Source organism: Hypanus sabinus, chromosome 8, assembly GCF_030144855.1.
Source record: "Hypanus sabinus isolate sHypSab1 chromosome 8, sHypSab1.hap1, whole genome shotgun sequence".
Lineage (NCBI taxonomy): Eukaryota > Metazoa > Chordata > Chondrichthyes > Myliobatiformes > Dasyatidae > Hypanus > Hypanus sabinus.
The window spans coordinates 50,248,065-50,320,153 of record NC_082713.1 but is presented as its reverse complement, the minus strand read 5'-3'; the positions used below and the strand labels follow the sequence as shown (position 1 = coordinate 50,320,153).

Below are 72,089 nucleotides of genomic sequence, written 5' to 3'. Positions count from 1 at the left end.
AGTATGACTGTAAACTGTGTTAAGCATCTCTTGAATGTTCAGCCAAGCATTGACAGCCCCGGAGTATCACTTATAAGAAAATAAGACCATAAGAGATAGGAGCAGAATTAGGCCATTTGGCCCATTGAGTCTGCTCAGCCATTTCATCATGGCTGATCCAATGTTCCTCTCAGCCCCAGTCTCCTGCCTTCTCCTCCATATCCTTTCATGCCCTGACCAATCAAGAATCTATCAACCTCTGCCTTAAATATACATATGGACTTGACCTCCACAGCTGCCTGTAGCAAAGAATTCCACAGATTCACCACTCTCTGGCTAAAGAAATTCCTCCTCATCTCCATAGTAAAAGATGGCCCTTTATTCTGACCATAGGAAACATCCTCTCTGCACTCTATCAAAGCCTTTCACCGTGTGATAAGTTCCAAAGTGGTCACCCCTCATTCTTCTGGATTCCAGTGAATACAGACCCTGAGCTATCATACGCTCTGCATAAGACAAGCCATTCAATCCTAGAATCATTTTCATGAATCTCCTCTGTACCTTCTCCAGTTTTAGCACATCCTTTCTAAGATAAGAGGCCCAAAACTGTTCTCAAAACTCAAAGTGAGACCTCACCAGTGCTTTATAACATCTCAAAACTGCATCCTTATTTTTAGATTCTAGTCCTTTTGAAATGAATTGCCTTCCTCACCACAGATTCAATCTGCAAATTAACCTTTAGGGGATCTTGCACAAGGTCCCTTTGCACCTCGGATTTTTGTATTTTCTCTCCATTTAGAAAATAGTCAGCCCTTTCACTTCTTCTATCAAAGTGCATGACCGTACACTTCATATGCTATACCTCACTCAGAGGCCAGTTTATTTTTCCTCCTACACCTAATAAAGTGATCACTGAGTGTATGTTCATGGACTTCTCCTGCTGCAGCCCATTCTGATGTTTGGTCTGAGCAATAACTGAACCTCTTAACCATGTCTGTATGCTTTTATGCATTGAGTGCTGCTACAAGATTGGCTGATTAGATACTTGCATTAACTAAAAGTGCTATTATTGTACCTAATTTAGTGGCCACAGAGTGTATATATCTGTTTTCACATTCTATTCTGACATCAGCTTCAACATAAATGACTTTATAATTGTGAATACCCTTGTATTACATACTCCTAAACTCCTACTTACTGTCTCCTATAACAATACTTAACATAGAACTAATAACTCTTATCAACTATTACATTACATACTATTAAAGACTAGAAGGTATTTTACTGTATGTCATGAACTGAGTCACAACACTCCATGGCTCTCCATCTCTGTACCTCTATTTCTACACTTTGTATTCAAACTCTGATTTCCCCTAGATACCAGTTTTCATTTTCATGCTGTTGCTTTTGAGGTTGTGGAGTTACTTCTTCTAACTTTCCTTTTCTGAATTGTCTCCCAGTTCCTTGGTTTTGTGTTCTGAGGCCAGGAGGTGCCCGTTACATCTAGGGCAAGTTCTCTCACCTTTTGCATCCACATGACCTGCACCTTTCTTGACATTGACACCAACATACCTGCTGGTTTCCTCCGAACCCACTTGGTATCCATGTGATGGTGCAGAAGATCTCCACGTTGGGTGCATAATTTTTATAAATCAACCTTTTAATGCCTGTTTAATGCTACCATAATAGTGATTAACATCTATGGCAAGGTCTGTCACACTTTGCATCCACATGACCTACAGCTTTCTATGGGAAATCAGAGTTAGATATCTCTATCAGTTTTATCCACTTCCGTGAAAGACACTGCTTCTTTGTCACGACCATTGGAAGACCTCAAGTACTTCTTTCAGTGCTGTCCTTACCATTGACCTAATGGAAAACAACACTGTGTAAATAAATTAACATTGATGGATATTTATAAAGCCTTTCCAAATTGCACACCATCCATAGATCAGTATTCCTTCGTTGTCACTGGATCTAAATATTGCAGCTGTCCCCCATTAGCATCATGGGAGACAGCAGCAGTTCTATAAGGTGGGTTATTATCACCAGTTGAAAGAACAGTAGATGCTGCTTTTGAACATCGAAGAGTTCAGCACAGGCTCTCCAGCCCATAATGTTGTGCCAAACCAGCAAAAGCAAATTTAAAAAAACACCCAAACACTAATCCCTCTTACCTACACAATGTCCATATCCCTCCCTCTTCCTCACATTCATGTACCTATCTAAGCATCTCCTAAAAGAGTACAATGTATTTGCCTCTAGCACCATACCAGAGTCAGACTCCAGGCGTCTGCCACATTCTGAGTAAAAAAACTTGCCCCTCACATCCCCTTTGAACCTACCCCCTTCACCTTCAATGCATGCCCTCTGGTATTAGACATTTCAACCCTAGTAAGTAGATACTCCCTGTCTACTATATTTATGCCTCCTATAATCTTATAAACCTCTATCAGATCTCCTCTCAGCTGTGCCACTCCACAGAAAACAACCCAAGTTTATCCTGCCACTCATGATAACCCCTGCCCTCTAAACTAGGCAGCATCCTGGTAAACCTCTTCTGACCCTATTTCTCAGCAATGCCAAAAGGTGGCAGAGTTATGAACAAAACATACTTTTTTGAAGGCAGTAATTCTGAAGTAATGGCAGTGTTGACTATAACAATGTGTAAAAGGTTTACCATGGAGAAAACAAATTGTTAAATGTACAACTATAATTCATACAGGGCAGTATCTGACTTTTTTTCCGATTACATCATTGTCAACCAACAGACAGTATAGAAGAGCTAATGCTGAGCCTTTATAAGACACGACTCAGGCTGCACTTGGAGTATTGTCAACAGATTTGGGCTCCTTATCTCAGAAAGGATGTGTTATCATTGGAGAGAGTCCAGAGAAGGTTCACAAAGATGATTCTTGGAATGAAGGGGTTAATTTATGAGGAGAGTTTGGCAGCTTTGGGCCTGTACTCACTGGAATTTAGAAGAATGTGAGGGGATCTCATTGAAACTTACTGAATGTTAAAAGGGCTTGATAGGGTGGATGTGGAGAGGATGTTTCCTGTGGTGGAGGTATCCAGAACTAGAGGGCACAGACTCGAAACTGAGGGGAGACCTTTCAGAATAGAGGTAAGGAGGAGTTTTTTTAGCCAGTGTGTAGTGAATCTGTGGAATGCTGTACCAGAGACTGCGGTGGAGGACAAGTCCATGGGTATATTTAAGGTGGAAGTTGATTGTTTCCTGATCGGTCAGAGCATCAAAGGGTATGACAAGAAAGCAGGTGTATGGGGTTGAGTGAGTCGGCCATCAGCCATGATGGAATAGTGGAGCAGACTTGATGAGGTGAATGGCCTAATTCTGCTCCTATGTCTTATGGTCTTATGGTTTAAGAGGATTTTCTTTGTAATTCACAGGAGATTCTGTAGATGCTGGAAATCCAGAGTAACATACACAAAATGCTGGAGGAACTCAGCAGGTCTGGCACCATCAATGAAGAGGAATGAGGAACCAACGTTTTCAGGCTAAAACCCTTCATCAGGTTTCCTGTTTCTGTTGTTTATCAAGCAACTCACAGTAAAATGGTAAACTTTCTAAATATCCATCGACGTAAATTGGATTGCACAATATTGTTATCCAGTAAGCCGGTGGAGAACAGTGAAGGAAGTGCCTGAAGTCTTCCAGTGTTCATGACTAGAATCAGTCTTTCTCAGAAGAGGATAAAACTGGTAGAGATATCTAACTCTGTAGCTTTTTAATCGCTATTTATGGTAACACTAAACATGCATTGAAAGGTTGATTTATGGAATTCATACACCTAATGTGGAGATTTAATGTATTTTTGTTAATTGGGTGTCATAATTTGTGGCATATGTGAGTATATGGACCAGACATTAACATTGAATGGCAGAATAAACTGAAGGAGCTAAATGACCTGCCGCTGCTTTTTTTATTGGGAATTTGACCACGACAGTCAATGGGCTTCTTATAATTTTAAAAGTGTCTTCCTGCTTACATTCTTATCTGAGAGGATACATTCAAAACATCATGTCATTTTTGTGGGGGTAAGCATTGTACCTTGTGAATGTGTGAAGTTATGTGTGCCTTTGCATTATTATACCGACACACAGATCTGTGACCTTAGATTACGTATATTACACATGATTTGGAATACATACAAGGTTCAGAGTAGAATAGTTCTTTGAACACTTGAGATTACAGTACCTATCATTATGTTGTATAAGAACAATGAATCTTCAGTGGGAAGGCTGCAAAAACTGCAGTAAAATAATTTCCAAGAGGATATTTGAACATTTGGAAGAATATTATTATTATTATTATTGTTATTATTGTATTTTTTAAATTTTTCCTCAGTATTACATCCTTGCTTTGATACTCTAGTCCTCTTGAAATGAATCCTAACATTGCATTTGCCTTCCTCACCACTGATTCATCCTGCAAGTAAATCTTCAGGGAATTCTGCATGAGGACTCCTAAGTCCCTTTGCACCTTGGATTTCTGAATTCTCTCCCCATTCAGAGAAGAGTCTTCACTTTTATTCCTTCTACCAACGTGCATGTTGATACACTTTCCAACACTGTGTTCCATCTGCCTCTACTTTGCTCATTCTCCTCATCTGGTCTAAGTCCTTCTGCAGCCTCCTGATTCCTCAACTCTACCTGTTCCTCTACCTATCATCTCCAAACTTGGTCAATTCAGGCATCTAAATCATTGACATGCAATGTAAACAGAAGTGGTTCTAACTCAGACCCCTGGGGAACACTGGCACCCAATCAGAAAAGGCTTCCTTTATTCCCTCTCATTGCCTCCTGCCAACCTATCAGTGTTCTATGCTTGTTCTTTTTTTGGTTGTTAATAGTATATCAATTATAGTACATCAATGTTGTAGGAATTTTACGTATTGGGTGCTGGGATATATATTAAGAACTTCTATTAATCAAGACTGTGGGACAGAATCAAATGCGCTTTGGATTTCTGCTTCTCTGCCGGGCGTGATTTAGAATTTGCAGAATCTATTATCAGTTGTTTTGTATATCCTTTCATACCCTTAGAGCATTCTTCCTGCTCTTCTGTGAGTTTATTGTGGGTACCTAACTGAGAGGTGATTATGCATGACGCATGAGGCAAGATGCATGATGCTATAATTTTATATACAGCTAGTAAACAAGTAATAGGACAATATTTTGATGGGTCAATTGTGTTTTCTCCTTGGGTAAGAGATATGTTTTACCTTCAGTGAAAAATTCAGACATTTTTTTCAGGATTTTAAGAAAATTGTTGATATGTACTAATAGGAATGGATGAAGGCAAGTATTTTTTATACTAATAGTTATTAATATAATTGCTGCTGGTGCTTTTCCAGTTGTGGGTATTTTTGCTTTAAGTATATCCTTTGTAACTTCAGGTGTTTGCATATCCGTATTTGTGTGAGTGCCTTCTTTTCCCTTCCTAATCCAGTTTACTTCTTCTTGTATGTTGGACCGTTTCACCAGATATTAGACCAAATGTTGGCAATTCTGTGCTAGGGTTGGTGACACTTTGGTGCATCGAATTTAGTTACAATGTCCTGTACAAAGCTTTTTCACTGTTCCTAAACTGATAATAGTTTTCTTCATCTTGCACATTTAATGCATCTATTTAGTTTGGCTTTGTGTGCACCAGGCTTTTATTTAAGTGTATCTATAAATTCTACAATGCTTTTGTTAGTTTAATTGTATCTTGTATGGACCTTATATTTCCTTAGTGCTTCCTTAGATTTCCTGTTAACTTTCTTGCTCGGGTTATCTGTTTTACATTACATTAGGCAGGCTTCTTCAATTCTTAAGGTTTCAATTCTGTTTCTTAATCTCTTCTGCCATTTTGGTGTTCTCATTTCATTACTCTGTTTAATGTTTCTATTAATGAGTACCTCTCTTTTGGAGCTGTTGTTATTTCATTGATGGGTCGTTTGTGATTTCTCCTATAGGTAAGAGATATGTTTTACCTTGTCAAAATTACGGGCACTTTTATCAGGATTTTTATGAAAATTGTTGTTATTATTATTGTAACGTTCTCCTTCGGGTGTAACGAATGCCGAATTTAACGTCCGGATAAACCACAGCCAATGAAAACCAGATCGCAGTAAGATTAACCATTTACTGTTCACTCTTCACATTAACATATGGTGAAAACTGTTGATAAAACAATACAAGATTGATACAGTATTTGTTCCTTCCTTAATATCACATTTCAAGTGTAAATACTTGCAAAGGTGACTATAACTACATTACACTAAGGTGCAGTATACAGGGAGAGTTTACCTGCTCCATTGACTACTTTAAATACACTTCCATGCAAACTATCCGCGACTCTTTAACTAACGAAAGCATAAACATTATCTACCGTCGTTACTTCTAACAGGATCGGCATTAACATCTTAGTTCAATATATCGATTATCTATTAACTTACAGCGTTGCTCTCACTGTGATTTCTCATGCCTGCAAACTAACTTCTGCTCAGGTGAGCCTCGTGGAAAGCCCCCACCCTCGCGCTAATTTCAAACCGGTGTTTTCCCACAAGACGCGGCGAAACTGGATGTGACGTCATCGCATGCCGATATATTTTACATGCAATGAATATACTTTAAACACTTCTAATTCTAACTAGAAAATACTATTGAATGAATTACTAAGCGAAAATATTATAAACTAAATAACTGTCGTAAAGACAGCACACTCCCCGCTTGACCTTCGTAAGGTCACAATGAGCAGAGTACAAAACTTAGTCTCTTAATCAGTCATTGGGTAGAAGTAGAATAACTTCTGTAACTGGCCTTTGGTAAATTTTCACATCGCCTTGGTCGGTAGTCTTCAATTCGATCTTCCTGACATGTCCATCCCCGCTAGGGAATGTAGCAGTGATTCTGGCCGTTGGCCAGCTGTTGCGAGCGATTTGCTTGTCCCTGAGCAGGACTAAGTCTTCAACTTGAAGATTCCTTCGGGGTTCTGTCCACTTTCGTCTCTGTTGCAACAAAGGTAGATATTCCTGTCTCCAGCGGGACCAGAACTGATTTGCCAGAGCCTGGACTTGTCTCCATTGCTTTGTGTACAAATCCTTGTCTGAGAAGTCTCCTGGTGGAGGAGGTGCTCCTGCCTTCTGCGTAAGGAGCGTTGATGGCGAAAGTATAAAGGGGTTTTCTGGGTCAGAAGACACAGGTAGGAATGATTGTGCGTTTATAATGGCTGTGACCTCTGCCATTAGGGTGCACAGTACCTCGTGGGCCAATCGGGTGCGTTGCTGCATCTCAGGTTTCCTTTTCCGGGTTTTCCGTAAGGACGTGAACCGTTTGACTGCCTGCTCTTTGTTATCTGGTGAGCGCTGGCGTGGTTCTCTGAAAGGCAATGGGGCAACCCCATTATTTGCTTCATCTCTGAAGACCTTGGTGTCTTTGGGTTTTAAAGAAATGGTATCTTGAGCTGATTGTGCAAGTTTGTTTCCGTGCTCGGTTTGAATGAAAACTGACTGACCTAGCGTCTCGTCGGTTACTTTACGCTTGGTAATGTCTTGTTGTGCTTCTTCAGGGTACACCTCAGTGAGGCAGATCTCGGAACAAGAACAGCTTGACTGAGTTTGACTGCAAACTTCTGTACAGTTCGAGCTGACAATTGTTGTCCTGGAGTGAACCTCTCCCTCCCCGCCGTCCTGTTGTGGGGGTGAAGGAGCGTTGTCGGTTCTTTCATTCTTAACTTCATCACGGAGCCGTGAGGGTAAATTTCCTTCCTCGTATGAATGTGATGCAATCGTGACTCTCTGAGGTTCCTCGTAGCTGGGGAAGTTATCGAATACGTATGGAGAGGGGAGATGAGCCTGCTTGTCTATTTGAGATTGTACATAGTCGCTTGTGCGTTCCAGTCTGGTCCTTTCTAAAGTAGATCTTACTGCGGTCAGATCACTCGACCCTTCAGCTTCTTCTATGTACTTTGCTTCCGCCATGGCAGCTTTTTCTTCTCTTTCTAGCTGCAGCACTTGCAACTCTGTCGATATTTTTGCCATTTCCAACTGGGTTTCGGCTTCTCGGGTGTCCCATTCCTTCTGGATTTCGGCTTCTCTGGCAGCCTTTTCTTTCCGGATTTCGGCTTTTCTGGCAGCCTTTTCTTTCTGGATTTCGGCTTCTCTGGTGGCCAGTTTCATTTTCAAAACTGCTTCTTGTCTGGCGTAACGCAGTCGCACCTTGGCGGCTTCTGCCTTGGCTCTTGCCTGGGTGGACTTACTTGATGTCGTTCTACTGCCCTTGTCGCTGGGCGCCTTCGACTTGATCCCGGATCGAGCTGACATTGCAGCACTTGGAACACCTGATAACGCCCGGGTGGGCTTACTTGATGTTGGTTTACTGCCCTTGTCGCTGGGCGGCGTCGACTTGATGCTGGATTGAGCTGACATTGCAGCACTTGAAACACCTGATAATGCCGCTTTTTCACTGTAACGTTCTCCTTCGGGTGTAACGAACGCCGAATTTAACGTCCGGATAAACCACAGCCAATGAAAACCAGATCGCAGTAAGATTAACCATTTACTGTTCACTCTTCACATTAACATATGGTGAAAACTGTTGATAAAACAATACAAGATTGATACAGTATTTGTTCCTTCCTTAATATCACATTTCAAGTGTAAATACTTGCAAAGGTGACTATAACTACATTACACTAAGGTGCAGTATACAGGGAGAGTTTACCTGCTCCATTGACTACTTTAAATACACTTCCATGCAAACTAACCGCGACTCTTTAACTAACGAAAGCATAAACATTATCTACCGTCGTTACTTCTAACAGGATCGGCATTAACATCTTAGTTCAATATATTGATTATCTATTAACTTACAGCGTTGCTCTCACTGTGATTTCTCATGCCTGCAAACTACTTCTGCTCCGGTGAGCCTCGTGGAAAGCCCCCACCCTCGCGCTAATTTCAAACCGGTGTTTTCCCACAAGACGCTGCGAAACCGGATGTGACGTCATCGCATGCCGATATATTTTACATGCAATGAATATACTTTAAACACTTCTAATTCTAACTAGAAAATACTATTGAATGAATTACTAAGCGAAAATATTATAAACTAAATAACTGTCGTAAAGACAGCACAATTATTTTTATTTTTATTTGGTAAAGCCTATGGCCTAAAGCCATAGCCAAGTACACTCATTTTTCAATTGCTAGGAACTTTCAGACTATTCTAGTGGTATTTAGTATCATGGCTTTCTGAAGATTTACTTAAATATTCCTGTGTAGGTCTAATTGTTGAATGCTATCGTGTAGTGTCTTTGGGATCATTGGCAATTTTCTACGGGCTACAGAAAATTGCTCCAGGTTTCTTCTTAAATATACTTATTTTGAATTACTTTCACTACAATCTGCAGCATGTAAATTTCCTCTTAACAATAGACTTCAAAATTACATGAATGGTCTTCCGATCTCACGTTTGAAGAGTTAAGCTCAGCGCCTTTAAGGGTCATTGCCATAGCCAGAGGCACAGAAGAAAAACAGGGATTCAGGTCAGGCTGAAACTCAGAGGAACGAGGCCTCCTCTACACAACATCTTGGTAGCGAATGTGCATTCGCTGGAAAATAAAACTGATAATCAAAGGGCAAGGCAGCTGTGTCAGGGGAAGATCTCAATTGTTTGCTGTACCAAGACTTGGCTATCAGTCAACACACCGGCTGCAGCAGTCAGTCCAGAAGGATTTACAATTTTCAGGATGGATTGAACCGTAAGCTCTGGTTAGGGAAAGAATTGTGGCATGTGTGAAGATAACATGTGGCCTGCCTTCAGGAGGGTGAATCTAAGGCAAGCACCTAGTCTGGATGGAACACTTGGGTGAGTTCTAAAGACCTGTGCTAACCAACTAGCTGGCATATTCACAGATATCTTCAACCTGTGTGGTACCCACCTGCTTCAGGCAGGTTTTAGTTATACTGGTGCCCAAGAAGAGCATGGTAACCTTCCTCTATCACACAGCAACTTTTACATCCACAGCGATGAAGTGTTTTGAGAGGCTGGTGATAAAACAAATCAACTCCTGTCTAAGTGTCGATTTGGATCTGCTCCAATTTGCCTGCCGGAGCAACAGGTCCACAGCAGGTGCCATCTTACTGGCTCTTCACACAACCCTGGAACATCTGGACAGCAAAGGTGCATACATCAGGATGCTTTTTATTGAGTAAAGCTTAGTATTTAATACCATCATCCCCTCAAAACTAATCAGTAAATTCCAAGACCTGGGCCTCAGTACCCCTTGTGCAATTCACTCGTAGACCCCAGTCAGTTCAGATTGGCAAAAACAGCTCCTTCACAATCTCCATCAGTATAGATGCACCATAGTACGTTTAGACCCCTGCTCTACTCTCTTTATGCCTATGACTGTGTGGCTAAGTACAGTTCCAACAGCATATTCAAGTTTGCTGATGACACCACTGTTGTGGGCCATATCAAAGGTGGTGATGAATCAGCATACAGGAGGGAGATTGAAAATTTCTGGTGTCATAATGACAACCTCTTACTAAATGTCATCAAGACCAAGGGATTGATTGTAGACTTCAGGAGAGGGAAACCAGAAGTCTATAAGCCAGTCCTCATCAGAAGATCAGAGGTGGAGAAGGTCAGTAACTTTAAATTTCTGAGTGTTACTATTTCAGAAGACATGTCCTGGACCTATCATATAAATATAACTGCAAAGTGAACCTGACAGTGCCTCTACTTCCTTAGGAATCTGTGGAGATTCAGCATGAGATCAAAAACTTTGACAAACTTCTATAAATGTGTAGTCGAAAGCATATTGACTGGCCTAGTATAGGAACATCAATGTCTCTGAATGGAAAATCCTACAAAAGGCAATGAATTTGGCCCAGTACTTCAAGGGTAAAACCCTCCAAACCATTAAACACATCTATATGAAACACTGCCATAGGAAAGCAGCATCCAGCATCAAAGATCCCTGATGCACCATCAATAACTCTCTAAGACGTGAGGCAAGATATAGGCTTTTATTGACTGGAAGAAAGAACAAGCAGCAATTGACCACCATACTACACCCTGGAGACTGAGGCCAGGGCTCAGGCCCCAATCGCCTTTATACCAGGGTCTGTGGGAGGAGCCACAGGAGCAGACAGTGGGGGGAGGGGGCGTGTCCAGACAGGTATATGTAGTTCAACACAATCCCCACCATGCTGTTTTCTCACTGCTGCCACCAGATAGAAGGTACTGGTACATCAGGACTCGTACTATCAGGTTCAAGAACAGTAACTAACCCTCACCATCAGGCTCTTGAACAAAACAGGATAGCTACACACATCCATTGAGATGTTACTATAACCAATGATCTCACTTTAAGGACTCTTTATCTTGTTATTTCATGCTCTTGTTATTTACTGCTATTTATTTATATTTGCATTTGCTCAGTTTGTTGTCTTCTATGCTCTACTTGTTCTTTCTTTGGTTCTGCTTATAGTTGCTATTCCCTAGGGATGCTGAGCATGCCCGCAGGAAAAAGGATCTCACGGTTGTATGTGGTGACATGTGTATTCATAATAAATTTTACTTCGAAATTTTGAACTTTGATTATTCCAGTTGCAGATATTACCATTGGGCCAATGTCTATGTTCCATAGTCCTTCAGTTTTCTCCTTTAATTCAGCAAATTTTTCGCTGAGAGATTTATGTATGTTATGTGTGTTTAGAATAGTTATATCTATTAAGTAAGTTGTTTTTGCTTGTTTATCATGTAATAATAAGACCATTAGATATAGGAGCAGAATTAGGTCATTTGGCCCATTGAGTTAGCTACACCATTTCATCATGGCTGATCCATTTTTCCTCTCAGCCCTAGTCTTCTGCCTTCCCCTTTATATCCCTTCATGCCTTGACCAATCAAGAATCTATCAACCTCTGCCTTAGATACACACAAAGACTTGGCCTCTACAGCTGCCTATGGCAATGAATTCCACAGATTCACCACTCTCTGGCTAAAGAAATTCCTCTTCATTTCTATTCTAGAAGGATGCTCCACTACTCTGAGGCTGTGTCCTCTGGTCTTAGACTCTCCAACCATAGGACACATCCACTCTATCAAGACCTTTTAATATGAGATAGGTCACCCAGGACATGCCCTCTTCTCACTGGATTACCCCTTGTTCTTCTATAATATTGTGTCCGGATGGTTATTATGGATTGCCCTGTGGGTAATGATGGTTTGGTTGTAATATAATTTGTGAGACTCTGACTCTAAGAGTGAATCAGGCTTGTATTTATAGTTAGTGGCTTTTATGAGTTTGTTTTTAAAGCAACATTTTGATGTTTGTCACTTGATTGTGTAAACAATCAGATTGAATTAAACTGATGCAGGATCCTATAATGAGTTGGATTGTTTCCGATTTCTCTCAGCATTTTCTGATTTATCATCTTGAATTTGTTGGTCTTTTATTATCAGAATCAGAATTAGGTTTCACATGTCCTGAATTGTGTTGTTAAGTGGCAGCAATAAGGTTTCAAAGGTACATTTAATGGCAGAGAAATGTACAGATTGCAATGCATAGTGATAAAACTATAAATTACAATAAGAAGTATATATCTATATTTAAAAACTTAAATTAATTAAGTGGTGCAAAAAGAAATAAGGACTTGTGAGATATTGTTCATGGGTTCAATGTCCTTTCCTGAATCAATGAGTGTATGCCTTCAGGATCCTGCACCCTCCTCCCTGATGGTAGCAATGAGAAGAGGGCACGTCCTGGGTGATGGGCATCCTTCATGATGATACCACCTTTTTGAAGATGTCCTGGATGCTGGGGAGGCTAGTGCCAATGAGAGAGCCGACTGAGATACAACTTCCTGCAGCTTATTTTGGGACTGTGGATTGACACTCAGTGCAAAGTTGTTATTGCAACATCACTCAACCAGCCAATCAATCTCACTTCTGTATACCTTTTCACCAGCATCTGAAATTCTGCCAACAGTAGTTGTGTTGTCATTAAATTTACAGATGGCATTTGAGCTGTGCTTAGCCACACAGTCATGAGTGCAGAGAGAGTAGAGCAGTGGGCTAAGAGCAGTAGAGAAGTGTGACAGTGTTGATTATCAATGAGGTGGAGATGTTATTTCTGATCTGTACAGACTGTAGTCTTCCAATGAGGAAGTGGAGGATCCAGTTGTAGAGGGTGGAACAGAGGCCCAGGTTTTGAGGCTTTCTGATCAGAACTGTGGGAGTGATTGTGTTAAACACTGAGCTGTAGTTATTAAACAGCAGCCTGAAGTAAGCATTAATATTGTACAGGTGATCCAAGGCTGCATGAAGAGCCAATGAGATCACATCCACTGTAGACCTATTGTGGCGATGGGCAAATTGCAGTGGGTCCAGGTCCTTGCTTTGCAGGCGTTGATTCCAGCCATGACTAACCTGTCAAAGCACAGTTGTGAGTGGTACTATATGACGGTCATGAAGGCAGATCACCCTGCTTTGTTTTGGTTCTGATATGATTGTTGACTTTTTGAAGCAGGTGGGAATTTCTGACTGTAACAATGAGCAGTTGAAAATGTCTTTGAACACCAGTTGGTTGGGTTGGCACAGGTCTTCAGAGCTCTACCAGGTTTAGTGGACCTGATTGTTTAATGACTTTGGGATGATACCAGTTGTGGATATTACTATTGGGACAATATATACCTTGTTAATGTTTTATAGTCTTTCAACTTCCTCTTTTAATTCAGCATATTTCTGGTGTTTTTCATGTCTTGATTTTTGCATGTTGTGTGTGTTTGGGATGGCTGTATCTATTAAGCAAGGTGGTTTTACTTGTTTATCCTGCAATATTATATCCAGATGGTTATTATTGATTGTCCTATCTGTAATAGTGGATCATCTACAATATAATTTATAGGAAATCAATATTTAAAAAAAAATTCTCATCTCACATGCTGACTGTGCCTGTGTAAGTAATCAGATTGTGTTAAATATCTACAGGCTTCTGTAATGTGTTGTTTCTGTGCTTTTTCTTGGCATTTTCTACATTTATCATCTTGAATTTGATGGTCTTTTATTATGTATTTTTGATCATTTTTGTGTTAAACATCTGGACCTGTATTGCCACCAGGAACCCTTCTGTTTCTGGGAAGAGGCCTCCAAATCTGAGCCAGGTGTCGGACGCTTCCTTATCGACATCTAGTCTGCTCAGACCATGTCTTCCATGGAGGGTCATGCTCTTCCTTTGGTTAACTTTTCAATAGTGATAATTTCATTTTTCTGGGTTGTGCTCTCATTTAACTTTAGTGATGTGTACTTCTTATCAGAATTGCATCTATTTGGTGGAGTGCTGAATGCTGTTTTCGTTGATGAAAGTATATCCTTAGAAGTTTTATCTGACTGTTGTGTAGCTTTTTAATGTCTCTTATTCCTCTTTCCCGTTCTGTTCTAGGTAGTGTTATTCAAATGTATATATTGTTTTCTGAAATTTGACATTTCAGTTCTTATTTTTCTTTGTAAATTTTCCAGATTGGTTTCGGAGCAAGATATTATGCCTAAAGAATTCATTATTATAGGTATAGTAAAATGTTCATTTTTGTTATACTTTTACTATTAAGCTCTGTTTGGCAGATTCTCTGAAGCCTTGAAGTAAATTTTGTCAAAAGTTTTTCCTTTTTCCCATTATGATCTATTTTCTTTGCTTGTTAATATATCAGATATGTTTATGTTTCATATTCATCCATCAGCAGTATTGTGTCCTGCTACTCTGTTTTGTATTCTATAAACTCTATTGCACCTTTCTTTATGTTTAATGTTCTAAATTTATCCAGTCCAAAGTTCATGTTTATAACTTTCAAAAATAGTTCTACTATTTGAATTAATGGCTTTAGCTTAACTGATAAGGGAGCATGTAATTTCAAATCATCCATATATAGGTGTGTTAAGGTATAGTTTATTTTGTTTTTTCTGATCTGATAGCCAATTTTTGTCCAATTCAGCAAATTAGAGTGTTACTATTTTTATAATTAGTATTATTAATACTGCTATTATTATTTTAACTTATCATACGTTGAATTCAGGGGATACCATGTTTGTGTACAGTTATAAGTTTTTTGATGGCATTATCTGAAGCATAAATAATTCCAGTTTTTGAATTTCATATAGTCTTTCAGTCAGGTAAGTGCAGTAAGCAGCACCTGATTGTAAGTACCGCAAAATTATCATGAAACTCTGATTTTTATGAACTCTGGTTTAATTTTTTGGGGAGTATTCATCTGTGAGATTAAACAGTTTGCTGCTTTTGTCAGCATTCTGTAATTCTATTCAGGAGCAATATAGCTAATAGAGAGAAATGCTCTCAATATGACAGCCAATCAATATCCATTAATCCTACATTATTTCTTATTGAACTTGACAATTAGTCATTGATTTGTTACTGGCACATGTACCTAGAAACAGTGAAAAGCTTGCCATCCAGACAGAAATTTCTAAATATAAGTGCCTTGAGGTAGTACAAAGGGAAAAGCAATACAGAATGTGGAATATAGTGTTAACAGCACTTAGGTGCACATTCAGTGCATGATGACTCCAAATTAAGTAGTACTTGACCTCTCGGACAGGATAGTCATTTTTCAAACCAGTGATTATTGCACATGTATTTTTGAGGTAATTAGAGACCATACAATCAAAAAGCTAGATTCTACATTCCATTTTAGTCCAGCAAAGCTTTCATGTTCTCATTTCCATTTGCTCTACAAAATCATATTGTTAAAATATTCAGCTTTTCAACGTGTCCCAGGCACAGAGAGCTATAAAGACTGCTCGCTGATTGATCAAAATTGATCATACGTGCTTTAGCCTTTTCCAAGGCTTCAGACGAGTAAACTGAAAAAGCAGAAGTCTAAGTCTGCTGGAGTCAGTTTAATACATGGAATTAATAGGGGGCTTTCAGGCTGGACCAAAGAGGCTTGTGGACCACTCTGGTCCAGGGGCTTTGTTTTGAACATTTTTGGCATTTGTGACTGTATCTAATATTGACAGACAACAAAAAGGGCTTTTCTGACAAACACATAATAATGGAAAATGTGCGTGTGATACTGATTACCAGCTTTGGCAGCGGGAAGACTAAACTTTTCTTTTCAAATAGGTTGTATTGAGAACTCAGTTGATTAACATAATATGGACTTGCAATAGTGATCTTGTATAATTTGGGTTTGAGATGTTGCCAAGTGAAGGGATGGTGTTGGATATGAATGAGAGTTGGTCAAAAGTATAATATAGCTCTCATTCCTCTCTTAACTGTCAGTCTAAGTAAAATTTTCTAGTTTGTCTCCTGCAAAGCCTCCTGTAAAACATAAGAGATGTTGAGAAGAAAAGATCATTCAATCCACTGCAGCTTTTGCTCTCCCACATTTACTGTATCATTACAGCAACTAATTGCAATTTGAAATAAGTCCAAATGTTTATTAAATCTATATTCTTTGCTTTTGAACATTGTACTTGTGTGTTTATTGCTCTTTGTGTTAAAATAAGTTTTTATTTCTGGCACTTACTTCAGAATTTTGTTCCTTTATTTCAGTTTAGTTATCTGTCCTACTTTTTTGGTGTATTTGATGCGATAACTGATTTATCTTAGTTATAATCAAATTGTAAGATAAATCTGACAATATATTCTTGATTTAAATTCCTGTCCTGCAGCTAATCAAAGTGATACAACATAAACACATAAATACAGACTGACATACTTTATTGATCCCGAGGGAAATTGGGTTTCATTACAGTCACACCAACCAAGAACAGAGCAGAAATATAGCAAAATAAAACTAGAAATAATTAAATAATAATAAGCAAGTTATGCCAAGTGGAAATAAGTCCAGGACCAGCCTATTGGCTCAGGGTGTCTGACACTCCGAGGGAGGAGTCGTAAAGTTTGATGGCCACAGGCAGGAATGACTTCCTATGACGCTCAGTGTTACATCTCGGTGGAATGAGTCTCTGGCTGAACGTACTCCTGTGCCTAACCAATACATTATGGAGTGGATTGGAGACATTGTCCAAGATGGCATGCAACTTGGACAGCATTCTCTTTTCAGACACCACCGTCAGAGAGTCCAGTTCCACCCCCACAATATCACTGGCCTTACGAATGAGTTTGTTGATTCTGTTGGTGTCTGCTACCCTCAGCCTGCTGCCCCAGCACGCAACAGCAAACATGATAGCACTGGTCACCACAGCCTCGTAGAACATCCTCAGGATCGTCCGGCAGATGTTAAAGGACCTCAGTCTCCTCAGGAAGTAGAGACAGCTCTGACCCTTCTTGTAGACAGTCTCAGTATTCTTTGACCAGTCCAGTTTATTGTCAATTCGTATCCCCAGGTATTTGTAATCCTCCACCATGTCCACACTGACCCTTTGGATGGAAACCGGGGTCACCGGTGCCTTAGACCACCTCAGGTCCACCACCAGCTCCTTAGTCTTTTTCACATTAAGCTGCAGATGATTCTGCTCACACCATGAGACAAAGTTTCCCACCGTAGCCCTGTACTCAGCCTCATCACCCTTGCTGATGCATCCAACTAAGGCAGAGTCATCAGAAAACTTCTGGTTTTCCAAGATATAGAATTGATTAATATAGGTTATTTTTAATTGGCAAATAGTACATAAACAGCAAGTTAGACCCTGTTAACCATCACTCATGGGTGAAATTAAACTAAGCACTGACTTGCAATATTTTCATCAATTCATCTGATATCTTTCCAATACCAAATGCAGATCACCCTTTCCAGAATCAGAATCAGGTTTGTTATTACTGATATACAGCAAGTCACAAAATTTACTGTTTTGTGGAAACAGTACATTGCAATACATTGAAAAAAATCTGATAAGTTACATTAGAAATATAACAAATAAATAAATAGTGCAAAGAGAGATCAAAATATTGAGGTAATGTTTATTATTTCATTCCCAATTATTACCAACTAAAGATTTATCAACCTCTCTTTTGAATATATTGAGTGATTGAACTTTCCCAACCAACTTTATAGAGAATTCCAAAGATTCATCATTCTCAAGGTAAAGAAATTTCTCCTCACATATGTCCAGCATGTCTAAGGTCTTATTTTGAGACTGTTCCCTTTGAATCTCGATATCAGTGTTTAGGAAATATTGTGATTGTACTTTAAGTTCTTGTAGTAAAGTCACTCCCTACCCTTTGCTTCTTCCTTGAGCACTGCGTTATTCACAGAAACCCCCATGTGTCCATTGAGGTTTCACTAAATTCAAACCAGATGATAGACTTTTACTTCCATGGATCCATAGAATCATTGAAATTTACTCTCTATCATCCCATAGCTAAAAATGAATATACATACATCACTCCTATTTCCCAGCTCTCATTTTGTGAACTTTTAACCTATGTCTTTTCAAGTACTCATCCAGATTCTTTTAAAATATTATCAATGTTTAAGTTTTCCCACAATCTTCGTGACAGCGAATTCCAGACCCTCACTACATTTTGGATTTTATTTTCTCTCAGTTCCCTTATAAATCTTCTCCTCATTTATATAAATCAATGTGCCTTCTTAGTTTTCCAGTGGAAACAGATCCCTTGTGTTCACCCTGTTCTCTATCTTTGTTTAATCTAGTTGGAACTCTCCTCAGTCCCCTTTAATACAAAGAAAACAACCATAAATAAGTATGTCATCTTTCCACCTAACCGTAATTTTCTGGACTAGGCAACATCCTTAGAAACTTCCTCTGTACACCCTTTAGGGAGCATATTTTAGGGTGCATATAAAACTGCATATTTTTTATATAAAATTCCAGCATGATCTCTTCATTTTTATATACCATATAATACAACTAGTACACTACCAAAGCCCACAAACTTTGAGGGCCTGTGTATATACTCCATTAGATTCCTATGCTCCTTTATGTTTCTTTAATTGTCTACAGTATTCTGTGAGGTTTGTTAGTACATAGGCAGTATCTTATACCCAATAGATTGAATTTTGTTTGTCACTATTTGCCAAGTTCATTGATTTCCAAACTGTATTTTTTTCTTGATTATTTTGTTATTATTAATATTAGCATTCATTTTGAGAGGAGTAGACTATAAAAGTATGGAGGTAAGCATTTAGAAAGCATTGTTCAGGGTTCAGAGGAGGCTTATGAGAATGATTCTCGGAATGAAATGATTAATGTATGAGGAGTGTTTCATAGCTCCAGGTCTGTATTCACTAGGGTTTAGAAAGATGTGGGGTGGGGGGATCTCATTGAAACAGATTGAATATTGAAAGACCAAGATAGAGTAGATATGGAGAGGATGCTTCCTACAGTGGGGGAGTCAAGGAGCAGAGGGCACAGCCTCAGAATAGAGGGACATCCATTTAAAAGAGAGATGAGGAGGAATTTCTTTAGGTAGAGGGTGGAGAATCTGTGGAAATCATTGCCACACAAGGCTGTGGAGGCAAAGTCTTTGGAGATAGTTAAAGTGGAGTTTGATAGGTCCTTGATTAGTCAGGGCATCACAAGTTATAGGGAGAAGACAGGAGAATGGGGTTGAGAGGATAATAAATCAACCATGATGTAATATTGGAGCAGACTCAATGGGATGAATGGCCTAATTCTGCTCCTATGACATTATTTTAGGGTCTTATTGGCAAACTTCTTATATCTAAGTCCAGTCATTAATATATATCATAAAAAAAACAAAAAAAAATACAAGTGTCTTTGGTTACAACTCTCCAGTTATTAAAATTCCCATTTTCTGTTAGAGCTTTTTGGACTTCTACTTTCCTGATCAATCTGTCTTGTGGGGCTTCATCAAATGCCTTGCTGAAATCCATGGCAGTAATGTAAACTGGACTACTATACTATTAGATATAAGGCTCCTCTGATTCTGGAACTCTGGAATGGGACGTTTACCACCACTATGATGAGGCCAAATGCAAGCTAGAAGAAAAACACCTCTTGGTAGCCTTGGTTGGTAGCCTACAACCCAATGGCAGGAGCATTTTTTTCTATTTTCAGGTAATCCACACCAGCTGTGTTCCTTTTCCTTTCCTACTGGTCTAACCTGGTTCACTCTCCTTTTTTTGACTGTTTCCATTCTCCCCTGCTCCCCATTACCTGCATCTCTTATCCTCTTAGACCTGATTTGATCTGCCCAGCACACATATACACAACTTACTATTTGTTTCTTTTCTCCCTTGTCGTACCCTTACCATCCCATCTCCATTTGGTTCTACTTATCACCTCCCCCATCCAGTTCCATTTAGTATCCTCCAGTCTCTGTCTCCACCTGGCTCTTTCTGTCTATTTTTTTTCCTTATTTGTTTCCACTTATCACTCACCCGTCTCTGCTCAAAGTTCTCCCACCTAGCTCCATCTCCCACCTCACGGGATTCTACCTATCACCTATCAGGCCCTGACTCACTCTTCCTCTCGCCTCTTTATACCTTGCTTCAATATTCTCAGTCAGATGCAGGGTGTTGAACCGTAATATCAATCATTCCTTTGCCTCCTGAGACGCTAGTTCCCGCTACTGTCTGTAAGGAGTTTGTGTTCTCCCTATGACCACGTGGGTTCTGTCCAGGTGCTCCAGTTTCCTTCCCCAGTCCAAAGGTGTGACGATCAGTAGGTTAATTGGTCATTAGAAATTATTCCATGATTAGGCTAGAGCTAAATCAGGGGTTAACACAAAGTACACTGCAGATGCTGTGGTCAAATCAAGATGTACAACAAGCTGGAGGAACTCAGCAGGTCGGGCAGCATGACTGGGTAAATCAGGGGTTGCTGGGTAGTGTAATTTGAAGGGCTGGGATGGCCTTATCCATGCTGTGTCTCAACAAATAAACACAATACTGAATTCCTCCACAATTTCTTGTTTTTTTTTTGGTGCAGATTACAGGATCTGCAGGTTCCTGTGTCTTCAAATGATTTTTTTTTATCCTTTTGGCCTTTGTTAGTTCTTTAATCATCATTCAGATTATAATTCTCCTTTAATAAACTGTGTTAGATACTCTTGATTAAAGCATGCCTTTCTCATCGCTACAATACCTCAGAATTTTTACCAACAATTTGCCTTCTATCAATGTTAGATGATGGGACCTGCGGTTATTGGTCCATGCCTTTCATTTTTTGTTAAACAACTGTGGGAGATTAGCAGTCTTCCAGCGCTTTAAAATATCCGTACCGTCAAAGAGAATTCGAAAATCGTTGGCAGATCTTTCACCACCTTCTGTTTTGAGACCTGGGCCACATTTTCTCAACACCATGTGATTGGCCACATTTAAAAATGCTGGTCTGATGCATTCTCTCTGCTTATCACTTCCTATGCTTTATATTCTTCCTGTTTAATTTTGCCTACTGTACGATTCCACCACTTCTATGAAGACAGACTCTAGAAATGTACAAATTAATTCTGCATCAATGCATGGACGATTCCATTAGACTTTTACCTTCCCCTTATTATCTTCTTTTCAATCAAATCTAAAAAAAATATTTTTTAAATTGGCCATCATTTGTTGGATTCATCCTATTAATCTTCTGATGTTCGCTTTGAATTTCATGACTGCACCAAAAATACTCCTCAGACTATCAGTTTCTAGTTCTGATGTTCAACACACACATTTCTGTTGTCTTTTCTAACTTTGCATATTCAATAACATCTATAGAAGTGCACTGTTGTCAGTCAATGCAATATTGTGATGGGTTATAATTTTTTATTAAGTTCAAGAATCCAATTAAAGCTTTTGTTTTTAAAAATCTATTAAGTTTTGGCAGGCTTTACAAGCAGGTGGTTAGGCACGTTCTGGGTCTGTGCTGTTTTACTATTACAAAGAAAAAATATTTATTGATTTAAGAGAGTTTAGCAATCACACAACAGGTTTGAAAGGAAGAACAATCGACCCAAGTGAACAACAAATTTTAGCAAAACTCTGATTATAATATTATGTGGGCAGGTGACTGTGTTCTATAGCAAATGGTAGCCATTACGAATGTAGTAAGTTCAAAAGGAATGTTTGAGACAAAACAAAAGGGATGTTAAGCAACAGAGCTAAATGTCAAGGAAGTGAAGGTAGTATTCAACAAGAAACAATCGATTTTAAGGAATGGTTCTGAAGCTGCTGCTGGCAACCAACATGGCCTCACCCTGAGCCATTTTAAAGATTAACCTGTTGCCATTCCTCTGTTCCCAAAGCTTCCAGTCACTTTATTAAATTTTTCACTGCTCACATCTATTTCTAAACCAAAGTCCATAATATATTCTGAGCACAATCCTGTTTTATCGATTCCCCTTCTCAATCTATCTTCTAAGTTTAATACCCTCCCCATTCAAATGTTGATTCTGTTGCTCAAAAATAATATTTTTAAAATATTCTTGTTTCAGTCATGGGATGTCCAGAATAAATTTTAATAATATTGACTAATTCTAATGAATTAAGACATTTTATACAAAATGTTAGTTGAAACCCTTTTGCTTCGCTGTCAGAAGGTTGTCTCTTCAGGCTCCACTTCCAGACTCTTGTGCACATTTAATCACTGAATGATTTCCACATTGTTAGAGGTGGCTCTCTTCTCATGAGATATAAAATCAAGGCCTCACTTGCCGCCTTCTTATAAAAAAATTCACATCGTTGTTCGAAGGAGATCAATGTAGTTCTCCCAATATCATGACCAAAATTTCTATAAAAATTTGGCAGATTCTTCCATTTCAGTTTGTGGGGCTTTGTTCTTGGCAAAAAAAAAGCTGCTGTGCTTTCTACATTACAAAAAGGACCCATCTTTGCATGGTTCATTGGATGTGCAGCACTTTGGGCATGAAAGAGGGAACATAGATGCAAGTTACTGCAATTGAGAGTTATTTAAGCACAAGTGTGATTATTCTGCTCATTGATTTCCAGCTCTGTCAGTGATGGCCATAATGTCCTGAAAACTAGGCCACAAATTCTTGTGTTCCCCTTCTCAGTTCTGTTAACGTCAAAGGAAGGAAGTATCAGAAAATGGGTATTAAGGGCAGTTGATGGTGACCAATATCAAGTTTCTACCCTGGCAGTTTGTCACTTGTAGATCGTGACACCCGTGCCTTCCAACATATCAAATATCCCTTCAGGTGCAATACCACCTTTGATTCACCATTTTAGCTTTCTCATGCTAAATGCTATGCTTCACAAAATGTTGCCAGGTCCAACAGATGAAGAAAGAAGTTGGGTTTCCTTCTGAACAATAGTTTAAAAATAATAGGAATCATGATTTTTAAAATAATTATTACATTCATAGCTGGGTTAGTAAATAAAGCACCAGGGGAAACCATTACTGGTTCGATCTTCCTCACAAGAAGCAGTTCAACATTCAGGTATTAAGGAGTAAATTATGAAAATTAAATCAGCGCTTCAAAAATAGAGAATGGAACAGATTTTGGCTTTATTTAACATGCTTGCTGCATATTGGTTTACTGAATGACCCTATCAACAAGATTGATACAAAGGTGAGTATGGTAAAGTTGCTTGGCACAAAGAAGTTATCTGCTTGGCAGGTGTCATTTGTTGAGTAGTGAATTCCAATCATAGTTGAATCTACATGGGGCATAAGGGAAAATGAAAGGAGTCACCCTTTCACCCTTGGTATGATGCTGCATGTTCTGGAGTCTGGTTACACTGCAGATTAGCAGAGGCTGATGTGAGCCTTGGGGAGAGGGTAGAGAGAGAGGAAGGTAAAAGTCAACTGTTGTGTTGGAAAAATCTGTTCAATGAAATGGCCTTCAAAACACATTTTCTAGAATCAGTAACTGAAGATGAGGCCTGGTGTCCACACTACAGTATGATACCTATTTTTAAACTGGAAGACCTGTGTTCAAATTGTTTCGTTGACCAGCATTTGCAATTAGATTTCCTAAAGAGAACCAGCTTGACTGGTCTCAGCATGGAGACTCCTCAAGCCTAATCAGTGAGAGCAGGTGGGAGGGGGGGATTTGTTTAATAATCTCGGCGACAAGTCTCAGTGCTTATTTATTAATTTAAGAGCCCATTTAACAGTTACGACGTGGAAAATGTCAATATAAAGCTAATTTGTATTGTTAGGAATTCTAATCCCGAAGTACGCTAGTGCTTCCAAGCAACACAAGATGTTACTGATTTTAAGTTAGAAGCTGCAGTAGTGGCGAAAATCCATTGCTGACCTCCGTCGATTGCATATTTCTTTCATAAACGGAACCATTTCCAATACTGTTGTGTTTTCTCCTTAGTGCAGAAATTCTGCTGCAGTCCCCAAAGTCCCCATGCAGTGGCAGCCACCCAGAATCCGGTGAAAACCCCGCAGTCTAACGTTGCAGAGTCCTTACAGCCAGGGATGCTTTGGCATCTGCACGAAGTAGTTCCGATGGATTCAGTGCTGTCAAACGAATATTCTTAGCAGCAGATTCCTGTCACTCCGACAGTTCTTTTGTGCCGAGCTAAATGGAATCATTCGTGACCGACGATTCCAGTCTCACACCGAATCACAGTTTTACCTGTTCTATTCAATGCAGTGTTTCGCTCTCCAGTTTATTTCTATTTACAATGCTAAATCAATGGCGTATTGGGCTTTACAAGAAGAAATTAGAAAGGCACTTAACTTATTTAATCATTTAGAAATACTTTCCGACTTCGTGGTACAGAGTGTGATAGGAACTTGAGTAAAGTATAGCACCATACTGAATCTGGTTTTATGTCCGTGTTTGAAATGCAGGACGTTCTATAATTTTGCTTAAATTGTCCCCGTTCACTACACACGTGCAACGACTTACTTGAAAGCAGAGCCACTCCTAAATAATAAACGAATATCACTTTGATATATTTAAAGTATTTCATACTTAAATAGGGCCAAATAATGTGCTTATATGAATTTTCCAATGTTAATTCAGGGATTAAGAACAAAAATAACTAAAATGTCTTAAAGTCTATATGCTTTGATACCATTTGGGCGATCTCTCTCACTTTGTCAGACTGATGTTTCCTAGCGATACCCAGGGAAAAAACGTTCCCTCCTAAAATCAATAGGTTTTTAATACTCTTATTCACATACTGCTCCCTCGGTCCGATTTCTAAAATTAACCCAATTCTAAATGTTATGCAAGTACCCATGTTCTCCGCGTTATCGAAGACACAGCAGATTTTTTGGCGTGTACTGGTCAGTGTTTTCCAGTACAAGCTTTATTAAGCCAGGGAACGGGTTAGAAATTCGTCAGCAACCATTCACCTAGTTTCTTGTACTTTTAAAAAAAATTGGAGTTGGGCACAATGCAGGATTTCTGTTCACGCTTGAAATAACAGTGTTCGCATCGACAACTTGTTTCTTGAAGGCAGCCTTTCATTTCATCTGGTATCTGATGTCACATCACTCTTTTCACCGGAAAGTATCTAGAAAAAACTCCCAAGGAAAATAAAAATTCCAAGATTAAATTTGGTGGAAAGCAGCTGCGCAGGAAACCCAACAGCAAGCAGGTTAATGACTTCCACCACAAACATGCAGGAAATCCGGCACTACGAGGGTTAATGACTTCCACCACAAACTTGGCAGTATCCCAACCCTCAAAGTGTTGTTTGACTGTTTCGTTATAATAACCTTTGGATTGTCATAGAGGACAGGCCGGCTGCTTTACAATTGCACGGCTCACTGTGAGGTGGAGCAGGAAAAAAAACTGGCCCCTCCCACTCGACCTACGGAGTGCTGAGGTATGAGACGTGAGCCACATGATCAGCTGATCTCTTATCCATTTAAGACAGAGCTTCCCACAAAGACTCCCAGCTACTGAGAACTGAACAGCCATTCAGCGAGCGCTGAAGCACACACACACGCCTCCTCTCGCAGCGGCTGATCACTCTATAGCAACTGCAAGTTCATACTAAAGACACAGAGGAAAGAATATGAACGTCAAGTTCCACACACTCGTCCTCTTGGTCCTCTTTGTCTCTCTGACCGTTGTATCTGGAGGTAAGTGGTTTTCTTTAACCTTAGGGTATTAAATTTTTACTGGGAGAAACTGGAGTAAAGTTAATCAGGGGCATTGTCGATAATGACAATTTTTTGAAGTACCACCTGTTAAGAGATTATGAGCAGAAGATAATTTAAACATTTAGTATAGCTAATGAAAATTGGAATGGGAATAATATGATTCGTCAAATCATATATAACTTTTAATTCAATATTGTCTTTGATGTGCAGAAACTACATTTAATTCCAAAGCAAATTAGGAAATAGAGATGATACTCCCCATATGCATTACATATTCCTGCTATTTACAGTGATTATGAATTCAAAGGCTATAAAATAATTGTACATAATGATTGATGGAGTGATACTTAAACCCTAGACTTCATTGAGCTGTTTATCTGCATCATGCTGTGGGAGCTGCCCTGGAGAACACTGACTGTTCAATGTAATTTTAAAATGTGATTTGTTTTCAATAATTCCACAAGTAAGAAAATATTGTTATTTAAACCAATCCCACGTGATGTCAATTATAATATTGTCCCTTGTCATTGTTTTTTTTTAATATTAAGCCTATTTTTTTTTAAATAACATGTTTACTCTGAAGGGGAAAAAAAAACTTGCTTATTTTATGGTTCCATTCAGACCTTGACATTCCCTGGCTGTGGAATGGAGTACTACAGGAGATTGTCTCTGTGTGATGTGTCAACATTTCACTCTTGCTCCCAATGTAATATTAACAAAAGCAATTCTTACATCAGATTTGTATCAAGGCAAAAACAAAACATTTTTATCTGTATGTTTATTCAATAGGGCATTATAATGCAAGGAAGCAGCTTGAGACCAGACAGTAACAATATTAACATAATGGCAGAAATGCCTTCTTTGGAAATGAAGTTTCAATGGTTCTGTGTGGCTCTTTGACTTGAGTGCTAGACTGCCTTTCAAAGAGTTATCAATACCAAACCCAGTCTCAACCTACACTTGCTGTTCATTTGTCTCTGTGGTAATTTCCGCCTTTCACAGCTGGTCTGCTAGTTAATTTACAGTATTTTCATTGGCCTTGACAAATGCCAACAGCTCCAAATGGAAACACAACATTTTCTAGTTTAAATGGCAGTAAGTCTAGGATCTGCAAGTGATGGAAGAGGGATGCTACTGCAGATGTCAATACATTGCATTGCTAGACTATGGACAGCTTCTTAAAGTAGCATTTGGGGAATTAACCCTCGGCTTGTGGGACATAGGCAGCTATTAGTGATGCTGTGACCTCTGTCTGCTGTTGGAGGCCTTGTCACGACTCCTGCCGCATTGCCGGAGAGTGGGGTGTTTCACGTCAACAAGAATGACTGTATTGGTAAGTGTGGGTGTGGAGAGACTGTGGGTGGTGATTCCAGCTGATGCGCCCAGGCCACACATTCTGCCCAGACTAAAACAAGCCTCCTCTTATGAAGAACTTGGTACTCTGACTGGATGTTAAGTATACAGGGGTAATATTTCATTCTTGGGATGGACCCGTTTGGATTCTGATTCCTGAGCTTTAAGGAATGTTTTCCATCACAGTTACTCCTGAGCATCAAAGTAGGAATATAAAGTCAAATGCAGAAATTCAGAACTTCATTATGGATTTCAAGTGCTCCAAATTGGATTAGTTCTGACACCGATATAATGAACATGGATCACAAATTGAGGTCTAAGCAAAAAAAAAACAAATTGCAGATCCGGAAACCTGAAATAAAAATGGAGATTTCTGGAAATGAGATTAGGTGACTTTTTTTAAGAGAACAAAATGTAGTTAAAGGTCCTACCAGTTAGTGAATTAATTGGTCTTGCAAATTGTCCTGTGATCAGGCTAGGGTTACATTGGAGGCTGCTAGGTGGTGCAGCTCTGAGAGTCTATTCCACGTTGTATCTCAATAAAGGAATGTTTTTGATTGATAGGTTATCAGCATGAAACATTACCTTTGTATACGCCTGTGTCTGTCCTTACTAATTTGATGGGAATGGGTTGATTCTTCATTTCTACTGCTGTAAGCTTGAGTAATTTAAAATAATGCTGCTAGTTTGCCTTGTGTAACTTGACTTGAATTCAAGTCACATGATTTAAAATCCAAAGCCAAAACAATTGGATAGGATATGGTAGAGATGAAAGATCTATTGTTTATGACAAGTACAGTGCATGGATGATCCTAATCTAAACCATTAAATCTTCGATGCACTTCGCCAGTGCATTGTTGAATACACCTGTGGCTTCTCAATGCATTGTGCAATAAGTCTTGAGACACTAAAACATTTTTTGGCGTCTCAATTTTTCTTCTGTCCTCCACAGCTCACTCTATTTGCTGGCAAACCTAGAAACACCATATAATATGCCAGCCCAATCTGACCAGCGTAACAGCTCATTCAAACTTTAAGGTGCCAAGCCAGAGCTAGTTGCAGCGACAGTTCATAGGAGACCTGCATAAGCTTGGAACAAACCCTAAAACCTTGACTTGTGTGGTCTTATCATCTTGGTATGTTAATTTCCTTGCTGAAACCTTTGTGTAAGCTACAACATTTACAATTTTTGAGCACAATTGAATAGAATTTATTTAAATCTAACATCCATCCCACAACATTTTGCGCTCAATTAAAGTTGCTTGCTTTTGTCTTGCTTTATTCTTCTCTGATATAAAAGGAAAATATCTTTCCTAATTATTGAGGGGTAGAAAAGCCACAATGTTTTATTTGCTTTTTTTAACTGCTAGACAAGAATGAATACTAGTAAGGGTCAGCAGGTTAGATTGTTTGAGCTGATAACTAATCAGTACAGAAATGTTACTGTGATAGGGCAGATGAACATTGATGGGCAGTCAAAGCACTGTGAAATATTAAGAGCACCTGCCATCAAATTCCATTGAGAAACCAAGTCTATTCAAATAGCTGGGTCTCCTTAATATTATCCAACTTCCCCACCCACATCTACTCAGCAAAGTTACAGGGCGAAGTTCTAGAGGGGGGAGGTTGACAGATGTGGAGGACCAAAGCTTTTCTTAACTGGGTCCAAAAGTTCAATCCCTCTCCTCCTAGCACCACTGGGGAAGAATTGTAATTGCCTTTGGGACCCTCCACTGATATTCCAGCAGATTTATGTCAGATACTGTAAACACATGGCGGTTAGATTTGCCTTGGTATCTTAATTGGGAGAAAAACCTGATTCGCATATGTTTGAGGTTTGTGGCTATATCCAAAGAGCTGAGGGTCACTTGTGTTTTAACTTGCATCCTGCCCAGTTCAGTTATATTTCCCTTTGTCTTTGAGATGGACAATTTAGTAAGGAAGAATGATTGCATTTATAAATATTACAGGTACTGGAAAGTGCCTTAGCTGATATAACTGAGCTATTGTAGTAAAAGCACAAAATGCCGTGAGCCCATAAATTATACAAACGGCTGAGGAGCACTTTGATATCAACAACTGCAAAATGATTCATGATTTGGGCACTATGGAATAGATTTGTGCGTCTAGGTGAGTTAAATAGTTACTACTAGATGATCTAATTTTCTATATAAACATGAACTGTTAATGCAATTTGTAGTTTAATTCGTGCTACTCCTAAATTGGAGGTGTAGATGACATTGTATTTGAATACCTGATGCATCCTTCCAGTTGCAACGTTGCTCAGTCTCCAGCTCTGTGCCCCAGTTATTTGCAGATATGCTTGCATTTCAATTTCTAATAATGGCTTATCTGCAGAATACTCTAAATTGCAGCAATATATTATATTTTTCATTTAAATTCTTACAAGGCTTGACAGATTTGCTCCATACTTGTTTCAACTCAAATCTGTGGCATATTTTGACTTCTGATTTCCTCGGAAGATATTATTATGTTATTCATATCCTTTGAAAAGAGCTCACTAATTAGAGGAAGCAGTTCATTAAGTCTAAGCATTGAACCTGTGGGTGAGTTTTGGTAACACTTTAGGCTAAGGGTCATTCGTTTATTTCTAGATTATTTTTAAACAAGGAGTTCATGCAGTTTGTGTACTCAATGATAATAGGTTCACTACAAAAACATAATCTTTGCTATTATACTTTTAACAGGCCTTAACATGCTGATACCAGCCAAATCAAACACACTAGGATTTGTTGATAGAAGTTTGAATGTCAGAAGCATTGTATAGTATTTGGAAATTAAATCAGCTCAGTGGGACATCTCAATGGTTTAATATGCTGAAGCAGGAGGCCGCATGGTCCCTCAATTTCCCACTTGCAGACCCCAGTTGATGCGGATTGGCAACAACATCCCCTCCACACTCAACTTCAGCGCAGATGATTAGCCCCTGCTCTGTTCACTTTATACTATGTTTGTGTGGCTCAGTACAACTCTTAATTCTGTATTTAAGTTTGCTGACAATATCCCTGTTGACCAGATCAAATCAAAGAGCAGATTACCATCTACAGAAGGAAGAAGCTGTCAGTCCTTGTGAGAGGATTGGAGAGGGTCGTAAGCTTTAAATGAATTGGCATTAACATGTGAGAGGATCTGGCCTGGGTAGAGTCATCACAAAGAAAGCACAACAGTGCTTCTACTTTCTTAGAAGTTTGCAAAGATGGAGTTTGCCACCAAAATTTTAGGCAATCTTCTATAGATTCATAGTAGAGTGTATCCTACCTGGTTGCATCACGGCCTGATATGGAAATGCCAATGCCCAGGAACAGGAAAGGCTACAGAAAGTGGACGATGCAGCTCAATCCATCATGGGCAAAACCCATTGAGTACATTTATGCGGAGTGTTGCCACAGGGAAAAAGCATGTGTCATCAAAGAGCCCCATCATCAAGACCATGCCCCCTCTGATACTACCATCAGGCAGCAGGTAGAGAAGCCTTCGACCCACACAGCCAAGTTCAGGAAGAGTTATTACACTACAACCATCAGCCTCCTGACCCAGTGTGGATAACTTCCTTCCATACTAGTCTGAACCGATTCTACAGTATGTCCTACAGTCTTGCTTTCAAGGACAATTTACAACTCATGTTCTCAAGATTATTTTTATTTGCACAGTTTTCCCTTGATGTTTGTCAGTCTTTCTTTATGGATAGATTTTCATAAAATTCTATTTTCTTTAAGTGCCTGCAAAGTAATGAATCTCAAAGCATATGGCAGTTTGCTTTGAACTTTGAATGTGGTTCAAAAACTTTGGGTCAGGTTAACATACGCAACAGTGTCAAAACAGTTCTTGGCAGAGTAAAACCCGGAAGTGAAAAAGCAACCATTCACAGTTCTGATTGTGTTTCTGGGCGTTGTTTAAGGATTTGATTTCTTTATAATTGTGAGCCTTGAAATAGCCTATGAATGATGAGCAGGGTTGTATGTGCTGGAATCTGCCATCAGATTATTTTGTTTAAGAACATTTAGTCCATGCAGTGAAAATTGGATTTTGGAGGAGTCTGCTCTAAAACTGCAAATAAAACATGTAGTATCATAGCCAAACTCCAAGGAAGCTACTCAAGAAAACTCCTAAAAGGTTAGATTCTGCATCAGCATTTCTTTACCTCGTGATCAGAGGTGATCATGAATGCATTGAAATAGTGCACAAGGAGCCAACAGGAGTGAGTGAGTTAAAATCAAATAGTTCTATCCTGGAGAAGGACTCGATGAGGTACGCTGGGCCTGAGCTTGTAATATGATGTCTTGGTTCATAATCCCCACTGTGTTTCTGCTGGACATGAATGGACATGACAACTGGAGGCAAAAGACCAGGCCAAATAAATGATCAAAAGCAATTGGGTAAATCATGAGGAAGAGATTTTGCTAAGGTCTTGTGTTTAAGAAGATGTGGTATATGGATCAGCTGTCTTAAACCTGGTGTGTAGAAGACTATACCTGGGCTTCCTTGGTAAATAAGGGAAATAGAATAAACATGCCTGTTTGTCTACCTCTAGATAGCATTTACTTGTGTCTGGTAGGAAGAAAAGGAAAACTGGGTTTCTTCTATCATTAGTTAAAATTTTAATCCAGGGTCTGATGTATGATTAGATCCTGATTTGTATCATCAAGCAACACTAACTTTAAATGACTATCTTGTTCACGTTCCCAAAAAAATATAAAATAGAAAGGATATGGGTAGTTGAAGCTTTAAGGTGAATTAAAACCCCAGTGAGCTAGTTCCTGCAAAGTGCTTGGTTAAAATTGCTTTTCTGTACTTTACTGTTTAGATCTGATCAACTCTTTAAAATATAGTGCTATTCTGAATGGGGAGGGCCCCATGCTGGCTACTGAGTCACATGATGCAGAATGTTTGTGAATGGTCAGGAGGAGTGGAAGGGCTGTTGCCTGTTCTGATGCAGTAAGCCATTCCAAAACATCTACACAAGTTGAATGCAGTGCAGTTTTGGTTAACTTCACAATGTACTTTCCTTTCAGATACCAGACAAAAGCAGATTTTTTTTCTTTCTTTCCCCTCTCATGGAATTTGATTCCCAAGTGAATTCTCAGTTTTAAGACTGGAGAAGTGATTATCTTAATCTGGACTGTCAGGGAGATGATTGGGTAGGAGGGAGAGGAGGTTTTAAAGATATTATCATTTAAGCCCCAACTAGATACTTAGGAGATCAATCAATAGGACTTGCTCACCAGCAGAATGAGCCAGACATGGGATAGATCTTTATTGAGAAAGGCAAAGTGGACATGTGCCACTATTTCTTTCAGAAGCAACTAAACAGAAATATTCTATCCTGTAATTAGTGAAATGAATAAAACAAATGGCTATAATTATTAATTTATAATCTTGTTCTTATGCAGACATGTTGCTGCAGTCCTCCAAGAATTCTACACATATTTCAAGCATTCCCCTGCAGAGGTAGTTCACTCTATTTTTAGTTTTCTTTTTAATGATGTGCAGCTAATGGATTAACAATGCCCATGTCTTGAATTAAGTGCAGTTATTTTCTGCCAGCCTAATAAAAGGGGCTGGATCATTTCTGAAAGGAGCAGTCCACCTATTTCCACAGCACCTGGGCCAATAAGTAAGCTCTACACTGTACTCTGGATGTAGTTGTCTAGGAAATCATATTAGGTGGTGAGACATGGGGATAGTCATAGTATCAAAGGAAGTTTAGAACAGAAGACCATCCGGTCCATTCCAGTCAAGAAAGAACTACAGAGCTCAACTCCACTTTCAGTGGCCATCCAAGTTTCAGCTCTTGACGAATTATCTAGGATCTCTATAGGAATGAGGGTGCCTACCTCTTACCACTCGTTCAGGCACTCAGTTTCCTGCTGATCTTTCCCCCTTTTGGATATTTTCCCCTCCAAAGGCATTGTCTTTCTTGTTCATTCTAACCATTCCCCTCGTAACTTCATACACTTTAATTTTGGTCCTCAATCTCTACTGATCCAAAGAAGACAATCCAGCATATTGAATCTTTCAATTTGGTAAATTGGTTTATTATTGAGGTACAGTAGAAAAGCTTTGTTCTGCAAGCCTTTCATACAGGTCATTTCATTGCAAAGGTGCATTGAGGTATAACAATATAGAATAAGGTGTTGGTGTTACAGAGAGCAATGCAAACAACAAGGTGCTAGGCCATGATCAGGTAGATTTTGAAGTCAACAGTGCATCTCATCGTACTAGGGAACTATTCAACAGTCTTGTAACAGTGGGATACAAACTGTCCTTCAGCTTGGTGGTATGTTCTTTCAAGCTTCTGTATCCTCTGCCTGATGGGAGGAGAAGGAAGAGAATTGTCTAGGGTGCAAGGCGTCATTGGTTATGTTGGTTGGTTTACTGAGGCAGTGAGAAGAGTAGGCAGTGTTCATGGAAGAGAGGCTGGTTTTCATAGCAACAGGTCTCGTAGCTGAAGCATGGCTACGTAGTTCCAGTCTAGGTAACTTTTGAGAAGGGACTTTTGTTTTTACTTGCAGCTATTTTGGTTAACAGAAACACAACATGGTTAAGCTCAATGTCAAAAGGGGAATGAAAAATCAAAGGGTATTGGAGCAATTTTAGCTGAGATAAGTGATCTGATCTGGCCTCAACTACAAGGCAGAAGAGGTAGTAAACAGATCAATAAATTGGGAAATCTTCAAATACAAATTAAATATTTCTTATAGGGAAAATGTTAGTAACAGTAACTCCATAGATAATTTAAAAGAGAACTGAAATGGATGAGTCGTATCAAAAGTAAGTGAAAAATATTAAACAGTACAGTAGTAGATACTGATGTTGGACTGCTGCAGACTGCATGGGCCCTTTTGCCTGTTTATGTTTCGAATTGCCCAATGCATAATGAATTTTAATGAAAATTATATACTTTACTATGTGGGCCTAAGTGTCCAATTTTCATGGCAGTTGCGATGCCTAGTGGACATGTGATATGTTATGCAATTTGTAGACTTCAAATTTATATTTTAAAATAAAATTATGATCACATAAAAATGTGGATTAATGCAGTAAACTGATTTGCTGTAGACAAGTTCTGCAAAGCAGAGATTTTTGCATATGATTATCTAGGTTGATTAAGGTATTGCAATGTAAATAGATTTTCAAGTACTCATCTTGCTACTCATCTTTGTCAAGTTAATTTAAAATTTCTCCACTATTAAAGCTTAATAAGATGTGAGGAAACTTCTGAGATTGATTGAGTCTAGCCATTTAAGGCAAGGGTATGCAAATATCAGACTTTTACCAGCTAATCATTTGTTTCCTATTGAGTTACAGTAGACAGTAATTGTACCCAATAAGTTTTGAAAACTTTATCCCTTTTTTTTTTAAAATGTACCAATACAGGGCAGGCTACTGAATGATGTAATGACTAACTCTTTCTCTTCCAAATACTGTACTAACTCGGCAATGTGGTTGTATTCAATTTGTCTCTCATGAAATGCTATGGAGGGGTGGGTGGGGGGGAAGAACAGACTTGTGGAATTTAAATTTTTACAGGGAAAGCACAGGCCATTTTAAGCACAGGAATTCATTTTGGTTGGATACAATTTTAAGCAATATGAGCTTCGGTACCCACATTTCCTGCCATGCACACTAATGTATTTACCCTTGGGGTGTATCATTTGCCATTTTAGAGATTGTTTGTTGCTGCCTTGTTGGGGAGGTACCTAAATGTAACTGGTGTTGGTTCTCTATTTTCCATCCCACCCCACAGCTGCTACCTCCTGAATGGAAAATGATTGGTGTATGTGTAGAACATACAACTGATGAAACTTGAAGTATATTAATAGAAGTTGATCAGGAGAAAGTGATTAAATATTTTAGTGCATTTATTTCTGGAGTGTCTAGTGTCAATACTGAGTTAAAAGCAAGATGAGGCATATAGCAAATGGGGGTTCATCAAATAAGAAATTGTGACAAACAATATCTATTTGCTTAGTAATTTTAAATAATTTGAAAGCATAGGGAATGGAATACACCAAAACCCAGGACAATTTCCTCTTGGGTAAAAGGTAAATAAGCAAGAAAATTGAGTGAATAGGGGATAATCACATTCAGATTTCATACACAAGATCATTCGGTTTCTAGCAGAACAGTGGTCACCAGAATTGATTGACAAGAGAACTCTAGCTGGACCATCTCTGTGTTGGAGTTGACCAGAAATGGTTGGATGTACCAACCAGCAAGCTGCAGTAGACCATGCAATTGTTGAATACTGCTCAAGAATATACAGTAAATTTAGCCCAAAGTCTGACCAAGGGCTAAATTCCTCATTATCAGTACAAGTGACATGTTCAGAATAACAAGCCAATACAAAGTGATATAGGAATTTGTAGCAGACACAATGTGTCTAGGCACACATGAGTATTTTTTATATTTAAATAAAACCTTTACTTGGACCCCAAATGCATTGAATATGACAGAGATAGACCTGACAGTGAGCTTCATGTGGGGTGCTTTTTTTAAAAGAAAATGTGGGGAAAAACAGGAAGCTGCAGTAGGCACCCAGTGGAGGTCTTACCTGGGCAGGTATTGACCTGAAATTTGTGGGATGATCATTCCTGACAGAACAAGTTAGTGATTTTTAGATTTTTTTATTTAAAAAGAAAAGTTGATGGCAAACAGCAAGGTTTTATAATTTGGCATGAATATTAAGATTTAATAGGGAACAGCCAGACAGTTGTTGCAAAGAACAGTACTCAATGGAAAATAAATATTTAATGTCAACTGGGAAATTAACATATAATAAGAATATTGCAGTTTGTATGGCTAGAGGAGTCAAATATTTTTGCATCGAAAACAAACTTTGTGACTTGTTTAGCAAATTCATAAACATAGATTTTAGAAAAATCACTTTTTAACCAAAAGCAGTTCATTATAACTGAAGATAATTTTATTCCCAGCAGTAATGAGACATTCCAATGTGAAATGTAAATGATTTTGTTGGAGGCTGCTGGCATTAGCGGAAGTGTAGATTTCCAGTCTGTGTTCGTCACTAATTCTTGTGAAGAATTATTACTCTTTGAATGTAGCCTAACCTTGTGGTTTTAAAAAGCTTGTGGTTTGGCAGTTTGTCTTGCAATTTTTTTTTTGAAGTGGTTCTACCACATACCATGTAGCATTGCTAAAATTTGGTTAATAATCAATTTCAATTGTTGGCAAAATTCATTTTGCTTTTGTTGTTTAGTTGGGTGGAATGATCAGCACTGTAACTTAATCTGTGAGCTTCACTACTCAGTTATTATTCCAAACATATTCTGGCTGTTGAAAGTTTGCATGAATTTATTCTGGTCTTGCCTACTTCCAATTTGTCAGACCTTCATTCTCAACTATGACTAATCTTGCTTATTCCATTCCCAGGGCCAGTTGCCATCCTATCAGAAGGATCAGCACTGGATGAGGTCAGCATCAGGACGTATGTACAAAAAGTAGGCAGAAGGCCCAACCAAAGACATCTTTCATTGAAGAAATACAGGCGGCTGAGACCCCGACTGTCTCACAAAGGACCCATGCCCTTCTGAGTCTGGTAAGGGAAGATATAGTGTAACAAAGCACGAGGTTCATTTATTGATTGAGCAATTTATTCATTTTTGCAAGACTTGGCCAATGATCATTTATTTTGCCACAAATCTTCTGTCTTGGATTAATGCTGTTAATGAGCACATTGTAGCCATGCAAAAATCAGTGCAACATGAGGTATGGGTAATCCTTTGCACAGTTCTGTCCCTTATTTGTCACAGGTGGGGGGGGGGGGGGAGGGGAAGAAAGTATGAAATGCAATTTTACAAGTGAGCTGCTTGAAAACTTTGGATTGCACACAATAGGGTTGAAATAATAAAATGCACATGCTCTCCACATTAATTTGAATCCATTGTTTGGGAGTCAACCTTTTTGTCTGTAACTGACAACTGATCTGATAATGACTGTCACGGAATGTCCCGTTGCTGCTCAAATGAGCACACTACACTGCAATGCACAGAATGGCTAAAAAAAAACTGAATTAAGTGTTCTACAACCTTTCAATATCGCCTTCCTTTCGGCCATAACTTTGAAAACATTGTTCCAATCTGTGGAATATTTATAATTGATCTAATATTTGAAAGATAAACACAAGGGCTGCCAATTCCTTAATTCTCTGAATGGAATTTCCAATATCCAAGTTCTAAGTAAATTTATTATCAATGTTTGTACGTCACCATATACAACCCTGTGATACATTTTCTTGCAGGCATACTCAATAAATCCATAATAGAATCTGTGAAAGACTACACCAACTGGGCTTTCAACCAGTGTGCAAAAGATGGCAAACTGTAAATATAAAGAAAGAATAAATAAATAAACAATAAATAGAAAACATGAGATGAAGCAACCCTGAAAGTGAGCCCATTGGTGGGAAAACGTTTCAAAGATGGGGCAAGAGAAGTTGGTGAAATTATGCCCTTTGGGTCAAGAGCTGGGTAATTGAAGGGGAATAACTGTTCCTAAACATGGTGGTGCGAGCGTGACCTGAGTGGTGGGGGTCTCTGATGATGGATGCTGCTTTCCTGTAACAACACTCCATGTAGATGTATTCAATGGTGGGGAGAGATTTGCCCATGATAGACTGGGCTGTATCCACTTTTTTTTAGCATTTTTCCATTCGAGAGCATTGGTGTTTCCATACCAGGCTGTGATGCAGCCAGTCAATATACTCTCCAAAACACGTCTTTTTGAGGTTTGTCAATGTATTGGGTGTCATGCCGAATTTTTGCAAACTCCTAAGGCACTGCTGTGCTTTTTTAATTGCATTTGCATGCTGGGCCTAGGACAGATCCTCTGAAATGTAACACCGAGGAATTTAAAGTCGCTGACTCTCTACACCTCTGATCCTCTGAGGACTGATTCATGGACCTCTGGTTTCCTCCTCTTGAAGTAAATATTCAGCTCCTTCGTCTTGCTGATTTTAGAGGTTGTTGCTGTGGCACCCCTCAGCCACATTTTCAGTCTCTCCCCAGCCCCCCCCCCCCCACATGCTGATTGGGCCTATGACGATGGTGTCGTCGGCAAACTTGAATATGGAATTGGAACTGAGATTAGCCATACAGTCATAAGTGTGAAGTGAGTAGAGCAGGGGACTAAGGACACAGCCAGTGCTGATGGAGATTGTGGAGGAGATGTAATATAAAGTGCTTGTCCCAAGTTGGAAGTTAGCATGACCTGCTAAGCTTTATAGTTGCTATAGATTTAACTGCAATGTCCCACATTCCTATCCCTGATGTTCTCAAACTCAAAGTTGATGACATTCTTAACCTTTGGCCCTGACGGGAAGTTTCATTCTACTCAAAACTTCAACATTTTTTTTTCCTCACCAACACCCCTCCCCACCCAGTAAGTAAGCTTAATGTATTTAGACTTGAAATTATTTGGTGCTTTTCATAACATGGAACATTCTAAAATGCTTTACTGTTGTAAAGTAGGAAATGGGGAAGAACCAATTTGTGCACAACAGCATGATAATGAGAAAGTTGTTATTTCTGAGTACTGATTGATGAATATACTGCTGTTCTTTAAAGTTTAAAATAAAATTTATTTTGAAAACGTGTACCTTGCCATGTACAACCCTGAGATTGATTTTCCAGTGGGCATACTCAACAGATCTGTAAAATAGTAACTATAACAGGATCAATGGAAGATCAACCAGATCCCAGAAGGCAATTAAGTGCAAATGTAAATATAAATAAATAGCAATAAATAACGAGTCCTCAAAGTGAGATCATTAGTTGTGGGAACATCTCGCTGGATGGGCAACTGAGTATAGTTATCCCCTTTTTGTTCAAGGGGCTGATGGTTGAGGGGTAGTTACTGTTCCTGAAGCTGGTGGTGGGAGTCCTTCTACTGTCATTATACTGCCATTGGATCTGTAACCTGGCAAACTAGACAGGGATTTAATGCCTCGTTCATATGTAGCACTGCCTCAGTATAGAGCTACTTATTAGATTAAATTATCAACCTACTTTCTGTTCTAATTTTCATTGAGTTAATACATTTTGGGAAGTCAAATACTAATGGAATGTGTACAGTAAATGAATGAACTTGGTAGCACTGAAGTACAGAGAGGCTTTTAAGTATAACATTACAGCTCCTTGTAAATGACAATACAAGTGGATAGGGTAGTGGAAAAAGCAATTGGCATGCTTACCTTCATAAGGTGAGGCACTGGCCATAATGTTTGAGTTACCTTGTTGCTGTATACAAAATATTGGTCAGGCTACACATGGAATATTGTGTACAATTCAGGTTGCTGCACTTCAGGAAGGATATGGTAGTGTTAGAGTGTAAAAGATTCACAAGACGCTGCCTGGATTGAAGGGCAGTAGCTACACGGAGATGGTGGGTTTATTCTCACTGGAGTTGATGAAGCTGAGGGGGGACCTTAAGGAATTAATCAAATTAAGGTAGTACTCTTAGCATGCAACTAATCTAAAACTAAAAGGCATTGGTTTAAGGTGAGTTGGGGAAATTCTTAAAAGGAAATCTGAGGGGCAAGATTTTCATAGCTTTGGCTGACAGAAGTTGTAGCAGCAGATACAATGTTTAATACACTTGGACAGATGCTGGTATTGGTTGACAGAAATGGGTCCGATCTCCCTTCACAATAAGGCCATGTTGGCAACTTGAAATGTTTTAAATCTATACATTTGGTTGGATAAATGTACAGTATAGAAATGTAAGGAAAAGATGTGGAAAATGTTTTCTGAGCCTTGTAACCTGTAGCTACAGTTCTGCTCTGGGCAGCGTCTTGGCAAATCATAACTGTACTCTTTCTATTGGTATAGCATCTTTCCTCTAGTACGGCAACCAGAACTGTACACAACACCCTCTCTGCAGTCTGGCAAAAGTTTTGTACAACTACAGTGTGATATTTTAAGCGGAAGTATCCTGTACTTTAATTCCACTTTCCTGCTTGATGCTTATTCCATCTTATTCCTTCGGTGTTGGCGCCTAAACCCATAATCCTGAATTAGAGAGTTCAAGGCACTTGAGAAAATGGGTGAAACTAGTAAATGGTTGAGCTAAAGAAAGGTTCATTTCAACTGAGGTTCATTTCATTACAGGGATCAGACATTTCATCTAATTCAACTTGGGTGCTGCTTATTATTCAGCAATTTTAATAAATAAATAAATAAATAAATTTCCCTTTTTGGGCATTGACATCACTTTGTATGTGGAATAATTCAAGAAGCAGCCTTGTGTACTCTTAAGTCATCATTCTTTGTGTGTGATCATGAACAGTGAATAGTAGGAATGCTTACATTTATCCTATCTATTTGCCTCAATTTTGTATACTTCTATCAAATCTCCTCTCAATCTTCTACATTCTAAAGAACACAGTCGTAACCTATTCAATTTTTCCTTGTAACTCGGGTCCTCCAGACCCAGCAATATCCTTGTAAATTTTCTGTGCACTCTTTCAACCTTGTTTGCATCTTTCCTGTATAGATGAAACTGCCCACAGTACTCCAAATCAGGCTTCGCCAACTTCGTGTACAACTTCAACACAGCATCTCACAACCATATCTACTTGTAATGCCACTTTCAATGAGCTATGTACCTGTATTCCCAGATCCCACTGTTGACTGTGTAAAACTTACCCTGGTTGATCCTACCAAAGTGCAAAACTTCGCACTTGTCTGCATTAAATTCCATTTTTCTAGCTGATGCAAATCTCTCTACAGGTCATGATAGCCTTCCTCACTGTCCACTACTCCCCCATTCTTGATGTCATCCACAGATTTGCTGATCCAGTTAATCACATTATCATTCAGATTGGTGATATAGATAACAAACGATAATGGACCCAGCACCAATCCTGCGGTGCACTACAAATCACAGCTCTAGTCAGAGAGGCAGCCCTTTACTCCCACTCCCTGGCTTCTTCCACAAAGCCCATATCTAATCCTATTTACTACCTAGTCCGGAATGCTAAGCGACTAAACCTCCTTGACTAGTCTCCCATGCGGGACCTTGTCAAATGCCTTACTAAAGTCCATGTAGACCACATCCACTGCCTTGCCTTCATCCACTTTCCTAGCAACTTCCTCAAAAAATTCTAAGATTGGTTAGACATGACTTACCATGCACAAAGCTATGCTGATGATCCTTAATCGTTCCATGTCTATCCAAATACTTGTATTCCAGACCCTTGGAATACCTTCCAATAACACTCCCACAACTGATGTCAGACTCACTGGCCTATAAGTAAGGATTTCCCAGTAAGTAAGGATTTTGGATAAGTAAGGATTGAATATTAAATTTAAGGTTTATTTGTATTTGACTGTGCCCCTATACACAGGAGAACTTTTTTGAGAATTATGATCCTTAAGATTTAATTGCTTAGCTACATGGGTTGGCTGCACAGTGACCACAAGTCTTGTTTTAATACCACCTGAGTTAAGTTTCTGCCAGTTCTCTTCAGTATAATTAAAACCTTTTGAGACTTGTCTTTTAACATATAAGAAATTCAAGCTTCTTGAACTAGAACGATATATTCCCTATGTAGGCTGTATAAGACTGGGGAAATATTCTAAAATTACTTAATTAGATATTTATGTAAATATTAATTCTATTCCTTAAAAATATACTGTCAGATCTAATACATTATGATAACATCTGTAATGTATTAACTTGATGTTAAACTATAAGTAGCCAATATGCTTATGCTATCAATAAGATAAACAGTTTTAATCATCGGATTAAACTACATGGTGCCTAACATAGTTATCTAGTGTTACAGACTATTATTTGCCAAGTACTCCTGGTGATTGCCATGATACTGAGATTAAAGGCTTTCCAATCCAAAGATGATGAGGTGATGGACTACTCAGTGGTAATCACGTTAGCCCAACAGCAGTGTCTTAGATTTAATGTAGAGAAAAGGAAATCTCTTCTTGAATATGTTGATTAAATTCCAGTTTTAAAATATTAAAAATTAAAGCCATGTAAAATAAATCAAATTCCCTTAATATTCAATGACTTCAAAGAATAAGTGAGACCGTTGGTCTATATTTGGTTTTAATATTTTTTTAATATAAAAGTAACTCTTGTGACTTGATCTTGTTGATTCTTCTCTTGCAGTATCAGTCTTTAACTTTTTTTTTGTTGTAAGTGTGGGCCCATGTGTCATGAGTGTTTGAGTTCCCAGTTCCAGCTCTGAAAGGAATGAGCCAATCATACAAACCCAGCTAGTTCAATAGATCAGATGTGAGGTTTCTTCTCCCTGCATGTTGTATGTTAAACATTAAATTGAAATAGCACATCATCTTACTGAGGAAAGGCACTCTCTGGGGGAGGGGAAATCTTTCAAATGACAAATTGATAAATATTTACATGAATGGTAAACTGATACAGAAAAAATAAGTGAAGGTATAAAATTCGTATTGCTTTGGAAGTAAACAACCAAACCCCTAGTTTGAATGGGTATTCATAATTTTAATGGGATGCAAGAAATGTGTACAAAACCCTTAGGATATCTGCAGCATTTGTATTTCCATGACCAGCAAAGGATGAAAATGTTAAGTTTTTAAGCATTCATTTGTATAAACCTAAAAGTTGCTTTAAGTAAAGACTGCCCATTGATTTTAAACGCTGGGCATTTTCTTTGTTGGTACATGGGAAAAGAAACTTTTTTTCCCTCGGAGATGAATTATGCCTTCATTATTTTGCCTCAGTATTTATATTTACATAAAATAATTTCTACAGTTATCAGTTTTCTCTTGTTTGTATCGTGCAACAGATCACATTTCCTTTCACCAAAAACCTGAACTCTGACATGGCATACTATAGGTAGTAACTCTGAATTCACATTTACACAATTTGGTTCTTCTTCCTTTTGAATATTTACTGAACTAAATGTTGACTTGAATGTAAGATTACAGGTGTACACTGCAAGATGTAACAGTATGGAACTAGTATACTTGCATTCATCAAAGCCACACTATGGTTTTCTTCACGAGTCTAGTAGAGGTTGCCAGGTTCTTGATTAGAAAGGGCATCAAATATTACAGGGAGAAGGCAGTTGAATGGGATCATTCTCTACCATGATTAAATGGCAGAGCAGATTCGATGGGCCGAATTGCCTATTTTGCATCCTTTTCTTGTAGTATTATCTTTCATGTGTGCTACATCCACATCAATATTTCACTTTCCCAGTTCTTTTATATCTTTGATATTTAATGTCCTTCACAATGAATTCCTTATTGGTTTAATAGCTTATTTTCTCTTCCTCATTTATACATGTTCACTTTTTTTCACCTGGAACTAGTAAAGCTACTAGTTCAAAACTGAATATGTACAATTGTAAGAAAAATACCAGGTTAGATCATTTTCAATTAACTTGATGGGCTCTGATAGCCTGAAGTTTTCGGTACAGCAGCCTTTCATTACCTTTTACAAAATTGAAGATTGTTATGTTCCTCAATTTTGAAGGTAGACATCTTTATCTCCAAAGGCATTCTGGAATTGTATGGCATCACTGCGTGTTGAAGTCTTTAATACAAAAATACCAAAATCTGGCACATAATTCAATCTCTCAGTGAGACGGGACCAAACCTCCAGGCAAGGAAAAGGCATTAGCATCACAATCCTGTAATAAGTGTACATCATTGTGTAATGTCTGCTCACGTATCATAGGTAAATTCAAACAGCATTTGAAAATTCAGGAACGGTTGGCAAAAGTTGTGCATCTGAGTAGTTGAGCCATCTTTTATTTTTGATCACTTTATTTTCCCTACATTCCTGCTGACACACACGCACGCACGCGCACACCCTTACAGTCAGGCTTAAATGCCAGTTTATTGTTGCAGGCTTTAAAAACCAGAAACAAATGCATACTACCTGGTTTCTTGCAGACCTAACTTGTTCAAACATGGTTTCCACAGTTGCTGGACTTCTGACTGCCCTGGAAGCTCTTGTACTGAAAACTTCAATTGTTGCAACTTTTGCATATTGATCCCATTATAGATTACAATGTGAAGCTCAGTGTGTAATGAAATAAGATTCCTTTTTTGATCTAGCTTTGACTTAGCAACTATCCTATCCTAGAATGTCTCAAAGGATAGGATACAGGTTCTAAAAGGTACTTCCACATAAGCCACTTTGGTCTCCAGCATTACACCCAAGGAAGCATAACTGAAGTAGGTTAGAGCACCACTTAGTTTGACTACTTTATTTGTGCTTTTTTTCTCCCCCCCTCCTAGGCAACTACAGTTGCTTCAGTCTGCATGCTTGTAGTCTTTATGATGCCCATTTTTGTTGGCTGGGTAGGAGGTTGCCTGAAACTGTAATTGACTGGCTTAAAAATAACAAATATGCTGCTCTTGGTTTTCTGCATTCCATGTCCAGCCCTCCTCCACCTTCTCTTTCTCCCAAGTCATCAGCAGACCAGGAAATTAAACCCAGTCCACAAAGTCTGAAATTATTAAACGGTTGTTCAGTGATTTCCCCCCTCCCTCCCCCCCCCCCCCCCCCCAACTATGCTCAAGGGTGGTTACTTCATTTAGCACCTCCTTATTTTCTGTCTTTGTTGTTGCCCTGCACTGTTGGCTTGGCTATTCACCAAACCTCCCAACATAGTAATTGGGAGATCTCCAGAAAGGAAATTGCTCAAATGCTGCAAATACCACCTTGAATGGTGGTATCGCTCAGCCAGTGTTTAATTCTGTTCATTACTGTCTAACTGTTCAGATATTTTGGATGTTTAATGGATTCATCCGCTCCACCACCGATTCCAACTTTCTGATTTCCCAGTAAATTTTGTGGTTTTTGGATTGAAAGATGTTTTGATACATAGCCAATACATTAGGCTCAGTGAGCATTCTGCAATTAATCCCTTCCTTCAAGTTGGATAGTAATTGTATGCTTTGGATTTAGTTTGAGCAGTGAAAGATCTGGCAGATGCTCTTTTAGCAAGTCAGTGTCAATCCTTGGGTTGCTGAGAATCAATGTACCTAACATGCATCTCTCCTGTTCCTATCATTTCCACTCCACTACAAATGGAGGAACTTTGATTGGGTTTGGGTATCAAATGTGTGATCAACACCATCCTACTCTGCGTGTGTATTTGCAGCACCTGAGAGTCATGCGTAAAGGACATAAAAGGTATGTAGGGACTTCAGTAATCTATATAAATAGGAGTTCAAAGAAAATTTGAAAGATCAGTTTAAAATTCATGCCTGCTGAGTTATCTAGACAGGAGGACACCTGGCAGCGAGGGGGAGAAAGGAGCTGCTGAGCACACGAAGGGCTTCTCCAGTAGTTTTCTGGACAGAAAGAACGAAGTCTATTCATGTCTGCTTTGCTCTCTCTTGCACCCAGTTGTTGATCTTAGCAATTCTTTTCCATATATTCTCTGCCTATGTTAATCTTTGACATCAATTACATTGAGGCCAAAATAATTTATTTTGCTCTTTCACCAACAGAGCAGTGGAAACATGATTCTCTCAATGTATATCTTTTTTTAAAAAAACTTAATTCACCATTAAACATTTTGAGCTTTGGTGAATGGTACTTGGAAATTCAATATTCAGCAGAAATCAAATAAAATATTGTGTTGATATACAACAAAACTGGACCAGTGCTTGAATTATTCATAAGAATATAACTCAAATATTTTAAATTTGAAAATGGGATGAATGTATACAGAAAATGTTGGAAACATTCAGCAGGTTGGGAAGCATCTGTGGAAAACGGTTGGTCTCAGACTTAAAGCGCTAACTCTTTCCACTTCAACAGATTCTACTTGATTTCCTGAGGGATTCCAACATCTTTTTGTTTTATTAAACTTGCTTCTGGCATCTGCAGTCTTTCTGGATTTTTCTTGAATTTGTAGCCCTTCACTTGGTGAATTCTGAAGTGCTAACACCTGTTGTAGGAAAAAAGCCTGAATCAGTTGGAACCTACAAGCAACACCAGATGAATGACTAAATCAGAAATGGTGCCCAGATCAGAGTAGTTGTTCAGATTCACTTGAACAAGCCTCTTATTATTTTACTGTTTAGCAGACTTGGAAGATGCAGGCCTTTTATATCTAAAGGCTTAATATTCCTGTATTTTTGGATACATTTTGACAGGTTGTTTGTTAGTATCTTTGTTTTTGTCATGCAGCCCAGAGCTACATTATTATTATTATTAAGAGGTACAACTTCAAATTCACACATAAATAATTTTTATAGGCATTATGTGAATTTGCTTTAATGCAAACAAAGAACACAAAAATGAGTTGGAGGTGAATATTTTATGGAACTTGAGGACTTTGTGAGATCACTGGAGCGTGTGCACGTGCATGCAGTTAAGACTGATAAGAGTAATAGCTCATGTACATGATGAACTTCAGTTAATGACTGTTAAGTACATATAAAAATAAAACCTGAATGTCAAAGAGCTTGGACTTTGGGAGCGGTCCAAGTGTTATGCTCTAGATTGCATATAAAGTCATTTTGATACAAAGATACAATGCTTCTGACTTGTCTAAACCCATTTCAGATTTTGGAGAGGGCCTGCCCGGTGCTTGCTGTGTGACAGGTAATTGCCCATTATCTGATCAACAGCAGGCTCAACTCTGAACTGGCACTCTTCCAGCTTGGTTTGCTGCAGCGAAGAATTATTTCTTGTTAATCCACCTCAAAGTTTGTTGTGTTTTATTTGCATGGAACTTAAACTAATATGAGCTTTTACCTAGCTGCCAAAGCTCTCATATCTTCATGGGATAATACTGAATCAAACACAAATCAGAATAACATAGTTATGAAAAATAAATTCTTCCAGATCCATGGCTGGGAGGGATATGCTTCAAACAACACGTCTCCAACTCTGGCAACTTGTTAACAGAATGATTCACAAACAGTTGTGCTGTCCATCATCCTTTCTTTTCCATAAGGGCATTTTGAAAAGGCCAAACTGTTCTGTGCAACAGAGGTCTGTGAAAGCCATTTGTATCTTTCTCCCTCTTTTGCCCAGTTGCCTTGAGCCATTTTCTTTGGCTCAATTTTGTTTTAGTATTAATCCATTTCATCTAATAATTCTTTTAGATCATACTGACAATTCATCTGTTATGCTTGAAGCAACAAATTGGGTTCAGTTATTCCTTTACCATTTCTGAGGGAAGGAAAATAACCAATTTTCTTGATTTTTTTTAAAAAAATGCAGTAAATAGAACATATTTTAAGCAGAGTTACAATTTAAGCTTGCTGAGCTGCCTTTTATTTTCTGTGCTCACCTGTGCAGAATGGGCAATTCAGTGAAAAGTAGAAGGCAACTATCACCTGTGATGAGAGGCAGGACTTGTGAAAGGCTGGTAAATACTTAAAGGGAAACTATTGGGGGGGGGGGGGGGGAAACATTTAACAGTTATACAAAATGGAAATGAGTTTCACCCAGTACATTTTTTTTTGCCTGTCTGTACTAACCCTATTTACCAACATTAGCACCAAGTCCTTTTTCCTGGATGGTTGATAATTGTAGGATATCCTTGATTTGAGTAATTGTGAATGTCTGAGAATCCTTGAGGCTGATGTCAGTGGTTATTTGAGATGTATGACTTGAGAAGCAGATACTAAGGTGAACTTCCAGCATAGGATCAGTTGAATCCTTGTTGAATTCAACTTGTTGAATGACAAAGTAGGCTCAAGGCTTATTTCTGCTTCTGTTTCTTAAAGATATTTTGCCCCATATTATAATTGTAGACTCTATCTCCATATTATTCAAGACAAAAAGTCTCAATTTTAAAGATTGTAATGAAAAATCACTTATACTACAAAATTGTATGGGGGGGACTTTAATCTTGCTGGATGTTTGTATTCTTGGAGTATCCATTTCATGAGCCATTGATTCTTTAACGTGTATTGGTTGATCTGATTTTTGTGCTTGCAATTTGTGCTGTAATTTACATGTTTTGCATTTGACATGTAACTGCTTGTAGTGTCACTCACTAATATTCCAAATGCATGGCACTGTCTGATTTGAAAAAGAGAATGCTTCCATTTGTACAAATATGCTCAAGAATGGTGGGTAGATTGCTGTTTTTAAATGTGCCCTACTTTTTGTTTTTTTTAAAAAAGAGGATCTTGGCACAAAATTCCCTATAGTTAATATAGTAAACGTGAGTTAATTGAAGAACATTTCATTTTTATAATGGGTCACTTGTACCTGATTTTGAAATATTAAAATCAGTACATTATTTCTATTAAGCACTTTAAAGGTGCAAGCAGCTTCTCATTCAAATTCTTCGTGTATAACTTTGATCAGGCTTTTTCTACCCAAAGCTCATTGCTACAGCTATTTTGATATCTTTACAGTATTCAGTTCCTCTTTCAAAAGCTGTTTTCACTTTCAGTGCTACAGTGTTCTGCCCAAAACAGACGAGATCTGCTGGCAGTTAAGCCGGCAACTGGGCTATTCCCAAGTGTGGGCTGAAGTGCAGCCTTCCACTTAGTGGGCAGATTTCCCAGCCTGCTCTGAGACACCTGCTTCTCAGCTGGGAAGTCTGCCCAATGTGCCTGCACAGGATTAGACCTCGTGCAAGTGTAGAAGTCCCATTAAAATGAATGGAAGAAATTGGCAGCTGTTGACAGAAAGGTAAGAAGTTCTTTTAGCACACAGGAATATGTGCTTGATTGCAGATTATTGTTCAACAGCTGTAATTGCTTCTAGCACTGCTGACCATGCCTAGGGATGCTTGGACAGTGATCAAACTCCAAAATGTCAATGCCAGCTATCACAACATGGTCAGAACTAAACAAATTGCTCTAATCAAAGATCAACAACTGCCAGCTGCCAATTTGGCATAATTAATGGATGAACTGGCACTTTTTCCTCCCCCTAGAAAAAAAATCTAATTATATATACATTCCTTACATGTGTTCCAATTGCTATTAAATAGCAGATAACTTGTAAAACAAAAGTTGTATTGCATCCATTTGACAAATCTTGAGGTAAGTCATCCAGTGAGAATCATTTCCTTCCAGGCCTGATGAATATTGAATCAGAGGGAAGCGGTGGGTGGTGGGGAACCTGGGGTTTGTGTCAAATCTCGGTGGTCATAAGTCTCTCCTGATGCAAGGATTGCATTATTGTTCTTTCACTTTGTAAACCTAACCCAGAATAGAGAATATTTTGAGTTCTTATTAGTTTATAATGTAAGCTTAATATGGGACAATGTAATAATGCTGAAGTAATAAATGCTAATTTTATACTGTGTACAAATACCAACTGCAGAGCACTATTTGCAAAAATATCTGCAAAATTTATAATAAACTTTTCAGATATTTCCAGATTATTTAATCACTAACCTCCAAATAAAGATTGGATTATGGTTCCCATTTTTTAAGTTATGAAGTGAGAAGTAATATGTTGTAGATCTGAGGGGGCTCTATACTAGATTGAATTAACAAGACAAGATGCTAAATCACAGCAATTACTCGGCTTTCAGGTCAATGTTTAAAAGACTTGTTTATCCACCTATTTTGTAATCATACTGTCAAATGTCCTGTTTTTTTCCGCTCCATTTTAATCTTGGCATAAACCTTGCTGTGAACTGATTCCCAAATTGATTGCTGATATTTGATTTGCAGGAAGGAGTGCTGATCCAGATTGCCAGATGAGGCTAATTCTTATAGGCAGTACTTTAATTGGCAAGCAGACTTCACAAATTGAACCAGTCAAGATTGGTACAGACAAGCCTGAATCTTCAAAACTGTTTGGATGAGAGTCAAGAATCTGATTACTTCACATGTCAGATCAAAAGCTACTTTTAGTTAATGGAAGATTTGGTGACATACTTTGAATCAATTCTTAGCCATCAGCAGTTCCTTTTCTTTCTTTCTTAATTGTTTTACATCAGAAAGGGCTCAACACGAGACTTTGCTGATGCTGAAAATCATACGAAGTGCTGGAGGAACTCAGCAGCATCTAAGGAGAGGAATAAATAGTTGACAATTTGGGCTGAGACCCTTCAGCAGAACTGGAAAACGAGGCATGAAGCCAGAATAAGTAGGTGGGGGGAGGGGAAGGTTGGCAAGTGATGGGTGAAACCAATGAAAGGGAAGGTCAGTGGGGGAGGGGGATGGTTTGAAGTTGGGAGGAGATAGGTGGAAGAAGTAAAGGGTGAAGGGAGAAGGAATCTGATAGAAGATGGTGGACGGCGGAAGAAAGGAGACAGGCTCGAGGGAGGTGATGGGTAAGAGGAGTGAGAGGGGTATCAGAATGGGGAAATGAGAAAGGGAGGGGGAAGAAATTGGTAGAAATGAGAGAAATTGATGTACGTGCCTTCAGAATGGAGACTACTCAGATGGAATATGAAGAGAAACATAGAAAATAGGTGCAGGAGTAGGCCATGTGGCCCTTCGAGCCTGCACCACCATTCAGTATGATCATGGCTGATCATCCAACTCAGAACCTTGTACCTGCCTTTAGCCACGAGGGCCATATCTAACTCCCTCTTAAATATAGCCAATGAACTGGCCTCAGCTGTTCCCTGTGGCAGAGAATTCCACAGATTCACCACTGTGTGAAGTTTCTCCTCATCTAGGTCCTAAAAGGCTTCCACTTTATCCCTCGTTCTGGACTTCCCCAACATTGGAAACAACCTTCCTGCATCTAGCCTGTCCAATCCCTTCAGAATTTTATACGTTTCAATAAGATTCCCCCTCAATCTTCTAAATTCCAGCAAGTATAAGCCCAGTCTTTCTTCATATGAAAGTCCTGCCATCCCAGGAATCAATCTGGTGAACCTTCTCTGTACTCCCTCTATGGCAAGAATGTCTTTCCTCAGATTAGGGGACCAAAACTGCATGCAATACTCCAGGTGTGGTCTCACAAAGGCCTTGTACAACTGCAGTAGAACCTCCCTGGTCCTGTACTTGATTCCTTTTGCTATGAATGCCAACATATCATTTGCCTTTTTCACCGCCTGCTGTACCTGCATGCCCACTTTCAATGACTGGTGTACAATGACACCCAGGTCTCATTGCACTTCCCCTTTTCCTAATCAGCCCCCATTCAGATAATAATAGGTTTTCCTGTTCTTGCCACCAAAATGGATAACCTCACATTTATCCACATTAAATTGCATCTGCTATGAATTTGCCCACTCACCTAACCTATCCAAGTCACCCTTCATCCTCTTAGCATCCTCCTCACAGCTAACACTGCCGCCCAGCTTCATGTCATCCACAAACCTGGAGATGCTGCATTTAATTCCCTCGTCTAAATCATTAATATATATTGTAAACAACTGGGGTCCCAGCACTGAGCCTTGCGGTACACCATAAGAGTTGCTACTCCAGCCTAAGAATGGCTCATGGTGTCAGCCATGGCTACCTCTACATCCATGTTGGAATGGAAAGTAGTATTGAAATGGGTGGTCACTAGGAAATCATTACTTTTGTGATGGACAGATGCAGACAGATTGAGAAAGGGGTGAGAAGTGTCCGAGATGGACCAAGTAAAGTTGGAGGGTTGCAGTTAGAGGTAGAGTTGATGACATTGAGCTCAACATGGGTGCTGGAAGCAGTCATCAATGCAGTCATCAATGTAAAGTAGTGAGTTGGGGAGCCTTAAATATTGTAGGCTTTGCACATGGACTGTTCCGTGTAGCCGGTGAAAAGGCAGGTGTAACTAGGCCCTATGGCCACATCTGGGTTTGGAGAAAGTAGAAGGAACTAAAAGAGAAGTTCTTGAGGGTGAGAACTGGTTTGGTTGAAAGCTGACAACTTTCAGAATATGGTGGATTCCAGTTAATTGGAACACGAGGACCAATACATTTTGGCTGCCCAATTAGCTGACGTTTTATGGAAACAGTTAAAGTTTTATATATTTTTAAAAAAACTACCGTTCAGTGTTCTAAATTTTATTTAAATACATCATCAATACCACTGCAAAAAAGTATTGGTTCCTGTTAGTTATTGACAGAGGAATTCATCCAGTGTATGCTGCTATGTTCCTTTGACTGTAAATGAATACCTAGTACAGATAATGTACTGTTTTCATACAATGCTTTCAATGATTACATCCTCCAAATCTTCATTTTCATAGTAACATTCAAGATGATTGTTGATGCCTTCAAATTCTTTGTAGTTTCTAACTTGAAGTAGTGAAATTTGTTTCATTTTCACTCCCGGCCATTTCTGACATCTCCAAGTCTGAATACTTGAATCCACAGTGAACAAAACAGTTCTGCAAAGTCTTATTGCTTATTTCTCACAAACTATCAATGACAAATCACTGCTTTTTGAACATGAACACTCACAACTGATGTTACTCAAAAACTGTTATCTGTAAGCATAGTGTCGTATCTAACAATCACACTGTTGCACATGACCCTGAGGCTAGTTAGAAACTATTGGGCAGCAGTATATTGTCCCAATTAAGTGGCATAGTATCCCAAACAAATTAAGGGAATCCCAGCAGTTTTATAGATTAGTTTTTGTTTTTAAGAGTTGCCACAAATAAGTGGCTACTTTAACTGGAATCTACTGTTTATATAAAAAAAAAGTAGTTTGTAAATTGCCAGTTGTAGAAACTTCTGAGTCAAGCATCCTTAACATGCATGTGGATCAGTTTAAAAGGCAAAGGATTATCTATCCTTGAATACACTATCTATATTTTAATGTCTTTTTTTCACCTCTAGTACTTTAGGCATATTGTAGGTTTTCATTTTCCTGATAACACAGTAACTAGGTAGAGTTGATTCCTCAACCCCCTCAGTTGAGATTATTGAGATTTTATGGAGGGTAAGAAAATTGCTGCTTAAATTGTGAAGGTCAACTCTACCTTCCTCTGAAATGTTATAATCAGAACTTCAAGCATTCTGACCTTTTTAGATTTCAGTAGTAGAAATTATGTCTGCTATTAAAATTGAGGATGTGCATGCTTTTATGATCAATTTAAATCTTGAGTTAATCAAAAAAATGCTTTGCAGCTTTATCTGACTGAGCCAATGGGAAATGTTGCATTGCTGTTCTACATAGACACACCCAGAATTCCAAACATTGGTGTTAATGGAGTAATATTATGCAGTGGCCGCTTGGAAGTGCACACCATGGCTTTATAACTAGAGGGGTAGCTGACAACAAACAAAGTCCAAGATATTCCTTTGTATAATCTAACAACTTTGTGCACTTTGACAAAGACATCAGAAACTCAGCTGCTACTCTGATCAGGTACTGTATGATAGCAGGCTGCCAGATATGTGCTGGGGCATCAAATGTCATTTGAAGTTCTCTCATGCAAAACCACTTCTGCACATGTGATCCACAAGCAGCAGAGGCCAGAATGTATAGGAGCAGGTTTTCACAAAATGTTGCGAATTCTTCAGGTAATCTAAATAGGGTCTGATTTAGCTGCTCTGTAGCTAGAGTTCAGTGTATGAACCCTCCTGCAGACGTCCACTCTGAGATTTTAAGTCGGTAGCATTAACACCATTTCTTTCAATTCTTCTCTGCAGGTCTCCTCAGTCTCTTGTCACTGCTGTTTGTGTCCATGACTATTCATCCCAGAAGTAATTATGGCCTCTACCTTTTTTTCCCTAATCAAGAATGAACATTCTTTCCCCACCACCTCTCCTCCATGGGATTCTTAGTTTCTCTGTGATCTCCTTCCACCTTGCTTAACTTTCCAACACCCCTTCGAATTCTTCCTTCCACTAATGCCACTGTAGCAGAGGGGAGGCCTTTGTGTGCACAAAGTTTGCGAGGTTGATAGTGTTGTTCAGTCCTTTTTTTGTCTTGTGTACAATAGAGTACTGTGGCTGGGTGCCCAGACATAAACCACACATTGTCCCATAGCACATTATTGGCTTAATTCCTTTTGAGGTACAGAACAATTTCTAGCCCCAGATATTTGACAATTGGGCTAGTGTGCAAGAGGAGGAGCAGCTACATGGTTGGCACTGTGTGAAAGCTTGCATTTAAGGCCATGAAAGAAATTTCATTATTCAGTGGTTAGAAGCTAGAACACACTATCTGGAAACTTTCTGAGTTTCACTTGGCGATTTTTGAGTAATTCTAGGCTTGTATATTTGCTTGTGGGTTTTGTCGTTTCAAGCAAGTTGGAGTCTTAATGCAGGTCTTGTGATGACTTCCCTTTAAAGGTTTGGGTGCTACCACATGCATTGGTGAGGAGGATGGTGCATGAACACAAACCAGATACCTTCTCTAGTGGAGAAATAAGGCTCTGAGCATAAACATCAATATATTTTGTTAGATATGAAATGCGACTGAGCATGAAGAATCCATAAATAAATAATTTTGTTGGGGAACTATAGTCTGTTCCCTTGATGGATGAGATGGCATTTGCAAAAATAAAAGATGGATTTTATTATTCATATCTGTATTTCAATCTCAGGGCAAAGTGTATTCATAACATTAGAGCCAAAAGCACAATTTGTAAAATTTACCCCTAAGGTCACAAAAATAAAACTGGATAATAAATTCCATTTAGCTCACCTTAATTCGTAACAGATGGACATATCTCATTCAAATTCTTAACAAGTGCTCCCATCAAACAAAACTATGCATTGAGATCATAATCATAACACTTACAATGTTGTTTTACTGACTTTTTTCCTTCTCTGTCATGCAAGATGCATCTTTTATTGACAAAATCAAACCTGTTCTAAATTTTACTTTGAAGATTTTTCAATGAAAGTATATAGATTTTTATATAAAGTGATCCGAATTAAGATGGTCTATGTCAGGCATGGGCAAACTACGGCCCGCGGGCCATATGCGGCCCGTTAAGCTTTTTAATCCGGCCCGCAGAACTTGATGAAATTGTATTAATAAACCTTGTTAACGTTTTCTCCCCACGATTCTGGCATTTTCCCAATAGATGACGTACTCTATATACATTGACCTTTGTTGAGGTGCAGCGTATTACTCCACATTTGTGCTTTACTCTTCGTCTCGACCTATTTGTGTGAACAGGCGTTCAGCGTCATGAACATCAACAAAGCCAGCCACAGATCCAAGTTAACTGACCAACACCTCAGATCCATCCTGAGAATCGCCACAACAAAACTAAATCCAGACTTTGATGCGCTGGCTAAAAAGGGAGACCAACAACACTGTTCCCACTGAAATTAAAAATAAGTTTCTTCGTTGTGTTATATGTTTAAAAAAAAATGCATTTGAAAATATTTTTTTCAATAAGCCTTACATGTTACATGTCATTTCTGTTAAGTGATGGACATGAGTAGTGCGCAGGTGCACGTACGTTCTCAAAATAAAAAATGCGCTCCAGATCAAATAACGCACTCCACATACTGGCGCGCTCTCACTGTTCTGTCCTTGTGCTGGTCATTGTTGAGTTTTGGCAAAGGGGACATTTGAATAAGAAGGAGCAGGACAAGTAGACCTGCATCTCCTACCGTTTTTGAAATAAAGACAGTCAGGAGGAGAGTGATGATGATAATATCTTGAAGGATAACAGAATTTTCAGTGCTTTAAAATAACTCTTACTATTTAAAAAATTTTATTCATTTAGTTTTCAGTGTTTTAAAAGTCATTTCAATAAATAGCTAAATACCATGGGACTTCAAAGACAGATATTTTGTTGTAATGCATTTGTTCATTTTCAATTGAAATTAAAGCACATGTTTTCTACAAATCCCGTGATATTTTATTTTCTCTTATGAGGTGTATTACCAAAACACTCCGTCCATCTGCTCCTGGTCCGGCCTCCCTGTCAAATTTTAGAACCCTTTGTGGCCCTCAAGTCAAAAAGTTTGCCCGCCCCTGGTCTATGTTAATTGGCTGCCTCCAACAGTCCCTTCTTGTGTGGGGAGGGGGAGAATAGGAAAACTGGGGAATGTTGATGGACATAAAAGAGAATAATTTACAGGGAAATTAGTGGCAAATGGGACTGAAGGAAATGCTTGGAGAATTGGTATGGACTTCATAGGCCAAATGGACTCCTCCCTTGATATGTATGGGGGGCGGAGAGGAATGAAATATGAGAAATGATGTTTGATGCAATTGCATTGGTATCCTTCAATTCATTAAAACAATGTTTTTTTTTCCTCCAGGAATCTCCTAAATTCCAATTCCTTTGATGCTCATCTCTACCTTTTCAAAACCAAGGGAACCCAGGTCATCCCCAGAAGTGGAGCACCCAAGCCTCACCATAGCAACATATCCATTCACAAGCATCTTAGTGTCTGTGATGAAAGGCAAAGGAACAGGCCCTCGTTCACATAGCTGACCTGTGACCTTGTCAGATACACTTTGCACTGTGCAATTTGTGATTTGAGGATCTGTCCACGTCGATTTTATCTTAACACAACACAGTTGCCTCCTTCAGGAGAACTAGACTATCTCAGGGTGTTTAACACAAAGAACATGCAAAAATTTGTGTTGATTCCTATGTATTAAATTTGGAAAATGTATTATTCTGTAGGGCCAAGGAAGATTCTAATTAAGATATTCTGTAAATACTTTAATTTTTTTGTTACTAAATTATAAATATATGCCTGGCTCTTTGGAGCATTGCTTTTCTTCTGTAGCTTGAGGCGTTAAAATGTTCTGTCTTATAAAGATTGTTGTGCAAATTAATCCTTATTGTAAAAAAAATGCATAGAAATAATTATTAAATATAATGCTTCACTTTATTAGAGTTGTGCTGCTGAATATTGTCAATGAAGAGGCTCCTAAGTTCTGTGAAAATAAAATGAGAATATAATTATTTAAGCAAAACAAAAGCCTCTGTGCCTGATTGCATCTTTCTGACTTTTTACTGACATACAAAAGAAAAAGCTTTCCTTCAATAGTTGGATGTACTCACATTTCAACATATTCTGAAGTTTTGAACTCGTCCAGGCATTGAGAAGAAATGTTGCTGAAAGTTGGCAAGAATTCAGGGATTTTAAAAGTAGTTATATGAATGGAGCAATGAATCACATAGATTGCATACAAATCAGGTTGCCATTGCAATTAGCTTATGCCTGTTAACTACTGTCAGAGGTCACAGTGAAAGAAGAAAATCTTCAACCCTTTCTGCTTGTACTATGGCTAATCAGAGTTCACCAAGGCAAAAGGACAGTGACCTAGAAATTGTGTAGCACTTGGTTTCTGTGATGCAATTGACTGTGTCATGTAACTTTAGATAACATGCTTCTGTGCATAACATGTTTATGCACCAACCTCTGAAAGCAGATGCATTTTTTGCGGTGCTTGAAGATCAAAGCAGTTTCTCATCATGCCACAGATAAGAGGACAATTAGGTGCTGACTTTCCACAATGCCCATCGCCCCTAAAGTGATAATGAAGAGTGCCATTTCACATATTGCTATTTCCCCTCTCAATAAAACAGAATAACTGGAACCGAGGAATTCCAAATATCAAGCAAATTTATACTTGTATTAAAGAATAAAACCATTGAATGTGCATGTCCACCACAGGTCTTTTGTTACACAGTGGGCCCAGTCAGGCTAATGGATGGTTATTTGCTTGAAATGGAGGTGGTTGCTAGTGGCTTTAACAGATGTCTATCAGCACTTTGGGGCCTAGCTGGCTTGCTTTCAGATGACATTATCCTGCCATAAATAGCAGCTTAAAGGAAACCTTTGGAATAGCGATGGGACTGAATGTTGTCATACCAAAAGAGACCAGATTTCCATGTCACAGGGAACTACTGCCACATGACAAGATGCAGCAGTAGCTGACCCCTCAGACTACTGGTGGTAGGACCACTGACATTCCAGGGCAAGAGCTCAGGCAGGCCAGATAATGTCCAAATAGCTCCATCTCTACAATCACCAACATTCATCTGTGGACTGTCTGGTAGCTATGATGATCTGAGAATTCACAGTAAAATGTGTACAGTCACAGCCTCTATTAAGCTGTTCTTTGGTTGTCCATTGAAATCTGATGATGACTTCCACTCCTTTAATGGTGAGATCTTTGATGACTATGCAGTCCTATCCTGGACCCAAAAGTTCTTTTGCAGGTGGGACATGTGGTAGTGATGGCAACCATGGCTGCATTTCTCCTGGCTCTCTTCTGCTGTCTTCTAGTTGTTCTTTCCATCTCCAGAATATGAACCCCGTCCCTACACAGCTGTCGCCAAGTGTTAGTCAGCAGCAACATCCTCCAGGTCCTCAGGTCTGATCTTGCACTTCCTTAAAGCATTCTTCATCTGATCCTTATAGCGCTTCTTCAGCTCTTCAGCTGAGCGTCGACCATGATGTAGCTGGCCGAATAACACTCTGCAGGGCAGCCAACATGGGGGCATCCTTATCACGTGCCCCGGCCACTGCAGCTGACGCTGGGTGATCATGGCCTCAAAACTTCTGCAGTTGGTCTTTACAAGTATTTCAGTGTGAGGCACCCGCTCACGCCAAGTAAATCCCAGGATGCGCTGAAGGCAGCTTATGTGGAAGCGCTCCAAGGACTTGATGTGACGGCTGTAGGTTACCCAAGCTTCACAGTTATAAAGGAGGGTGGTGACACAGACCGCTTGGTATACAGTGACCTTTGTGGAGGGACGAAGGCTCCTGTTCTGAAAGACTCTGTGCCGAAGTCTCCCAAAGGCAGCTGATGCCTGTTTAATGCGGCTCTGGATGTCGTTGTCAATGCCTCTATCCTCAGAGAGAACACTCCCCAGATATTTGAAAGATGGCACTACTGACAGCTTTTCATCACCAACAGTGAAGGCAGGTAGGGTGGGTGGGACACTGGTACTCCACTGGCGAACCACTTTTGTCTTGGTGGTATTGATAGCCCCATCCTCTCACCGCCACAGCAAGGACAGTCTGAAGATCCTCCGGAGTATGGGCCACAGGAGCACAGTCGTCTGCATACTGCAGCTCCAGGACCCGTTCTCTATGGAGTTTGGTGGTTGCGTGGAGCCTCCTGATGTTAAAGAGGTTGCCATCCAGTCTGACATCCTCTGCCACACCACTGCTATCCTCAACCTCGTTGTGGAGAAGCTTGGTAACACACAAGAGGAAGATGTTAAAGAGCACTGACTCACCCCTGTGCGTACAAGGAAAGGCTCGGACTCTTGTCCTCCTATGGTCACCCAAGCAGTCATCCCATCGTGGAACTGGCGGAGGATGTTCACAAATTTATTGGGACAGCCAAACCTGAGGAGGACATCCCATAAGAGCTCTCTTTGCACCGTGTCGAGTGCTTTGCACCAGTGTCACTCATCCAAGCTAAGACAACAAGAGTCTCAGGAATCAGAAGGATAAGACGACAGCGCATCACCACCTCTGACTTGTTCAGAGCACTTCACCACATACAGCGTCCTAGAACCAAAATCTACATCTGTTCTGTCATTAAGCTGGTACATAGCTAGTGACTGAACAGATGTAGATTTTGGTTCTAGGACGCTGTATGTGGTGAAGTGCTCTGAACAAGTCAGAGGTGGTGATGTGCTGCCTTATCCTTCTGATTCCTGAGACTCTTGTCTTAGCTTGGATGAGTGACACTGGTGCAATATTGTGGTCAGGGTGAAGAGAGGGACACACTTGAAACATCTCAAAGGTGTAAAGCCAATGAATTTGCAGAATGACATAGAGCTGAAACACCAGGAGGAAGATCGGGTACGAGCAGACCATCCCCCTTGATAACCTTCAACATGATGCTTTTGTCAGCCTTCTGCTGTGCACATATCTGCATCCATGGGCTGCTGGTTCAGTTTTGCTTCGCACACTTCCTTTTGTAGCAAGGGAGAGGGAAGAATGAAAACTTGTTTCAATGTGCATGTATGATATTACAACACCAGCGACCTGAATTCACCTCCTGTTGCTGACTGTAAAGAATTTGTATGGTCTTTCCTTTGGCTCTTCTGCTTTCCTTCCACGTTCCAAAGCTGTACGAGTTAGGGTTAATAAGTAGTGGGCTTGCTACTTTGGCACGAGAAGCTCGGTGAGACTTGCAGGCTGACCCTCCCCCCCCACACCAGCACATTCTCAGATTGTTGACACAAATGACGCATTTCACCGTATTTTTCAATGTACATGTGACAGATAAAGCTAATCTTATCCTATACAAATGTTTGAAAGAGGTGCAAACGTGGAAATCCACACACACTGGCAGAAGAGGGTGTACATGTCTACACAGCACCACTTTAAATCTTGCAGAAAAAGTAAGCTGGAACACTTCTGAAAAGAAGCAATAGCATAGAAATATGGAATACCAGAGAGGCAGATTAATGAGAATTGCTTGCGATTTGAAAGAAGTGATATTTAAAAAAATAATATTTTAAATGTATTACATTTACAGCTATGTACTTAGCTGGGTTAAATGAATAATGACGTGCTGGAACCCCTTTAGAAATTGTAATGGCAGTATTGGGGATAAAAACATTGCCTTCTTCAGGGTTCAGTGGAATCATTACTAGTATTTCTTCAGATTGGTGTGGTTCAATTGCCTTTAGACAGGCTGAGAATATAGAGACAATGGTTAAACACAGCTCTAAAAAGTAGCCGTCAGAGAGTCAAGGTGAGTAACCTGAATTTGAAGCCTCGTTCAATGAATAAGGGCTGAAAACAGTAGAGAAAAGCAGAATGATCTCATCCATGTCACAATGAGCTACCATTACCCCAGCAAACCAAAATGTCTAATGCATTCCCCCCTTCATACCATTTGATGTTCCTTCAAATGTAAGACTGATTAATCACTGGCATATGTCATGATATTTGTTTCTTTCGCAGCAGCAGTACATTGCAATATGTGATAAAAAACTATAAATTACAATAAGAATATTAAAAAAAATTAAATAAGTAGTGCAAAAGGAGACAAAAAAAAAGTGAGGTAGTGTTCATGGGTTCATTGTTCATTTAAAAATCTGATGGCAGAGGGCAGAAATAGCTGTCCCTGAAACAATAAGTATATGTCTTCAGGCTCCTGTACTTCTTCCCTGAGGGTGGCAATGAGAAGGTGGCATGTTCTGGGTGGCGGGGCACTTTATGCGATGAGAAATTTTGAGACATCACCTTTCGAACCAGTCCTCGATGCATCCCCATGAACGAGCTGGCTGAGTTTACAACTTTCTGCAGCTTTTTCTGATCCTGTGCAATGCCCACTCCATACTAGGTGGCGATGTAACCAGTTAGAAAGCTCTCCGTGATACATCTATATAAAATTGTGACTGTCTTTAGTAACCTACCTAGTATCCTCATACTCCTAATGAAATATAGCCATTGTTTTGCCTTCTTTGTAATTGCACCAATATGTTGGGCCCAGGATAGATCTTCAGGGATGTTGACACCCAAGAACTTGAAAATGCTCACTCTTTCCACAGTTGATCCCTTAATGAGGATCGGTGTGTGTTGCCTCGACTTCTCCTAACTGGTCCACAGTCATTTCGTTGGTTTTACTGATGTTGAGTTCAAGATTATCATTGCAACACCTGTCAACAACTGATCCATTTTACTGTACGCCTCCTCATCACCATCTGAAATTCTGCCAACTCTAGTGTCGTAGCAAATTTATAGATGGCAGTTGAACTTTGTTTTGCTGTGGGTGTAGAGAGAGAGTAGAGCAGTAGGCTAAGTATACATCCTTGAGGTGTGCCAGTGTTGATTGACAGTGAGGAGAAGATGTTATTTTCAATCCACACGGACTGGTCTCCTGGTAAAGAAGCCAAGCATGCATTTGTGAAGTACAGAGACCCAGGTTTTGGAGCATCTTGATTAGAATTGAGTGCATGACTGTGTTGAACTCTGAGCTATAAACAATAAGCAGAAGCCTGACATAAGTACAGTATTACTATGGTCCAAGTGATCCAAAGCAGAGTAGAGAGCCAGTGAGATTGCGTCTGCTGTCGACCCATTGTGGGAACAGGCAAATTGGAGCAGGTCCCTGTCCTTGCTTAGGCAGGAGTTAATCCTAGCAATTAACAATGTCTCAAAGCACTTCATCACGATAAATCAGAATTAGGTTTATTATCACTGGCACATGTCATGAAATTTGTTAACTTAGCAGCAGCAGTTCAGTGCAATACGTAATATAGAAGAAAATAAATAAATAAGAAAATCAATTATAATATATGTATATTGATTAGATTAAAAATTTTGCAAAACCAGAAATAATATATATTTTAAAAGTGAGATAGTGTTCACGGGTTCAATGTCTATATAGGAGTCAGGTGGCAGAGGGGAAGAAGCTGTTCCTTCAAGCTTCTGTACTCCTACCTAATGGTAGCAATGAGAAAAGGGCATGCCCTAACAGCTGGGGGTCCTTAATAATGGATGCTGCCTTTCTGAGACGCCGCTCCTTGAAGATGTCCTGGGTACTTTGTAGGCTAGTACCCTAGATGGAGCTGACTAAATTTATGACTGTCTGCAGCTTCTTTTGGTCCTGAGCAATAGCACCTCCCTCCCTTACTAGACAATGACACAGCCTGTAAAATGCTCTCCAAGGTACGTCTATAGAAGTTTTTGAGTGTTTTTGTTGACATACCAAATCTCTTCCCACTCCTAATATAGTTGCTGTCTTGCCTTCTTTACAGCTGCATCAATACATTGGAACCAAGTTGGATCTTCAGAGATCTTCACAACCAGGAACTTGAAACTGTTCATTCTCTCCACTATTGATTCCACTATGAGGATTGGTATGTTCATCTTACCCTTCCTGAAGTCCACAATCAGCTTCTTCGTCTTACTGATGTTGAGTGCAAGATTGTTGCTACGACACCATGTGAGCACTACTGGGTGACAGTCATTGAGGCAGCTCACCCTGCTCTTCTTGGATACTGGTATGATTGTTGCCCATTTGAAGCAGCTGGAACCTCTGAATGCAGCAGTGAGAGATTGGAAGTGTCCTTAAACACTCCTGCCAGTTAGTTAGCATAGGTTTTCAGAGCCCTGCTGGAGACCAAGGGGCTGTTTCTGAATAAAATAAACTCCCAACTAATATTCATTGTTTAGCTGCTGGTCATAAATGGGAGCGAGTCTTCAGATTTTAATGTAAGTCACACACAATAATCAGTTTGAAGTTGGAAACACAGCTTTGTAAACAGACTCACTGTCTTTAGAAAGCAGGATGTTGGGTCACAGCACCTGGACAACAGGTGCAGTATTAGACAATGGGTTATTTAATTTGGTTTGTTTCAAAACAGACAGCATTAGCTAAGTTGTTTAGTTCAAGGAAGCTTGTAGACCAGATGGATAGCATCACTTAGCATATCAAATGGCTGACGTGTTACTAAATTGCTCAGAGTTAGCTTCACAGTATTAATTGTAGGTACCTGGGAACAGTGTCTCCAAGGAGCTTTTATATTTTTTGTGGAAAATGGGTATCTGAGAAAATAGCATAATAGGTGTGAAGTCACCCAACTGGCAAAAAACTGTACAAACATGGAGCGCAGTCCAGGCTTTTTTGGAATGGTTAAAGAACATAATGGTTTAAAGAAACTTGAGGTGAAGTAGAATCTATCCCTCTAGCTTCAATTTCTGTAACAAACAATTCATTCATCTGCATCGCTGATATGACTTTTTAGCTTATAGGAATTGTATCTGTGTTTTGGAAATCCTTTGTGTTTTAGAAATGGCTTGTAATTTGGAAGTTTTTTATGAGATAGAAATCCTCTGAGTTTTAAACGCGTCTTAAGAACATTGTTTGGATTTAATCATATGTTACTGTTAGTAAATGGACTGTGTTTAAGCTACTTTGTTAGCTGGAAGTATCTCCTCCTTGGTAGGGAGAGAAGACCCACTACTCGAATAGTGGGTATTAACAGCTACACTCACTGGAGAATAAACAGGGAAGTGAACTAGTCTTTGAAGATGGGGTAATTAGAGTATAACCTCCCTTTAGTAAGTGTGCTCGTAGCTATCTATTTCTAGGGCTTAAGGTCTTCATTTGAGTTTAGAACTTCATGGTCAGCAAACCCAATACTACCACAACATAATATTTTTTGGAGGTGGAGGAATCCAAGAGCCAAATAGCATATACCACAAAGGTTCCAAAATGTCAGATTGATGAAATAATATAGTAAAGGACAAGTGATTCAACCTGAGGATTTAAGGGAGAAAAGTAACCAGTAAAAGTAGTCTCAGACTTAGATGAAATAAGTCCAAATTCAGCCTGAATTTTAAAAAGCTTGCAGATTATTCCAATGTCTACTGAAAATGGTTCAAGGTGAATTTCATCTTGTTTTGTGGAAGTTACATTAGCTTTCCCAGACACAAATGAAATGGGAAATCAGCCAATGTCTTTCCAACGAATGGGTACTGAAGTTACTGGCTCCACTTCAAAAAGAAAGATTGTGAAACTAGCCCAATCAATAAGATAGGAATCTGCAAAGAGAAACAATTTAGTTGCAGATGGACTTCTAAAGAACCTTCTTAAAATGCCTTTATTCAATGATCACATCAGTATCATTAAACCCAGGAGACAGGAGTAATATACTGATTAGAAAATAGAGATTGCCAATAAGTACTTGGATCCAGTTTAGGAATGCAAACAGCCTCAAAAGTCCAAATGAACTTCTCCCTCTTCCTATACTGAAAAGCTAGAAAAACAGCAGTTCAAGGTATCGTTTAAGACATTAATCCTATTGGTTACATACTAATCACTTAATACTTACCACTTAGCTTGTAAGGAATAATACACAGGCTGTGTTAATAATCTTCACTGTAGCATCTCTAATCCACAGTTCATCTTTATTCACTGGATATTGATTCGTATTGTGTTCCTGTAGCAGGGCAACTAACTGCAGAGACTTAATGTACAAGTATCAGGATCTGAACTTCCCTGCTCAAAGTTCGAAGTACAGTTTTTATCAAAGTGCATTTTTGTCACCATATACAATTCTAAGATACATTTTCTTGTGGGCACACTCAATAACACACATAGCCATAATAGAATCAATGAAAGACCAAACCAACGGGGTGGACAACCAGTGTGCAAAAGACAACAAATACAAAAAGAAATAATAACAGATAAGCAATAAACTTCGAGAACATGAGATGAAAAGTCCTTGAAAGTGAGTCCATTGGTTGTGGGAACAGTTCAGTGATGGGGCAAGTGAAGTTAAACCTTCTGGTTCAGGAGAGTGATGTTCGAGGGGTAATTATAATTGTTCCTGAACTTGGTGGTGTGAGTCCTTCTTACTGATGGGAGCAGTGAGAGGAAGCATGCCCTGGGTGGTAGGGGTCCCTGATGATGGATGCTGCTTTCCTGTGGCATCACTCCATGTACATGTGCTCATTGGTGGTGAGAGCTTTACCTCTGATGGAGTGGGCTATATTCAAAACTTTTCAATGGATTTTCTGTTCAAGGTCATTAGCGTTTCCATACCAGGCTGTGATGCAGCCAGTCAATATACTCTCCATCTCACATCTATAGAAGTTAGTCAGTGCCACCAAGGTTCAGATATGGCCCAAGTGCAGAGTGAGGGACACTGAAGCAGGTTGATAGTTCACAGACTTTAATACAAACAATGTTAAGGGAAAATAAAACAATAAACACCAGGCCAAACAGGGCAGGTAGCTAAAACTCTCAAAGGAAAACAAAGCTTGCACTGCGGCCGAAAAGAACATCAAAACATTAAGTGAATACTGCTAGTCTTCAGAACAAGTTGATTTGAAGGTCCAATAACTTAGGGAAGGCTAAATACAAAACAGCAGCAAATTGTTGCTATGCTCAGTCCAAGTCTCCACAAGCACTACGATGACAAGAATAGACTTAAATACTATCACAATTAGACAATAATTAGCTGACACATGCAAACTCACAAGCGCAAATGCCATATCTGTTGTGCTGCCGAATCCGTGGTTGTGACGGTCAGTTATAGGCGTCATGCCGAATCTTCGCAAACTCCAAAGGAAGTAGAGGCCTGCTATGCTTTCTTCATAAGTGCACTTACGTGCTGGGCCCAGGACAGGTCTTCTGAAATTATATCACCAAGAAATTCCATTTCTAATCCCCTGATGAGGACTTGCTTAAAGATCTCTGGTTTCTACCTCTTGATCTCCTCTGGTAAAGGTATGGCCTGTAAAAAGGGGGCAGGTTACACTTGAACAAATATCCCCTGTGGGCCGGTTTGCTAGAGCTGTTGGTGAGGGTTTAGACTAATTTGGCAGGGGAATGGGAAACTGAATGATAAGGCTGAGGATGGGCAGTTGGTATACAAGCAGAGGCAGTGTATAGTGAGACTGTGAAGAAGGGCAGGCAGATGATAGGGCAAAACTGCAGTCAGTGGGATGAGTTGCAGTGTAACAGAGAAACAGAAATCAAAAAGGGTGATCAATACTTGACTGAAGGTGTAATACCCGAATGGTCGCAGTATAGGGAGTAAGGTAGATTATCTTGTGGCGCAGTTAGAGATTGGCATGTATGATGTTGTAGGCATCACGGAGCTGTGGCTGAAAGAAGATTATATTTGGGAGATTAACATTCAAGAATACACATTGTATTGAAAGGACAGTCAGGTATGCAGAGAGGCTGGCTTGGTTCTGTTGGTAAAAAATGAAATCAATTCCTTCGAAAGAACTGACATGGGATCAGAAGATGTAGATCCATTGTAAGTAGAATTACGGAAGTGCGAAGGTAAAAAGACCCTGTTGGAGTTATATACAGTCCTCCAAAAAGTAGCCCGGCTGTGGGCTGCTAGTTACAATGGGAGATAGAAATCTCATGTCAAAAGGGCAATGTTGCGATAATCAGGGGGGGATTTCAACATGCAGGAAGATTGGGAAAAGCAGGTTGATGCTAATTTTGGATCCAAGAGGGAATTTGTAGAATCTCTGAGATGCCTTTTTAGAGAAGCTTTGTTGTTGAGCCCACGATGGGATCACTTGTTCTGGATTACATTTTGTGTAATGAACTAAATTTGATTAAGGAGCTTATGGTAAAGGTACTCTTAGAAAACAGTGATCATAATATGATGGAATTTACGCTACAATTTGTTGGGGAGTAGCTTAGTCAAATGTATCAATATTACAATGGAGTAAAGGGAATTACAGAGGCATGAGAGAGAAGCTGGCCAAGGTTCATTTGAAGACGACTCTTGTAGGTTTGACAGCAGAGCAGCAAAAGCTGGAGGTGCTGGGAGCAATTCAGAAGACTCAATACAGTTATATCCCAAAAAGAAGTATTCTAAAGGCAGAGTGTCACAACCATGACTGAAAAGGGAAGTCAAAGCCAACATAAAAGCAAAAGAGAGGGCATGTACCTGTAATAGAGCAAATATTAGAGGGAAGTTAGGGGATTAGGAAGCTTTTAAAAACCAACAGAAGACAACTAAAGAGCCATAAGTAGGGTAAAGATGAAATAAGTAAGTAAACTAGTCAATAATATAAAAGAGCATACAAAAAGCTTTTTTCCGATATTATTAAGAGTAACAGAGAGGCAAGAGTAGATATCAGACCACTGGAAATTGATGCTGGAGAGGTAGAAAATGGGGGCAAGAATATGGTGGAAAAAACTGAATAAATATTTTGCATCAGTCTTCATTGTGGAAGACACTAACAGCATGCCAGCATTTTGAGAGTGTCGGGGCAGAAGTGAGTGCAGTTTCTGTTACAAGGGAGAAGGTGCTTGGGAAGTGGAAAACTCTGAAAGTAGGTAAGTCCTTAAGACCATAAGACATAGGAGTAGAATTAGGCCATCTGGTCCGTCGAGTCTGCTCTGCCATTCAAACATGGAGCTTAGAAAAATAGAGGGTTATGGGTAACCCTAAGTAATTTCTAAAGATAAGGAAGTGTTCAGCACAGCATTGTGGACCGAAGACCCTGTATTGTGCTGTAGTTTTACTATGTTTCTATGTTTCTAACATGGCTGATACTTTTTTCTATCTCTCCTCAACCCCAGTTCCCAGCCTCCTCCCCATAACTTCTGATGCCATGTCCAATTGAGAACCCATCAACCTCTGCCTTAAATATACCAAATGACCTGGCCTCCACAGTTGCACGTGCCAACAAATTTCACAAATTCACTACCCTCTGGCTAAAGAAATTTCTCCGCATCTCTGTTTTGAATGGACGCCCCTCTATCCTTGAACTGTGCCCTCTTGTCCAAGACTCTTCCACCTTGGGAAACATCCTTTCCACATTAACCTCCACCAAGAGCCTCCACCAATCTTCGTATCATCTGCAAATTTGGCAACAAAGCCATCTATTCCATCATCTAAATCATTTATATACAGCATAGAGAAGTGGTCCCAACACCAACCCCTGCAGAACACCATTAGTCACTGGCAGACGGCCAAAAAAGGATCCTTTCATTCCCACTCACTGCCCAATGCTCTAACCATGTTAGTAACTTTCCTATAATACCATGGGCTCTTAACTTGGTAAGCAGCTTCATGTGTAGCAGCTTGTCAAAGGCCTTCTGAAAGTCCAAATATACAACATGCACTACATCCCCTTTATCTATCCTACTGGTAATCGCCTCAAAGAATTCCAACAGGTTTGTCAGGCAGGATTTTCCCTTAAGGAAGCCATACTGACTTTGTCCTATCTTGTCCTGTGTCACCAAGTACTTCATCATCTCATTCTTAACAATCATTCTAACATCTTCCCAACCACTGAGGTCAGGCTAACTGGTCTATAATATCCTTTATGCTGTCTTCCTCCCTTCTTAAAGAGCGGAGTAACATTTCCAATTTTCCAGTTCTCTGGCACCATGCCAGAATCCAATGATTTTTGAAGGTCATTTATAATGCCTCCACAATCTCTACCGCTACCTATTTCAGAACCCTCTGGTCCAACTGACTTATGTACCTTTAGGTCTTTCAGCTTTTTGAGCACCTTCTCTGCTGTAACAGTTAATGCACCCACTTCTCTTCCTTCACACACTACAACATCAGGCATGCTGCTAGATTCTTCCACAGTGAAGACTGATGTAGAATATTCATTTATTTCATCAGCCATCTCCTTGTCCCCCATTATTATTTTTCCTGACTCACTTTCTAGTGGTCCTATATTCACTCTCATTTCTCTTTTATTTTTAACATACTAGAAAGAACTTTTATTATCCACTTTGATATTATTTCCTAGCTTGCTTTCATATTTCATCTTTTCCCTTATAATATATTTTTTTAGTTGCTCTCTGTAGGTTTTTAAAAACTTCCCAATCCTCTATCTCCCCACTAATTTTTGCTTTGTTGTATGCCCTTGCTTCTGCTTTTGTAATAGCTTTGATTTCCCTTGTCAGCCACAGTTGTACTATTTTACCATTTGAGTACTTCTTTATTTTTGGAATGCACATGTCCTGCACCTGCCTCATTGTCCCCAGAAACACACACCATTGCTGCTCTGCTGACACCCCTGCCAGCAGCTCCTTCCAATTTACTTTGGTCAACTCCTCTCTCATACCACTGTAATTTCCTTTACTCCACTGGAATACTGCTACATCAGACTTTACTTTCTCCCTATCAAATTTCAAGTTGAACTCAATCATATTGTGATCACTAGTTCCTAAGGGTTCTTTTACCTTAAGCTCCCTATTTGCCTCCATTTCATTACATAACACCCAATCCACTATAGCTGATCCCCTAGTAGGCTCAACAATAAACTGCTCTAAAAAGCTGTATTATTGGCATTCAACAAACTTACTCTCTTGAGATCCATTACCAATTTGATTTTCCCAATTGACCTGCATGTTAGAATCTCCCATGACTCCATAATCTCCATAATATTACCCTTTTGACTCGCCTTTTCTTTTTCCTGTTGCAACCTGTGATCCACCTCCCAGCCACTGTTGGGAGGCCTGTATATAACTGCCATCAGGGTGCTTTTACCCTTGCAGTTTCTTTACTCAACCCACAAGGATTCAACATCTTCCAATCCTATGTCACATCTTTCTACTGATTTGATGCCATTCTTTACCAGCAGAGCCACACCTCCCCCTCTGCCTACCTTCCTATCCCTCTGATATAACATGTAACCTTGGACATTCAGTTCCCAACTACAACTATCCTTTAGCCATGACTCAGTGACGGCCACAACCTCATACCTGGTAATCTATAATATTGTAACAAGATTATCCACCTTATTTCTTATACTACGCTCATTTAGATACAACACCTTGAATACTATATTTGCTGTCCTTTTCTGACTCTGTATCCCTAATGATTTGATACTCAGCCTGTTGACTGAAACTAAGTCCCATCAGACAAATGCTCTCAAACATCCCTTTTTAAATAAGTCTTCTGGACCAGATGGACTACACCTCAGGATTCTGAAAGAGGTAGCTGAAGAGATTGTGGAGGGATTATCAATAGATTCTGGCACAGTTCTGAAAGACTGGTAAGCTGCAAATGACAGAAGAAAGGAAAATTGTAGGCCAGTTAGCCTGAATTTCAGTGGTTGAGAAGATGTTGGAGTTGATTGTTAAAGATGAGTTTTTGGGGTACTTGGAGGCCAAAGTCATCATTGATTCTTTAAAAGGAAATCTTGTCTGACAAATCTGATATAACAAGAAGGATAGGCAAAGGAGAATTGGTGGATATTGTGTACTTGGATTTTCAGAAGACCTTTGACAAAGTGCCACACATGAGGCTCTTTAGCAAGATAAGCAGTCACTGTATCAGCATGGATAGAGTACTGACTGATTGTCAGGAGGGAAAGAGTGGGAATAAAGAGAGCCTTTACAGATTGGATGCCAGTGACTAATGGTGTTCCACATGGGTCAGTGTTGGGACTGCTGCTTTTTATGTTGTATGTTAATGGATGATGGAATTGATGGCTTTGTGGCCAAGTTTGCAGACGATACAAAGGTTGGTGGAGGGACAGGTAGTGTTGAGGAAGCAGCAGGGCTTTGCCTATTCTCTGAATCTGTCTAAGAAGTGGCAGATGGAATATAGTGTCTGGATGTGTATAGTCATCTGTTTTGGTAGAAGAAATAAAAATGAAACGTGTTTTCTAAGTGGTGAGAAAATTCAAAAATCTGAGGTGCAAAGATTCCCGAAAGGTAAGCTTGACAGTGTGAGTCAGTGGTGAGGAAGGCAAATGCAATGTTAACGTTCATTTCAGCATTCAACACCAGAGTTCCATCCAGGCTGGACTGAAGCTCAGACACCTCGGCCTTGACCCTGCCTTGTGCAGCTGGATCCTGAACTTCCAACAGATATCTATCTAGCTCCTTCTTGAAAGCATCCAGAGAATTGGCCTCCACCATCTTCCGAGGCAGTGCATTCCACACCTCCACAACTCTCTGGGAGAAGAAGCTCTTCCTCAGCTCTGTTTTAAATAACTGACCTCTTATTCTCAATCCATGCCCTCTGGTACTGGACTCTCCCAACATCTGGAACATATTTCCTGCCTCAATCCTATCAAATCCTTTAATTATCTTAAACGTTTCAATCAGATCCCCTCTCAATCTCCTCAATTCCAGCATGTACAAGCCCAATCTCTCCAATCTCTCTGCGTAAGACAGCCCTGCCATCCCAGCGATCAACCTAGTGAATCTACGCTGCACTTCCTCAATTGCCAGAATGTCCTTCCTTAAACCTGGAGACCAAAACTGTACACAATATTCCACCAGGGCCCTGTACAAATGCAAAAGAACATCCTTGCTCTTGTATTCAATTCCCCTTATAACAAAGGCCAACATTCCATTTGCCCTCTTCACTGCCTGTTGCACTTGCTCATTCACCTTCATTGACTGGTGAACTAGGACTCCTAGGTCTCTTTGCATTTCTCCCTTACCTAACTCGACACCGTTCAGACAATACTCTGCCCTCATGTTCCAGCTTCCAAAGTGGATAACTTCACA

At 39.4% G+C, this 72,089-nt stretch overlaps 1 long non-coding RNA gene across 1 annotated transcript; it reads left to right on the top strand.

Moving 5' to 3' along the window:
- Nucleotides 1-25,740: 25,740 nt before the first annotated feature.
- LOC132398130 (uncharacterized) lies at nt 25,741-57,112 on the top strand. Its single transcript, XR_009513557.1, has 3 exons — nt 25,741-25,962; nt 36,751-36,916; nt 56,447-57,112. It is a non-coding gene; the product is annotated as an uncharacterized LOC132398130 (long non-coding RNA).
- The last annotated feature ends 14,977 nt before the right edge of the window (nt 57,113-72,089 follow it).